The sequence below is a fragment of the Zingiber officinale genome, chromosome 3A (assembly GCF_018446385.1).
Source record: "Zingiber officinale cultivar Zhangliang chromosome 3A, Zo_v1.1, whole genome shotgun sequence".
Classification (NCBI taxonomy): domain Eukaryota; kingdom Viridiplantae; phylum Streptophyta; class Magnoliopsida; order Zingiberales; family Zingiberaceae; genus Zingiber; species Zingiber officinale.
Window position 1 is genome coordinate 26,154,591 of NC_055990.1, and position 72,089 is coordinate 26,226,679.

At 36.5% G+C, this 72,089-nt stretch overlaps 3 protein-coding genes across 5 annotated transcripts; 2 read left to right on the top strand and 1 right to left on the bottom strand.

Annotated features, from left to right (window-relative positions):
* The first annotated feature begins 7,126 nt into the window (after window positions 1–7,126).
* On the top strand, window positions 7,127–8,614 carry LOC122051519 (protein HEADING DATE REPRESSOR 1-like). The gene is made up of 4 exons (XM_042612698.1): window positions 7,127–7,194; window positions 7,324–7,420; window positions 7,682–8,022; window positions 8,219–8,614. Exons 2-4 carry the CDS (start codon window positions 7,360–7,362, stop codon window positions 8,444–8,446), a joined length of 630 nt encoding a protein of 209 aa, XP_042468632.1. The 5' UTR covers window positions 7,127–7,194; window positions 7,324–7,359; the 3' UTR covers window positions 8,447–8,614.
* A 365-nt stretch (window positions 8,615–8,979) lies between these two features.
* Window positions 8,980–30,046, top strand: LOC122051518 (protein TSS-like). Of its 2 annotated transcripts, XM_042612696.1 has the most exons (23): window positions 8,980–9,428; window positions 9,550–9,611; window positions 9,944–10,036; window positions 10,217–10,289; window positions 10,747–11,100; window positions 11,198–11,262; window positions 11,353–11,484; window positions 11,572–11,613; window positions 12,317–12,847; window positions 12,956–13,116; window positions 13,234–13,726; window positions 13,996–14,058; window positions 14,148–14,249; window positions 14,386–14,706; window positions 14,815–14,907; window positions 14,983–15,084; window positions 15,175–15,279; window positions 15,945–16,078; window positions 26,640–26,823; window positions 26,956–27,087; window positions 27,178–27,290; window positions 27,510–27,591; window positions 27,657–30,046. In XM_042612696.1, exons 1-23 carry the CDS (start codon window positions 9,359–9,361, stop codon window positions 29,511–29,513), a joined length of 5,364 nt encoding a protein of 1,787 aa, XP_042468630.1. In that variant the 5' UTR covers window positions 8,980–9,358; the 3' UTR covers window positions 29,514–30,046. The 2 variants fall into 2 exon arrangements, with proteins under 2 accessions (XP_042468630.1, XP_042468629.1); XM_042612695.1 differs by having other exon boundaries at window positions 14,815–15,084.
* A 1,162-nt stretch (window positions 30,047–31,208) lies between these two features.
* Window positions 31,209–50,701, bottom strand: LOC122051520 (DNA replication complex GINS protein PSF1-like). Of its 2 annotated transcripts, XM_042612699.1 has the most exons (9): window positions 50,269–50,701; window positions 49,148–49,209; window positions 33,593–33,639; window positions 33,244–33,346; window positions 32,220–32,287; window positions 32,023–32,136; window positions 31,767–31,929; window positions 31,538–31,684; window positions 31,209–31,467 (listed from the first exon to the last, which is right to left on the bottom strand). In XM_042612699.1, exons 4-9 carry the CDS (start codon window positions 33,316–33,318, stop codon window positions 31,441–31,443), a joined length of 594 nt encoding a protein of 197 aa, XP_042468633.1. In that variant the 5' UTR covers window positions 33,319–33,346; window positions 33,593–33,639; window positions 49,148–49,209; window positions 50,269–50,701; the 3' UTR covers window positions 31,209–31,440. The 2 variants fall into 2 exon arrangements, with proteins under 2 accessions (XP_042468633.1, XP_042468634.1); XM_042612700.1 differs by lacking the exons at window positions 49,148–49,209; window positions 50,269–50,701 and adding an exon at window positions 39,171–43,094.
* Window positions 50,702–72,089: the final 21,388 nt, after the last annotated feature.

Here is a 72,089-nt window from a genome sequence, read left to right on the forward strand (position 1 = left end):
GTATTTAGGGAAGTTATCCCTAGTTAGTACCTAGAGCATCCAAGGAGCACCAATAGGTTTTGGGTTCCGATGAGCATATTCTCTACACCCTAGATGGGTTTAGAGAGTGTCAACTCCAAATGGGAAGGGTGGTTAATCCAACCTTGATAAAGTTGACACTTGAAGGTATTTTTAAGGTTTTTGTTAACCTTGAAAATGAAAAGAAATTATACTTATTACTCTTTGGAAGAGTAAAATATACCAAACCTTGAGAAATTATACATAATTTAAATTGGCACAACTAAGGAAAGACAAAGGAAATGTCATGTTGGGGTTTGGCATTTTCTTGAGAAAATATGGGCAATCTAGGATTAGATTTTAATTTAGTTAAGGAATTAAGGATACTTAGATAGGTTATCTAGGTATATTTTATTTATGCTAAAACTTGCCATGATTGATTGTTCATCATATGTCATGACATCATATTTTACATTCATGTTTATTATGAAAAATATAAAAATACCATATCATGTCATACATACATCATGTAGCTATGGTATGTTTTCTTTTAAAAATCACTTATTTTGATGTATGCCATAAATCATTATGCATTATTTTTAAATTCCTTGCAATTAAGGACAATGGTATTTATTAATGAGTGACATCATAGGTGGATGTTCAAAATTTCTAAAATGCCTAGATAGATATACATGATCCCTAGTTTAGGACAAAACCAAAATCTACATCTCACAAAGACTATAAGGTGACTTGTATGTGTTTTAGTACACATTAGATACAAGTGAGATGCTAGGATGATGAACAAGACTCAAACTGTTGATTTAGTGCATCTAGTTGAGTTTTGACTTCATCAAAACACATAGATATGTGTACTCCAATCATTGAGAAAGCTAATGTACAAGTCATGTGCATTGAGCCCAAAGAACATGGTTGGAAATTGATTTTGAAAAGTATTTTAAATATATTTTAGAAAACCTTGCTAAAGGCTATCTTTTAATAGTAATCATCATTGAAAAGTTAGACACAAACTTAGAAGAAACATTGAAGTTTTTACAAGTTTCTAATTTTGTGTCAATCTTTGAAAATAAGATGTATTTTCTTATAAAACTATTTTTCCTTGATAGTATATACCCTAAATAATGTCTACAATAATTTTCATAATTTTAGAATTTTATAGAATTTTTAGGACATTTTTGAATTTCACTGAAATTGAATTTCAGGAAATCAGACATCCAATCGATCGGGTGATCGATTGGAGTGTCTTAATCGATCGAGCGATCAATTGAGACGGGTATTGTCACGAGCAGAAGCTCGTTGAATCGATTATCCGATCGATTCAACCTTGCCTGGATTGATCAGTGGATCGATTCAGAGGTAATTTTCACGAATAGAAGCTTGCGGAATCGATCAAGCGATCGATTGAAAGTGTGTCAATCGATTGAGTCTCAACCCAATCGATTAAAAAGGCTAATTTTGACTGGAAAAGTCTGATTTCAGTACTTTGAGTCATGTTTAGCCTCTTTAACCACTCCTAAACCCTTGGAATATATTTATATACATTTAAGGGTAGTTTTCATGATGAAAACAATAAGAAATGGTTAAGGAACACTAGGTTGAAGTTTAAGATGAGGTTAGTTTCAATATTGAATCTTTTAAACCTCAAAACTTCAAATTTTTGGGTTTCCTAAAGATTTAGGGATTCTAAGTCATTGTTTGTGTAATGACAGAAGTATGAAGTAGGTTTTTAGGGGAGCTACTCTTTAAAAACATGGAAATATTTTTCTGAAACCATAAAAGGTGGTAAAACCTTCGTTTTGTAAAATGCGCAAGGTTAAGCATGGGGAAATAATGGTAGATTAGATATCTTTATTATTGGAAAGAAGAATGTAGGATCGAAAAGAATTTAGATATCTCCACAATAGCATGATATTGTCCACTTTGGGCCTAAGCCCTCATGGCTTTGCTCTTGGGCTCTCCCCAAAAGGCCTCATGCCAATGGAGATATATTTTATCTTATAAACCCATGATCTTTTCCATGTGTTTCCAATATGGGACTATGTTTGCAACCTTACAACCCCAATAATCCCCCCTCAAACAAAGGACCATAGGCTTCCCACATCCGATCCTCGACCCACCAGGTCTTCCTGCCCCTCGGTCCACCCGACCTACTAGGACTTCCTTTGCCTAGTCGCAACTAGGACTTCCTGCCTGGTGTCTGGTCCTCTTGATCCGAACATAAGAGCCCCCACTTTGTTTGTTCGAGGTCAATATTGTACCCACATGGCTCAATCAGACCATAGCTCTTGTGCACAGTCGATGGTTAAACCTTCTGGCAGTCCAGGCTCTGATACCAATTGTAGGATCAAAAAGAATTTAGATATCTCCACAATAGCATGATATTGTCCACTTTGGGCCTAAGCCCTCATGGCTTTGCTCTTGGGCTCTCCCCAAAAGGCCTCATGCCAATGGAGATATATTTTATCTTATAAACCCATGATCTTTTCCATGTGTTTCCAATATGGGACTATGTTTGCAACCTTACAACCCCAACAAAGAATGCTCTAGGAGGAGCATTAGCTACAATGAAGGGTATGGGACATTCATTGTTAGAAAGCAAAATGCTCAAGGGTGAGCATTGGATACAATGAAGGGTATGAGACCTTCATTATTGAAATTGTTAATACTCAAGGGTGAGCATTGAAGATAATGAAGGGTATGGGACCTTCATTGTAGTGTTGTGAACAGCATGTGAGGTTGTGAACAACGTTGAGTAACTCTTCAGGGGAGAATTTTTTATGTGTACCAATAGGGGGAGAATATAAGGTTTAAGTTAGGCCTTCATTATTCAAAGGGGGAGTTTGCCCTCTAGGAAAGGGAGAGAATGAAATAAACTCTCATTCAAGCATTGGCATGAAGAATAAGTTGAGGCTATGGGGTTAGCCTAACTTAAAGGTATTGTCAAACATCAAAAAGGGGGAGATTGTTGATGCAATATCCCTAGGTCAAGGTTGACCTGGTTGACTAAGCTTAAGTTGGCTCAAGCTTGAGTCTTGATGTTTGGGTTTTGATGTTTGATAATACATAGAGATTGTAGATATAATCGTCCAATTGAGGAGATTATTGATACAATTCCCCTCTGGTCAAGGACTGACCAGTTAGATGTGAAGAAGAGTCAAGTAGGTCAAAGGGTTAACCGGATACTTGACTGGGAAGTCCTAACTGGCGGTTAGGCAGGTGAAAGTCCTGGTGAGTGAAGTCATGCAGTTAGGAAATCCTGGTGAGTGAAGTCAGGTGAAAGACCTAGTGAGTGAAGCTAGGAAGTTGGGAAATCCTGGTGAGTGAAACCAAGTAAAAGACCTAGTGAGTAAAGCTAGGCAGTTGGGAAATCCTGGTGAGTGAAGCCAGGTGAAAGACTTAGTGAGTGAAGTTAGGTGGGTGAAAGTCCCAGTGAGTGAAGCTAGACAGTGGTAAAATCCTAGTAAGTGAAGTCAAGTGAAAACCCTAGTGAGTGAAGCTAGATGAAAGTCCTGGTGAGTGAAGTCAGGCAAATAAAAGTCCTAGTGAGTGAAGCTAGATAGATAAAAAAAAAATTGGTGAGTGAAGCCAGTCACATGGAGATCCAAGTAGGTCAAGGTTGACCGGACACCTGGTGTTGGGAATCCCAAGTAGGTCAAAGGATTGACCAAATACTTGTCATAAGGAAATCTAGATAGGTCAAAGATGACTGGACATCTGGTGGAAGTTCAAGTGGGTCATGGAGGACCGGACACTTGGCACGAAGGGAAAAGTCCAAGTGGGTCAAAGGATTGACCAGACACTTGGTGAAGAACTCCTAGCAGGTCAAGGTTGATCGGATGCTAGGCATGAGGAGTTCCAACAGATCATGATTGACTGGATGTTAGAATTGGGGATCCTAGACTTGATTTAAGCAAGTCAAAGGGAGGTCAATCGATCAACCAATCGATTGGACCGTAATCCAATTGATCAGTCGATCGATTGGTTGTGTGTGTGAATGAAGGCTGGCTCAATCGATCAGCCGATAGATTGGGAGTTTATATCACGCAAACAGAATGCTTCCATCGATCAGTCGGTCGATTGGGCACCGCCAATTGATCAACCGATCAATTGGGGGCTGTTTCTCGCACATGGATGTGAAGGAGGCTGAATTGATCGGCTGGTCGATTTAAGCCTCCCTAATGATTAGCCGATCAATTAAGATGTGACTGTTGTGCAGGTAGCGAGCGATGGACGACTGGGATTGCGCGGATTTGACGTGGTAATCAATTAGGAGCATGCTCAATCGATTGAGAGCCCTAGAAGCGCGAAGTATATAGTCATTGGCGAGCTTCTTTCCCCGACACACGCAATTCTCTCCGAAGATCTTTCCGCCAGTTCTTGAAGCTTCTTGGGGATAAGTGCGGGTGCACTTCCAAGAGTCAAGAGGTGATCTACATCAACAAGAGTAAGCAAGAAAAGGGTTTTATTTATACACTTGTGTATTTTCTTCTTGTTTGAGTGTATCTTGTTGTGAGGAGATTGTACAAGGTTTCTCCACCTCCGGTAGTTACCAAAAAGGGGAGTTTTCTTAGTGGATGTGTGTGTGAATGTCGGATCCTTGGATTAGTCACCTCTTCTTGAAATGGATACCAAGTAAATTCTAGCATTAGTGTTGTGAGTGTGCTTTGTGTATATTTCCGCTGCATTTCATCATCACGAAGCAAGCAATTGAAGTGTGACGAGCTATTCAACCCTCCCCCCTCCTAGCTACAAATCGACCCTAACAGGATCATCGATGGATTCTCAAATGGTGGATCTAGGATTTCCTCTAAAAGGGAAAAACTCTTCCCAAGGAAAGGGGTGGACCACCAAACCAAAGATTTCTCAATGGAGGGTTTTCTTAACCCTTTTATACCTTCCACAAACTTTCTAAATCTACCCCCATTACAAGGCTTTGCTAAAATGGGTTTTTCGCCCCTTAGACGTAGTTTTTTAAGGTTGAACTCTAAACCAAATTTGTAGGTCTTGAGATTATCTACATTTTAATAGGTTAAACATCTCACAAATCCAACTGAGTTGAAAGTTATAGTCATTTTACTTTTGGTCTATAGTGTGAAGAAAATATGCGACACTATCATGCCTCGGAGGCACATCTACGCATTTTAGAATGGCTAGATCTGGTTTTCTCAAGTTGAACCCTGAAGTAAAGTTGTAGATCTTGAAGTTAGCTATATTTTATTGGTGACACGGCTTGTGGCTCCAACTGTGTGGAAAGTTACGATAATTTTAAAAATGGTCCATAGTGTAGTCTAGGATTCAACACAACCATGTCTGGGGGCACAGCGGGGCCATGAAACACACGAAAAAGGCTCCATATTTGATATGGATATGTGGGAGGCTTGAGGCTCAGTTTTATCATTATTGGGGTTCAATTTCACCCGTAGATGAGGCATGATCGTGCTCAGAAGGCACGACCATGGCATGAAAGCCATTGGATAGAAGGCACGGTCTGTGGCTCCCTAGCAACGGTACCAAAAACTTATTGTCTCACCGTAAGTATACAGTAAAGTCATCAAGTAATAAAAATTTCGATCCACAAGGACTGTTGATTAAGCACTAGTCAAATCTACAAAGCAAGTTATCTAAATGATTAAAGTATTGAAAGCTTGAGAACTAGAAAGCAAGTGAGAGAGAGAGAGAGATTCAAGGAAAACTAATAATCAACTATAGAAGAATTCGTTTGGGGGAAACGATTTTAGGAGTTCAGTTTCACTATGATGTTAGTTAATATTTCTATTTATTATTCATCTTCTTACTTTCATGCTTATACTCTTGTAAGGATTCTTACCAAATACCAGTACGAACCTGCGAAGTTCGTTACGGAGTGTTTACCCTCATTGAATTTCAATGCTATTAAGTAAAGAGGTAATATAGAAAGTCCGGTTGAGAGAGATATCCTCTATCACTAAGAGCCCCTCAGTCATACAGTGTAGATTACACAAGTCACTTTCTAGCATTAAATTAGGAAAAGTCCATTAAACTCTAATTAATTAATCCCTTATAGAGAATTGACCTCCTTTCAAGAGGATCGCACTAGAAAGTCCGCTTAGAGGGATGCTCTCTGTCACTAAGAGCCCGCGGTCATACAATCTAGAGTTTCTCCTCTATAAGGCGTTCAATCCTTTATATCCATTCAATCAAACATCACATACATACATTTAATTACCACATACATATTTAATCAAATAAGAATAAGACATAAATGTATCATTGAATAAGGAAATAACTGAATCCATAGTTTATACATAAATATCATATCACAATTACTCCCTACATCTGAAAGTTCAGAGGATCTACTCTCTAGCAATGAAATTACAACCCAAAAATAAAGAAACAAGCATTCTTTCAATCCAAATAAAGAGTAGAGATAAAGAGATGTTAGCGAGATGAATCTAGTGTCTCGGGATGAAATCCTTGTTTGGATGGTGAACGAATCATCGACCACTTCTCGAATGATGGCTCTAGGCTTTCCCCTAGAAGGGGAAAATCTTTCCTCAAGAAAAGTGACGAAGCCCCCAAAACCAAAGATTCATCAATGAAAGGTTTTCTCGACCCTTTTATACATTGCATAAACTTTCTAAATCTGCTCCTTTTATAGGGCTCTATCAAAATAGATTTTTCATCCCTTTAAACATGATTTTCTCAAGTTTAACTCTGAATCAAATTTATAGGTCTTGAGATTATCTGTATATTGATGGGTTAAACACCTAGAAACTCCAACTAAATTGAAAGTTATAATCATTTTATTTTTAGTTGCAGTTTAAAGAAAAGACAACACAATTGTGTCTAGGAAGTATGACAGTACGTGTTAGCACGGTTAAATTTAGTTTCTAGGTTGTACTCTAAAGTAAAATTATAGATCTTAGAGTTAACTATATTTTAGTTGATGTCATGGTTGTGGTTTCAATCATACCAACAGTTATGATTATCTTAAAAATAATCCATAGTAGACCTAAGCTCGAATCTTACTCATACGGATGGCACGTGCAAAACAGTAGGACAAACCTACAGCGACAACTGGGCACCTAACCCAAATTAAAAAAGACCTTTTTATTTAATTGCCTTTGCTTTCTTCAACCAACTATTGATATTATCGTAAGCCAAAAGCTAAAAGCTCAAAAGGGGCGAAGAAGAACAAGAGTAAGCTTTATGTTTTTTTTTTTTTTTGCTCTTCTCTTCTATCCAAATTATTTCATCATACTCCTCTGTTCCTTCTCCTTGTTCTTGTTCTTGAGCCGCTCTAATTTTTTTTGTGCTTTATTTTTCTAGAATTTGTTTGTGGATCGAGTTGTGGACCTGGCGGTGATGGAGGGCTTCTCTGCCTCGTCTCCTCCTCGAATCTTTTGGAACTCTCGCAAGAGATCAGGTTTATTTTATTTTTCTTTAAAAAAAAAGGAAATAGTCAAGGTAATTTTCTTTAGATTTAAAAAACTCTCTGTGATTATTTAAGGGGACAACTTGATCCTTTGCATATGTATGTATATATTCATCTTTTGATTTATCACGAAGAAATAAATAATTAAAGATAAATATGATTTGATGATGATGATCTTGTGTTGCCAATTTTTTTTAGATGTGAGAATTCATAGCTATGCATTGAGATCTTAACTCAATTAACTGCCAACAGCCACTCCCCGGAGTTTGGAGAACAAACTCATGGAGGAGAGTCTGAAACCCGCCGGAGATGGGGCGAAGACAGCGACGACGGCAGGCGGCCAGCGTGACGACGAAGACGTGGCCACCGCCAAGGCAGCTGCTCTGACGGAGCGCCGGCGATCCCTGTTCGAGCCACTGGAGTCTACTGGCTCAAACGGTCGCCGCACGCCGGCAGAACTCCTCCTCCCTCCGCCGGACTTCGAGGCGGCGTCCTACCCGAAAGGGTGGCTCGTCGGCAAGAAACGCAAGCTCGTGAACGTAGACGTCGTCGAGAGCATGCGCCGGGTCGCCGTCCAAGAGATGAACAGAAAGGTCTGTCCCTGCGAATCCTTTATCCTTATCCTTAAGCTACGCAGCAAGAATATCATCAAACTCAGAAAGAAAGAAAGAAAAAACACAAATTTAGATATCTTTATTGAAACTACTTATCGAATATATTCTTGGCACGACATCAGTTCAGACATTCTTGACGTTGGTTGTCTAAGCCGAACAAAATTCAATGGCACAGGACAAGGAGATCGACGGACTCAACGAGCAGTTGGAGGAGGACGCCCGGTGCCTGGAGCACCTCCAGGTCCAACTCCTCGACGAGAGGAGCAAAAGGAGCGACGCCGAGAGGCAGAACGCCATGCTCCGAGACCAGATATCCATGCTGATGACCATGCTGGAAGAAAACCAAGCAGAAGAAATAGAAGAAGAAGAACAACAACAACGACACACTTTAGGAGATCATTAATTCAATTTATGTGATATATAAGACATTTTCATGTATCTAGTTGCAGTTTGTCTCATTCTTTAAGTGAACCTTTATGGCATCTGTAAAGTGAATGCCAAGTTGGTGGTTCATATATTTTGGTTAATGTTGTTCAATACTCTCATGAAATGAGTTTGCCATCAACCTCCATTCGAGTGAACTCGTCTCAACATCAACAGGTGAACTAACTTGCAATTAAAAAAAATGAGTAATTACACAATAAACAAACAAATTTAACATGTCAAAATCGGCCTTACTCTCTTATTAGCAAAGCAAGAAGAAAAAGAAATCATGGAATATACATAGCTCCAACCAAAAGCCATCCACATTTATCTTTTCCAGAAATCGCCACCGTAATTCTCTGGCCCTCGTATTTCCGGTACTAAGCACAAGGCTCCAAGCAACAACTTATCTGAAAACACAAATAAAGATAAAACGACCACCAAAGAAAATACACACAGTGGAAAGTGGAGGCACACGAGAAGGTTGTAACTTGGAGGATATGGATTTTGATAGGGAAGTGAAGGATTAGGCGATGAGCAAGTCTTGGCCATAGATTTTAGGGGGCTCCCTCAAGCTCTCCTCGCTCTCTGCTTCCCTGCAAACGCCCCTGCTCGCTTAAACCTCTCTACTGCCACAGCCTTATCCACCTCTCTCTCTCTCTCTCTATCTATCTATAGATATCTATCATCATTGCTTCTCTGCCTTATACTTCTCCTTCTTCTTCCAATCCTTTTCTTTTCCTTTTGCTTCTTCTCCTTACCTTTCGTTCTTTCCCAGGCATTATTCCTGCTCTAATTTATGTAAAGTTCGCACCTTTCGGTTCCTTTTGCTCTCTGGGGGAACCCAATTTAAGCGAGAAATCCATTTGAAAGATTTTGAGGAGGAGGAGAGATGGCTCCCAAGGCTGGGAAAGCCAAGGTTCATAGAATCAAAGGCGAGAAGAAGAAGAAAGAAGAGAAAGGTTTAATGGTTTTTTACTGTCAATTCTTCCGATTTCTTTTTCGTTTTTGGAACTGCTGATTTTGAGGCTCTCTGCTCCTCGACGGATCTGTGCATTGACATGGCCGAACCTTTGACTGCAGTTCTGCCGGCGGTGGTGGATGTCACCGTCGAGACGCCGGACTACTCGCTGCTCACCCTCAAGGTTCTACTCGCTCGACTGTTTAGGAGGAGGAATTCTGCCATTTTTACGGAATAATTTCATTTGGATACCTTTGAAGTTTTAAAATCACTAAAATGCTCCTCGAATAACATATCTCAGAAACTTAGATTTGCGTCATGAAATTTCATTTCGACCCCTAAAATGCTAATATCTTCAAAACTGCTCTTTAAATCTGACATTACTTCATCCCTTCCTAATCATCAATAATAAATATTACAGTAACAATTAGTACATGTAATTATTAAAATAAATGGATATGCAGTAAATTAATTGGAAGCTTTTAGAGGTTAATTATTTTTAAATTCCTTTTGTAGGGTATATCGACCGATAAGATACTAGACGTGCGTAAATTGTTGGCCGTACACGTGGAGGCTTGCCACCTAACTAATTTCTCTTTTTCCCATGAGGTAATTTTCCCTTTAAATTATTTTCACCGTTCGATGATTGAACGTGAAACATTTTATATAAAAATATATATAATATCAGTCTTTGTCCATAGTATAATTTTTATTTATTTATTATTTATTTTTAGATAATATCTTCGCTGCATCTACTAAGTTCGTATGTCGTGACTCAACTCGTGACAGGGGCGAGGTGAAAGACTAAAAGATACGGTGGAAATTGTCTCGCTAAAGCCTTGCCACGTCAGCATTGTGGAAGGTAAAAATCATTAAATCATATAAAACAAGCTAATTGCTAATTACTAATTAATAAATGAAGCCAGTGAAATAGCTCAATCGCACGGTTCAACAAAAAAAAAAAAAATTATTAAATTATTGGATAAAATAATGACATAATAATTTTCAACTCTCAGATGATATTGCTCTTTGTTTGTCGTATTATTATTCTGATTAAGTAGAATTAGTGTGAAATTATAATAGCTTATAAACTTTTCTCCTATAAATTAATCGTCAATCAATTCTGATTTTTAATAGTTTATTATTATTATTATTATTATTATTACTTTATAAAAAAAGTCTTTATAAAAAAATTCATTTAAATTTGCCTTTTTGGAAAAACTGGTGTATTGTTTGTGTTGGAGAAAAAATGGATCCTGTTCCGGGAAAGACAGGGGATCGTTAAGTCTTTTTCCCCGTTTATAAATCTTCCATCTCAGAGGAGTACACGGAGGAGCTCGCCGTGGCCCACATCCGTCGCCTGCTCGACGTCATCGCCTGCACCACCGCCTTCGGAGCTTCTCCGGAGAGGAATGCTGGACCAGAAAGTCCGTCTTCCGCAGGTGGCGGGGGAGGGAAGGGCGATTCGCGGCCCGGCGACGCTGCGAAGCCGGGCGAAGCAAACGGGGAGGAATCTAAAGATGAAGGCGCTGAAATTTCCGGAAGCAAGAAGGTGGCTTCTCCCACCTCCGCTACGGTTTCTGTGCACAAGGACGATCTGTTGTACCCTCCGCCCAAGCTCGGTCAATTCTACGAGTTCTTCTCGTTCTCCCACCTTACTCCGCCACTCCAATGTTTGTGCAATTCTCCTTTTTTTCTCTCTCTCTCTTTTTTTTTTTTTGATAAAACTTTACCTGGAGTTTGAAAGTATGTTCTCATAACTCGTTCCAGATATAAAGATGTCTTCGCGATCATTTATGGACGATAAAAAGGAGGATGACTTCTTTCAGATTGATGTGCGTTCTCCTGACACCTTTTTTTGGTATTCGTAGTCACGGTTTAGTTATTTGAGCCAATTTTATCTACGTCTTCAAATCGACGAGCAGGTGAAGATTTGCAATGGGAAACTTGTGACCGTAATCGCTACAAAAGATGGGTTCTATCCCAATGGGAAAAGATCTCTTCTAAGTCATTCTTTAGTTGGCTTGTTGCAGCAAATAAGCAGAGCCTTTGATAGTGTAAGGTTTCATGTAAACTTTTTGGTCTTAATGGTGTCTTCAATGCCTTGTGTTTCCCTTCTAACCAAGAGTTATTGTATTGTATAGGCATACAAGTCGCTGATGAAAGCTTTCATTGAGCACAATAAGGTTGGCCTACTTTTAGCCTTTTGCCAGTTTATTTACTTATTTTCGAGACTTGATTTATTATCAGGACCAAATGAAGCTCCAGTTGACAAAATTGAATATGTTTTAAGAGATGGGAATTCAATATATGATGTGCCTTTGCATGGAGTTTGATAAAGGATAAACTCTATGTAAACAAACCTAAATAGTTGTGGCTAACATAGCTCGTGGTGATGATGATGACCTGATTTATTTTCGTGCCTTTATAATGTCCAACTAAGACAGGATATTTCTGTCACAACATTCTTGTTTGTTGCATTGAAAAGGATAGGCATCAATAGCCTTTGTACTGTATATAATATTGTGTAAACTGAGTTGTTAAATCTCCACAACTGGGGAAACACAGGACCAAGTCGTTTGTGCAATCATTGATTACTGCTAAATTTAAGGCTACTAAGCTTGGAACTGAGGTTCATGTTCTTGCTCATTCTCGAACAATACTACATTTTATGTTATAACTCAATTATTGTGACGCCTTGCTCCTTATATCAATATGGTAAACTTATTATATCAAAGTTCCAAATATCTTGCAGGAACTTGCATTTTTTACTTCTAACGGTTTACTTGCTAGATACACTTAATCACTAAATTCAAAACTGAGCATTAAACAAACATTAGCAACTTTTGGCTCTTTAGCGCTTATGTTGTTCATTCTGCATTATTTCAGTTTGGAAATCTTCCATATGGATTTAGAGCAAACACTTGGGTGGTCCCTCCAATAGCTGCAGATCTGCCATCAATATTTCCTCCTCTTCCTGCCGAAGATGAAACTTGGGGTGGTAATGGTGGAGGCCAGGGACGAGATGGCAAGAAAGATCGGAGGCCATGGGCCAAAGAATTTGCAATCCTTGCAGCAATGCCTTGTAAAACACCGGAGGAGAGACAAGTCCGAGATAGGAAAGCCTTCCTTCTTCACAGCTTATTCATTGATGTTGCAGTCATGAAAGCTGTCAAGGTTATTCAACAACTGATCATCAAGAACGAGAGCTCAAATGAATCAAATTATCCCTCTGCTGCAGTTTTACGTGAAGAACAAGTCAGAGATCTAAGAATCACAGTTACAAAGGACAATACGAATGCCAGCACTAAATTGGATGTGAAATTGGATGGAATTCAAGCCCCAGGAAAGTCTTCTAAGGATCTTTGTCAACGAAATTTACTAAAAGGAATCACCGCAGATGAGAGTGCAACTGTTCATGTAATCAATAATCCAATACTTCTAGTTACAAATTCACACTTGGTTAATTTTATTGCATCTACTTTTCCTTTGTCATTAAAATGTGAAGTAGCATGTTCGTTTTTGCAGGATACTGCCACCCTTGGTGTAGTAGTTGTTAGACACTGTGGCTATACTGCTGTTGTCAGAGTTCCAACTGATGCTGGTTTAAGTGAGAGTCCTTTGACAGAAGAGGAAATTCATATTGAAGAGCAGCCTGAGGGAGGTAGTAACTCTTTAAATGTCAACAGGTACCACTTAAGAGGATAAACTCTTTATTAAACTGCTTCAGGATAAGTTAGGCATCTATAATGAGATTAATTTCTTTTTGGAGGAAAATAGTGAAATTTGTTATTTGTACCTTTCAGTTTGAGAATGCTTTTGCACAAATCCTCATCATGTGGAATCCAGAAGTCCCACTGTGCAGACATTGAAGATTTACATTCCTTCAGGTCTTTGGTGCGAAAAGTACTAGAAGATAGTCTACTGAGGTTAGATGAAGAAACCAAAGAACGGAAAATGTCAATAAGATGGGAGCTAGGGGCTTGCTGGGTGCAGCATTTACAGAATCAATCAGGAAATACTGATTCCAAGAAAAGTGAAGACAGTAAAGTTGAAACAACCGTAAAAGGGCTTGGTAAACAATTTGGTCAATTGAAACAGATAAAGAAGAAGGTACAAGATAATGGTGGAAAAACCAATTCTGCAAATGAAAACGCTACTTCTTTTGGCGTGGGCTTCATTAAGGAACATGTGGACGTTTCTAGGCTTAAGGAAGATAAGGAAATGATGCTACAAAAATTGCTTCCTGAAGCAGAATACATGCGCCTCAAAGAATCCGATACTGGTCTTCATATTAAGGTTTTATGCGTTCCCTCTGTTCCCTGACTGATTTATCTATTATATTTTGTTAAAACTGATTGACATGAAATTATTGTTAGCTGCATGATTCTTTCAAAATGCATACAACAAAATTCTTTACTGCTTAATCTCTTATGTCGTCCTCAACTTTGGATGCATACTATCTTTCCATGTTTGAACAAAACCTTGCCTTCAAGAATAAATTGCTTTATAATTATGCATTTGATCTTCTGCACTATCTTTGACTTCTGTGAATTATTTTTTGTCAGTCACCAGATGAGTTGATTGAGATGGCACACAAATACTATGAGGATATTGCTCTGCCAAAGTTGGTATAATTTCTAAACTGTCATATTTTTCTTTATATTTATTGGTTCTTCGCAAACTAGTCAGTTATTATTATCCTGCAAATATCTTTCAGGTAGCAGATTTTGCTTCACTCGAACTTTCTCCTGTTGACGGAAGGACGTTGACAGATTTTATGCATACCAGGGGTTTGCAGATGTGTTCACTTGGACGCGTGGTAAAACTATTGATTAGTAATGTTCACAGTTTTAGTCTAATGCAAATCTTTGTTAAATCATTGCTCGAGTTTAACTTGCAATATGAAAAGATAATAAGCCTTTTGTTTTCTGCACTTCCATTCACCTTCTGGACAGGTTGAACTTGCAGACAAGCTTCCTCACGTGCAGTCCCTTTGTTTGCATGAAATGATAGCTCGAGCATATAAGCATATACTTCAAGCTGTCATTGCAACTGTTGGCGATATGTCTGATATGGCTGGGACCGTTGCATCTTGTTTAAATGTATTGCTTGGATCAGTTCCAGCTGATAATACAGATATTTACTTGAACAATGACATCAGTCTCAAACATAAGTGGCTGGAATATTTTCTATCAAAGAGATTTGGGTGGAAATTGAAAGATAAAGACTGCAATGACTTGAGGAAGTATGCAATTCTACGCGGTCTTTGTCACAAGGTCCTGAAACATATCTGTCATGAGACTGTTATCTGATAAGTTATCTCCTGTCAAGTTGTTCTTGGTGATTTAATTTTAAAACACATTTTACCTTTTTTGATGCTGCAGGTAGGACTAGAGCTTGTGTCAAGAGACTATGACTTTGAGACTCCACATCCTTTTAGGAAATCAGACATTGTGAGCATGGTTCCTGTATACAAAGTAAGAATTTATAGTTTTACATGTTATTTTGTTTTCCTTTTTTCCGTAACTGATTGTTCTGACTTGGTATTGCAGCATGTTGCCTGCTCATCGGCTGATGGACGCACTTTGCTGGAGTCATCTAAGACTTCTTTAGACAAGGGAAAACTGGAGGATGCTGTTAACTATGGGACCAAGGTACAAGTTTTTGTTTATTATTGTTTTTGTCATGATTGTTGGTTTCAAAAATCTCTAATCATTTTCCCCTCTATTGTTTTTTAACTCTAGGCGTTAGCAAAACTAGTTGCAGTATGTGGTCCATACCACAGAATGACAGCAGGAGCATACAGTCTGTTGGCTGTAGTTCTCTACCATACGGGTGACTTCAACCAGGTACATGCCTTGGAGAAAGTTCATGAAGAAGTTTGATTATGACATTCAATATTATAGAATTGGTTTCTTAGCATGAAAACCATTTTGTTGCTATTTTTAAGAGTTGAAAGGGATAGAGCAGTATTAATGAATGCAAAAGTGAAAAAGTTTATTCATATGTTTTATACCTAAAAATAATACCTACTGACTAATATATTGGACTGAACAATTAAATCTAACAGTCCCTAGGTTTGTTGGGTAAACTGTCTGCCAAAAGTTATCGAACGTAAGAGGATTTGTCAGATGCAGTCAGTCAGTTAGCAGAACTCATCTTCTTTAATCCATCCAGGTATAAGAGTTTAATAGTGAGTTTACAGTATATAAACTTGCAGGCTTGTTTACCAAAAGTTAAAGCCATAAACTAGTTTAACAGTGAGTTGAAGACAATTTGTTTGACCAATTTGCAATACTTGTTGAGCAAAAAGCTAAAGCCATTGTAATTGGAAGATAAAAAGGCATTCCTTTTCTGCTTTGAAAGTAATAAATGCAGGGTAGGAGTTCTTTTGCATGGAAGAAAACAATTTTTTTGAATGATACTAGTTTGTTTTACAATTCTTTTGCATGCATGAGAACTTTTATCCTGCCAGGTTGTTGTTGCCAATAAGTTGAGTTCCATTTATTCCTAGGCAACCATCTACCAACAAAAGGCTTTGGATATCAATGAAAGGGAACTAGGTCTTGATCATCCAGATACAATGAAAAGCTATGGTGATCTTGCTGTTTTCTACTATCGTCTTCAACATACAGAACTGGCACTGAAGTAAGTTGAGCCTTTTCTTTACCATTATTTTTTTTTCCTACAATAGATAGATCCTACAGGGCAAAAGTTCAAAATTTGTTCTTTAACAATTTACTGACTCTGGTGCATGGTATAAGTCTGCTTTGATCACAATCCATATAAACATGCAACTTGAGATCTTACTATCAATATTAGATGAACTGCTTAGTATGTCTCATCTAAGATTTAAAATCTCTAGCAGTGTCATTGAGTGTAATGATATGTGTTTGATAGAATATCATGTTGATACGGTTTTAGTATAGAATTACTTTTAAATATAAGTTTATACTAATTAAAAATATATATAAATATTTGGAAGCAATACGTTGCAAATTGTTATAAGCATTTTGACGTCTTGCTAATACCAAAACGAAAACTGTACATCGGATGATAGAGGTGTTGGTTGCTACTCGGAAAGCCTAGAGGTTCCACTGTACAAAAATTTTGTACAAAGGTTTGAACCTTTTCCTAGCTACCATGTGTTCTTTTAAATTAAATTTTGGATCGCCTGCGGAACTTAACACGTTTGATCCAAAACTTAATCTATTTGTTCTTTTAGGTTTTGACTTGGATCTCCTGCGGAACTTAACACGTTCGATCCAAATCACCTAAGTTATTAATTCCATTAAATATTAATTTCCATAATTGGTTCCCAGTACTGACGTGGCGAGGCACATGGCCTTCTTGGATATGGGAGCAACCACCACCGACTAGACAAAACCTTTTATAGAAAGATAATATTTAATTTCCTAAAATAACTTTAGGTTAACCAAAAGGAACAATCAAATCACAAGAAAAAGAAGAAAACATAAGAACACTACATCGAAAATAAATTCGAAATACTAGAATCGTAAGCCTCTTGTATTTGGTATTATTTCCAAAAATAACTAGTATGATGCGGAAAGGAAAAATACTAGTTATACCTTTTAGAAAGACCTCTTGATCTTCTACCGTATTCCTCTTCTAACCTCGGACGTTGTGTGGGCAACGATCTTCCGAGATGAGAACCACCAAGCACCTTCTTCTTCCTTCTAGGTTTCGGCCACCAAAATTCTCCAAGAGAAGTAGAGGTTCGGCCACCACCACCAAGCTCCAAGGGATGCAAGAAATAAAACCTCCTTTCTCTCTTTCTTCTCCTAGCTAGAACCGGCCACCATCAAGAGCTCCAAGAGGGATTGCCGCCGGCCACAAGAAGAAGAGAAGAGGAAGAAGCTAGGGCCGGCCACCAAGGAGGAAAAGAGAGGAAGAATAGAATATAGTTATTCACAATGAAGCCTTCTCTACCCCCTCTTTTATAATCCTTGGTCTTGGCAAATAAGGAAAATTTAATAAAAACTTCCTTAATTCTTTTGCCATTAAAAAGGAAAATTTATTTAATTAAAACAATTTTCTCCTTTTAATTTTCAATGGCCGGTAAAATAAATCTCCAAGCAAATAAAATTTTAAACACCAATTAAAACTTCCTTATTTGCTTCCGGAAATTTATAAAAATTTCTCCAACAATTTTTATCCCTTCATGATTGGTTTATAAAAAGGAAATTTAATAAATTAAAATCTTTCTTTTAAACATGTGGATAAAAAGAAAGTTATCTCTAAAATTAAAAACTCTTTTAATCTACAAATAAGGAAAGATATCAAATCTTTTCTTAATCTCTTGTAGAAACTTATAAAAGAGAAAATTTAATTTTTAAACTTTCTTTTAAATCATGAACATGGTTAAAAAGGAAAGTTTTCTTAAAATTTAAAATCCACCTTTTAATCAACAAATAAGGAAAGATTTCAAATTTTAAACTTTCTTTTAAACATGTAGATGATTTACAAATAAGGAAAGTTTTTACCAAAAATTAAAACCATCCTTTTAAACTACAAATAAGGAAAGAGATTAATCTCTTCTCTTAATCTTTTGTAGAAAGCTATAAAAGGAAATTTTTAATTTTTAAACTCTCTTTTAAGATCATGATATCCACATAAGAAATAATAAAAATCCTTTTTAATTCTAGTGGTCGGCCACCAAGCTTGGGACCCAAGCTTTGGCCAACCACCAACTTGACTGGCCGACCACCTTAGCTTGGGTTCCAAGCTTGCCCCATTCGATGGGTAAGAAGGTGGGTATGCGGTGGGTATAAATCTCTATACTAGAGGCTATGATAGGGACCGAGAGGAGGAATTGGTTTTGGTCTCCGATGAAATTAAGCATCCCGTGTTCGCCTTAACACACAACTTAATTTCATCAATAATAATTCATTCCACTAAAGAACTATTATTGAACTACGCACCAATCCCAAATTATATTTGGCTCCTTCTTATTACGAGTGTGTTAGTCTCCTGTGTTTAAGATAACAATGTCCACTAATTAAGTAAGTTCGACAACTCACTTAATTAATATCTAGCTCCAAGAGTAGTACCACTCAACTTCATCGCCATGTCGACTGCAGGGTTTAATGACAATCCTTATGAGCTCCTCTCGGGGACATTCTCAACCTAGATTACTAAGATACGCTTCCTTCTATAATCAACAACACACACTATAAGTGATATCATTTCCCAACTTATCGGGCTTATTGATTCATCGAACTAAATCTCACCCATTGATAAATTAAAGAAATAAATATCAAATATATGTGCTTGTTATTATATTAGGATTAAGAGCACACACTTAATAATAACTGAGGTCTTTGCTTTATAAAGTCAATATAAAAGAAACGACCTCTAACGGTCCTACTCAATACACTCTAAGTGTACTAGTGTAATTATATAGTTAAGATAAACTAATACCCAATTACACTATGACCTTCCAATGGTTTGTTCCTTTCCATCATGGTCGTGAACTTATAACATAATTTCTGTGTGTGACACCACACACCATGTTATCTACAATATAAATTAATTGAACAACTACATTTATCATAAATGTAGACATTTGACCAATGTGATTCTTATTTCTAGATAAATGTTTATACCAAAAGCTAGGCTTTTAGTATACACTCTAACAATCTCCCACTTATACTAAAAGACTAAGCTGCCATATCTGCTGCCATACATCTGATTCCCAACCCTTCAACATGCCCATCAAAAGCTCTTGCCTTAAGGACCTTGGTGAAAGGATCTATAGGTCATCACCTGATGCAATCTAGGCGGCAACAACTTCTCCTCGTTTATACGATTTCTCGTATTGGGTGGTACTTGCGCTCTATTGTGTTTACTTGTCTTATAGACTTATGGTTTCTTCGAGTTTGCTACTGCACCAACATTATTACAATAAATTGTAATAATCTTTGGACAAACCAGAAATCATATCTAAGTCTATCTTGAGGTTTTTGAGTCATTCAGCTTTTATGGCTACCTCAGAGGCTTGCCATATACTAAGCTTCTATGGCGGAGTCCAGAAAAACACCTATGCTTATCACTCTTCCATAATTATGACTTTACCTCCTAAAGTAAACACAAAACCCCGAGGTTGACTTATTATTGTCCCTATCCGATTGGAAGTCAAAATCCATGCAACCCACAAGGACTAAATTAACTGCCTTGTAAGCTAGCATATAATCTCTAGTGCTTCTAAGGTACTATATGCTTTACTGCAGTCTACTATCCTTGTCCAGGGTTACTTTGATATCTGCTAACTATGCCCTTGGCAAAACAAATTTCTGATCTCGTGCATAGCATATATTAGGCTTCCGACAGCCGAAGCATAAAGAACTGCCTTTATTTCCTTTATCTCCTTTGATGTCTACAGAGACATATCTTTAGATAAAGTTATTCCATCCTAAAAAGGTAAGAAACCTTTCTTGGAGTTTTGCATGCTTAAAACGAGCAAGGATTTTTTCCGATGTATGAAGCTTGGGATAAGTAAAATATTTTTTTCTTGCGATCCCTTATTACTTTGATCTCAAGAATATATACATTCTCCCAAGTCCTTTATATCGAATTGTTTGGACAACCATACCCTTTTTGACAACATTTTGATATTGTTTCCAACTACCAAAATGTTATCTACATAGTAAAGAAATACCACCACGTTTCCATCACATCTTTCGTATACACAAGACTTATTACTAAATCCATAGATCTGATTACTTTGATAAATCGGATGTTCCAAGACCTTGAGCTTTGCCTCACCATGATCGATTGAGCTTACACAAGATGCTCTTAGCCTCCGATGAACCATTCGGTTGCTTTATATGGATGTTTTCTTCAAGACTTCCATTAAGGAATCTTGTCTTGACATCCACTTGCCAAATAGATAAAAGAATCCGGATAGATTTTAGCATGGCTACCGGTGAAAAGTTTTTTCATCAAGCCTTCTTCAAGATTTCTATCTTCCTATCAATCCTTCTTTCCTATTATGACCTTTTACACCCAAAGGCTTTTACACCACTGGTGGTTTTCAAGCTTCCAGTTTTATTAGAATACATATATTCTAATTCTATTATTCATTACTCTTTGCCAAGATGCATATTTATCTTGGAGTGCTTCGTCATATGTCTGGAGATCAGTCATGTCCTTCAGGATCGAGTCCAAAACTCTCCCAAAACATGAATCTTTTAAGGTTAACAACCTCCCACTACGACAAGGCATTTTCTGCAATTGTATCATTTGTGATACGTGTTGCGATTTCTTGTGATTGTACAGTTGGTACTAGATTAGACATGTCTTTTATTATTTCCTTAAGAACAAATTTACTTATGAGCACGTGGTTCATTATATAGTCCTTTTCTAAAAAATCAATCATTGATTGACCTTCCGATTTTTAAGACTATAAACCTACTTTTGTTTATCTAGGATAACTTACAAACAAGTGAATTCCTATCCAACTTATCATTATCTCTCCATATGTACTGGATTACCCGAATCCGAATATGCTTCAAATACGCTTATTCAGAACTCTATATGAGTAGAGAATTATGACTTTGGAAGGTACTACGTTCACTCGCTTCCGAGCATATCCTTAAAACAAATTTGGTAATTTTCTGAATAACTCATCACCTATCTAATTATTCTATAAGAGTTCTATACCTTCTTTCTACTACATCATTCTTGGTGTACCAGATGCAGTTAGTTGGGATTGAAATCCAACTTCCGATAAGTGACTCCTAAATTCTCCCAAGAGGTACTTGCCACTACGATCTTACCATAGTGTCTTTTACTTTAACATTTCTCCGCATCAGCCTTGTACTCTTTGAACTAATCAAAGTACTTAGTCTTGCACATTAAGTAAATTTATTTGTATCTTGAATAGTTGTCTATAAAATAGACAAAATATTCAATACTACCTCTTGATAGTCATAGGATCACACAAATCGAATGAACCAATTTCAACATATATTTGACTCCATACCCTTAAAAGCTTCTTGGTTATTTTCTTTCTAAGTAAGACTCGCAGGTTGGAAAGATTTCCACTACCAATGAACCCAAAAGTTCATTAGCTACCAATGAATCCTACTCAAGTATAACCTAGCTTTTAGATGCCAAAGATATAATTGGTTCATTTCCAAAGGTTGCTTTCTCTTAAAATTAGAAGATGTGTTACTAATTTCCATTTGTTGCATCGTGGGAGTTATTGGATTATAAATTGTCAACCATCATACCAGAATAGATAACTTCCCTATTTTTCTTGATAACAACTTTGTTATCAAAATAGACACAATATCTATAATAGTTTAGAAACTGAAATCAGGTTCTTTCTAAACTTGGTACGTAAAGACAATTACTTAAAATCCATATTTTATTCTTATCAAAGGATAAACATCTCCCATCGCAACCACTACCACTTTTACCCATGTGGACGGTGATTTAACTTTCATTTAGTTGTCGGGTTTCCTGGAACCCTTGAATTGCGAACATGATTAATGGCATCTTGTATCTACACTCCTGGTTTCGGTAGATAACACCACTAGACATGTTTCAACTAATGAATTAAATGCACCTAAATTGTTCTTAGTTCTAAGAAGACAGTCTACCTTAATGTCCAAGTCCTATTTCCAATCATTACAATTGGGACTACTAAGTCTTTTCTATAGTATGACTACTAGGATCGACAAACATCCTAAGAATCACAAAAATATTCGTCAAGATCAACTCCTTAAAGTCTCCATGAATTTTGTATATACAAAAAGAAGATTTTATTCATTAATTTTATTATCTCGACTTTACTTTACGACAAATAAAATTAATAGTTGATCCTTTCGATCAAATATTTGGTCAAAACTCTTTAATTTAAAATAACATTGATTCCTCAAACAATATTATTTAAATTCACCAACACCAAACACTGAATTTTTATGCCACGTTAGTGTGGACGATACAAAATTTAAACATTTGTAAGAGGAGGGTTTTACCATTAATTATTTTGTCAATAAATCTTTATGACAAATAAAATTACCTCAACACCGTGAATTTTGTATGCCACGTTAGTGTGGACGATACAAAATCAAACATTTGTAAGAGGGTTTTAATTTTATTATCTTGTCAACCTTTTATTCGACAAATTAATAGTTGGTTTTCTTCAATTACAGTGACTCCACGGGAGGATACTATTAGACATGCTAAGTGTATACCATTACTTGACACTAAGTCCATTAATAAGATTATGCCCCTTCCGTTGGAAGATCACACGCCCTTAATTAACTTCCTATAGTCATCCAAAATCGAAGTCTTTCTAGTGATCCACAAACAAGCTCATCCGTTATGGAGGAAGGCACTCGAGCCAACGCTTGTTTGCATCACTTACAAACCAAGAATGGAGACCATGGGATTTATTTAAAATCCCTCTCCCACTTAGTTATTTATAAACGAGGAATTTTAACTATACTAGTCTACTATACTCACACAGCACAATATAAAAGCAATAAATAGAAAATCTAATTTTCAACTATTATGGCTTTTATCTATCGTTGTCCTCCGTGTTGCCATCTTTGGCCACCGCCACCGGTCTAGTTGTCGCATCCATCTTGCTCCTTGTTCAGCCTCGGGTCCTCAAAAGTTCCACGCCTTGCAATCGATTCGTGACATATATAGAATTTTACATTTTTCGATCCTATATTCCTCGAAGGAATATACGTATCTAGATCAAAAATAAAATCCTAATAAAACTAAATACACTCCTGCTGTAATACAATCATGCACACAATAAAATGCCCTCGAGGTCCAATCACACATAATAACTATAAGCCATAATAGTTGGATCCTGCGTCCACAAAGTTAGACATCCTACTATTATCCCGCCTTAAATTATATATTACATGTGCATCATTAAACTAATACCAAATACACGAGGCAAATCCTAGCTCGATACCAATTGTTGGTTGCTACTCGGAAGCCTAGAGGTTCCACAGTACAAAAATTTTGTCAAGTTTGAACCTTTCCTAGCTACCATGTGTTCTTTTAAATTAAATTTTGGACTTAACACGTTTGATCCAAAACTTAATCTATTTGTTCTTTTAGGTTTTGACTGGATCTCCTGCGGAACTTAACACGCTCGATCCAAATCACCTAAGTTATTAATTCCTTTCCAGTACTGACGTGGCGAGGCACATGGCCTTCTTGGATATGGGAGCAACCACCACCGACTAGACAAAACCTTTTATAGAAAGATAATATTTAATTTCCTAAAATAACTTTAGGTTAACCAAAAGGAACAATCAAATCACAAGGAAAAGAAGAAAACATAAGAACACTACATCGAAAATAAATTCGAAATACTAGAATCGTAAGCCTCTTGTATTTGGTATTATTTCCAAAATAACTAGTATGATGCGGAAAGGAAAAATACTAGTTATACCTTTTAGAAAGACCTCTTGATCTTCTACTGTATTCCTCTTCTAACCTCGGACGTTGTGTGGGCAACGATCTTCCGAGATGAGAACCACCAAGCACCTTCTTCTTCCTTCTAGGTTTCGGCCACCAAAATTCTCCAAGAGAAGTAGAGGTCCGGCCACCACCACCAAGCTCCAAGGGATGCAAGAAATAAAACCTCCTTTCTCTCTTTCTTCTCCTAGCTAGAACTGGCCACCATCAAGAGCTCCAAGAGGGATTGCCGCCGGCCACAAGAAGAAGAGAAGAGGAAGAAAGGAGGAAAAGAGAGGAAGAATAGAATAGAGTTATTCACAATGAAGCCTTCTCTACCCCTCTTTTATAATCCTTGGTCTTGGCAAATAAGGAAAATTTAATAAAACTTCCTTAATTCTTTTGCCATTAAAAAGGAAAATTTATTTAATTAAAACAATTTTCTCCTTTTAATTTTCAATGGCCGGCCAAAATAAATCTCAAGCAAATAAAATTTTAAACACCAATTAAAACTTCCTTATTTGCTTCCGGAAATTTATAAAAATTTCTCCAACAATTTTTATCCTTCATGATTGGTTTATAAAAGGAAATTTAATAAATTAAAATCTTTCTTTTAAACATGTGGATAAAAAGAAGTTATCTCTATAAATTAAAAACTCTTTTAATCTACAAATAAGGAAAGATATCAAATCTTTTCTTAATCTCTTGTAGAAACTTATAAAAGAGAAAATTTAATTTTAAACTTTCTTTTAAATCATGAACATGGTTAAAAAGGAAAGTTTTCTTAAAATTTAAAATCCACCTTTAATCAACAAATAAGGAAAGATTTCAAATTTTAAACTTTCTTTTAAACATGTAGATGATTTACAAATTAGGAAAGTTTTTACCAAAGATTAAAACCATCCTTTTAAACTACAAATAAGGAAAGAGATTAATCTCTTCTCTTAATCTTTTGTAGAAAGCTATAAAAGGAAATTTTAATTTTTAAACTCTCTTTAAAATCATGATATCCACATAAGAAATAATAAAATCCTTTTAATATTCTAGTGGTCCACCTAAGCTTGGGACCCAAGTTTTGGCCACCTACATGACTCATCCACTTGGTCTTGGCCCTAGCTTGGGTTCCAAGCTTGGGTATGTGGTAGGTATAAATCTCTATACTAGAGGCTACGATAGGACCGAGGAGGAATTGGTTTTGGTCTCCCGATGAAATTACACTTCGCTTCGAACACACAACTTAATTTTATCAATAATAATTCATTCCACTAAAGAACTATTATTCAACTATCGCACCAATCCCAAATTATATTTTGGGCTCCTTCTTATTATGAGTGTGTTAGTCTCCCTGTTTAAGATAACAATGTCCACTAATTAAGTAAGTTCTTGACAACTCACTTAATTAATATCTAGCTCCAAGAGTAGTACCACTCAACTTCATCGGACTAAGTCCACCGCAGGGTTTAACATGACAATCCTTATGAGCTCCTCTTGGGGACATTCTCAACCTAGATTACTAAGACACAGTTTCCTTCTATAATCAACAACACACACTATAAGTGATATCATTTCCCAACTTATCGGGCTTATTGATTCATCGAACTAAATCTCACCCATTGATAAATTAAAGAAATAAATATCAAATATATGTGCTTGTTATTATATTAGGATTAAGAGCACACACTTCAATAATAACTGAGGTCTTTGTTTCTTTATAAAGTCAGTATAAAAGAAACGACCTCTAATGGTCCTACTCAATACACTCTAAGTGTACTAGTGTAATTATATAGTTAAGATAAACTAATACCTAATTACACTATGACCTTCCAATGGTTTGTTCCTTTCCATCATGGTCGTGAGCTACTGTTTATAATTTATAAGGTACTGATAACATGATCCTCTGTGTGTGACACCACACACCATGTTATTTACAATATAAATTAATTGAACAACTACATTTATCATAAATGTAGACATTTGACCAATGTGATTCTTATTTCTAGATAAATGTTTATACCAAAAGCTAGGCTTTTAGTATACACTCTAACAAGAGGATTATTTCTTGTAGTATCCTCGTGAGATCGACGTCATAGTGTTGTTCCAAAGTCAAATTAAATAATTCTCCCAAGGCAAATGGTACTAAAATTGGTTTCTTCACATGTCCTTCAATATATCTCAATTCACCATTAGGAATTGGACTTGCACCACTAGATATAACATATGAATACATGTCTCCAAGCTTTGATATGATCGATCACTGTATGTTGCATTAGAATTATAATAATCATGAACTTCATTTGGTTTGTCATCCATATATCTAGTTTATTGATACTAACTCTTTAATAGCTTAATGCCATGATAGTCATCCCTTGCATCCAAGATATTTGGTAGTACTTAGTATCTAAGATATAACTTTATTAGCATTTGTATATAACTCTGATTTATATAACATCTTTTTGTGGATGCCTCAAGTGACATGGCAGCAAACACGTTATATAGAGTCGTTAGTAACATTATCTGAAGTTTAAGCCTACATTTCTATGTCCCTTGTTGATTGTCATGTTTCAACCTACTAAGCAAACTAATTATTGTATGCTATATACCTGAGTGTACTTTTCCTTCACTCAATGTAGAGTTTTCCACATGTATCAGTGATCTGTGTAGTGAGCTGCACTCTCCTATTTGAATTTTCATTTATGTTTTATTCTCCTTGTTGTCTTGCAACTAGGATAGGGTAACTTTTGTTCTTTGTTTATGACAGGTATGTTAATCGTGCGTTATACCTACTGCACCTGACTTGTGGCCCTTCGCATCCTAACACTGCTGCAACATACATAAATGTGGCCATGATGGAAGAAGGGTTAGGAAATGTGCATGTTGCTCTTAGATACCTACATGAGGCGTTAAAATGCAATCAGAGACTACTCGGAACTGATCATATACAGGTTAGTACTTGTCCTCCTTTCCCTCTTCCTCTTTTCTTCTTTATTGTAATTTTTATTTCCTGAAATAAAAATTGTATCCTGAAAATTAAAACATGAAATTGTATATTTACTGACCTTATATTCATTTCACAGACTGCAGCTAGTTATCATGCTATTGCCATTGCTCTGTCTTTGATGGAAGCTTATTCTTTAAGCGTCCAGCATGAGCAGACAACTCTACGCATACTACAAGCAAAGCTTGGATCAGAAGATCTACGAACACAGGTAACCATTCACATAGGGACCGATATACTGTCTGTTTTCACTGTCTGGTGATCTTATCCTAATCACAGTGGTGTTCATCCTATAATGCAGGATGCTGCTGCATGGCTTGAATATTTTGAGTCTAAGGCTCTCGAGCAACAGGAAGCTGCACGAAATGGTACTCCAAAGCCTGATGCTTCCATTGCGAGCAAAGGTCATTTGAGGTAAATTAAACCATTACTAAGTACGAACAACATGTCGAGACAATTTAATTGGAACAAAAGGTTCAGACATTTTGAATGACACGACTTCTGATAGAGGCTAGTGGAGTTAATTTCATTGTTGATTCTTAAAAAATTTCTAGCATAGTTTTTCCAAACTTCCCCGTCTTGGTTCTCTACAGTTTAATTGATTCTCCAATTCGTGTTGCACTTTTTATGCAGTGTATCAGACCTTTTGGATTATATCAATCCTGAGGCAGAACAAAGATCCAGAGAAATTCAAAAGAAGCAAGCCCGAGCAAAGGTTCTGTTTTGCATTTTTTACAAGGAATAAGTCAAACATCTTACTATGTTCTATTTTCCTCGCAGATAAAAGATAGAAATGGACAAAACCAATCTGAAACTGTGGAGATTGATGATGACAAGGTCGATATGCCAAAGCAGGAACGGATGGCGACCAATGATAAGGAAAACAACTCCTATGTTCAGCCACCCATGGAGCTTAAGGATGAGAATCCCAATATCGTTGTCATTCATGTCTCAAGATCGAATCCGGAGGACAGTGTTATGGAGGAAGACCCAACTGAAGATGGATGGCAAGAAGCTGTCCCCAAGGGACGATCTCTCACAAACCAAAAAACAGTAGCAAGGAGACCTAGTTTGGCCAAAATCAATACAAATTCACTAACTAATGTAGAAAATCCACGATATCGAGCAAAATCTTCCCCCAATACATCTTCTCCTGGAACACCAGCAAATGATGATAGCATGCCTGCTTCTGCTAGCCCTGCTTCAAAGAAGTTCATCAAGAATCTCAGCTTCAACCAGAAAGCAAGCAGCATTGCTGCCTCAATGGATGCAGATCCTGCCTCCGCAGCTACAGCTCCCAGGCTGGTTTCATCACCAATAGGGAACACTAGTCCCTCGACCAGGAAAAACTTATCATACAAAGAAGTGGCATTGGCTGCTCCAGGATCTATCATCAAGGTTGCAGAAGATAAAGTGATAGCTGAAACCCATTCAGATAACCAGGATAGGGAAATGTCACACGGAATAAGGGAACAGAGAACTGATGATTCTAAAAAGGAGATGAGCGAACATAAAAATCTTGAAGGAACCAAACATGCATCTACTCATGAGGAGTTTAAGGGCTCTGTTGTGGAAGGAGATAACCAAGAGAAAATGAATTCTATCATGGCAGAAGCATCACTGAAAGTGGCAAGTTCTGTAGTGGAAGAAAAAGATGCTATGGTTTCTAATCCAAAAGATTCCATCACTCTTGAAGAATATAATGCAACCTCAGCAGAATCTCAGAGAATTTCAGAAATAAGTGAAAAAACTACGCAAGGCAAGGAAGCTACTGCAATACAAGAATGCTGTGAAATATCAGTCATAGGCTCTCACGAGAAGGAATTAGAGTTAAGAGTATCTGCTTCGGATGGTACTGATATGGACCAAACTAATGCTGCTGCTTATATGGAAGAAGTGAGCAATGCTGGTGAAGAAATGCAGGAACAAGTATCAAGTGGATGTGAAAGTGAGCCTATAAAAGAGAAGAACAATGAAATAGCCAAAGAGCCCAGCAGCAAACTATCTGCAGCTGCTGCTCCATTCAATCCATCGACAATAGCAGTTTTTAGCTCAGTCGCATTGCCAAGCTTCAATGATCACGGAGGAATTTTACCACCACCTTTAAATATCCCTCCTATGGTAGCAATCCCTGTGCGTAAGCATCTCCACCAGTCTGCTACTTCGAGGGTACCCTATGGTCCACGGATAACTGGTGGTTACAATCGGTCAGGTTATCGTAGTCATCGCAACAAATTGCCATTTCAGAATGGTGAGTTGGCTTCTCAGGATGGTAATTCTTTGAGTCCAAGAATGAATCCTAATGCTGCTGAATTTGTTCCTGCCCAACCATTGATTCAGAACAGCTACCCAGTGTCCCCAAGTGATTCTCAAACATCACCAAACAGTATTTCACTCTCCCCTCAATGTTTACCTTCATCGCCAGATAGTCTGATGGCATCACCAACACCAGATGAAGCTCTTGTGAAAGAAAATGACAATATCACTAAAGTTGAACAATCTACTGAAGGTGAAGATGCTACTATAAATGCTGAACAGGATACTCCTGAAGGAACTATTTCTGAAGACCTTCAGCTAGTAGATATCACACCAGAACCAGCAAAGTCTATCGACGAGCAAGAATGTTTGGTTGACTAGCGCTACATTGAAGATCATGTTGTCAAGGTGGTTGAGCAAGGGTGCGTAATCTGAAGTGAGAGTAATAAGTTGATGCTTGCCGTGATCAACCTACAAGTCTGACATTTTCAGAGGGAAATTTTGAGTTGTTTTCTTTACTTCTCTAGATTGTGCAAATTTCAAATGTCACCACCAACTCTAGAGCATCGATGAGGGATAAATACCATGGAAGCTAAATGTTAAATGAGACCAAATAAAAAGGCAATTGGTCAGGATCCATGCACTTGTTTCCGCATTCCCTCCATATCGTCATTCAATTTCAGTTTCTTGATGGTTAGTATTTTTATCAATACCTTTATTTGTCATATGAAGTACAGCAGCACTAGTCCTGATTAAAAATAAGTGATGCATTGGGAGATGTCTTCGTGATTCTCTTCTGTAGTTTGGTAGAATTGAATTGTGTATCCTTCGAGTTTGAGGAACCGAATGTGCTCGTGTTAATCTTGGTTTAAACTACTATCTTATTCGATAATGCAAGATAAGATTCAATTTTAGTTGCATTTTTCTCCTGTATTTTTTCACAGCTTTTTCTACAGTTATAACTTCAGGGAAACTATGTATAAGTTTTAGTTTAGAATTGCATTATGCTTCCCTTTGCTTTGTCCCACTCTACTGAAGATTTTCTTGTTTAACTGATCCATCTTTCGTCCATAAGCTCTCTGTTTAATTCACCTTTGTTTGCTAATCTATCATTGAGGGTCAATTTCCAACAAAATAAGAAAAAAAATATAGAATAGTATTATTATTTCAAATTAAATATATTTTATTAAAAAAATAAGTTTCATAATTTTTTCATATGTTACTATTTAATTAAGAATATAGACAGTTTAATAAGGTCGGAGCGAGTTGAGAGACGGGTTAAATCATATCTCAAAAATAGAACAGGGGACACTCATTTTCGGAACAGAGGACCTCGGTACCATTTCATAAATATGGTTATTGATCCTCAGTTATACACCTGTAAAATTTGCAACCGACACAAAAATAGAAAAAATAGTAAAATAATTTCGAATTTCTGTCGTAAACCAGTATGGACCCCACGACATCGACCACTTAAACCTATCTGGACTGCTGAGCCACAAGAGGTACAATCAAGATGAGGAGTGTATGATTCCGTGACTGAAAGATAAGGTCCAGAGGTCGATCCCCGGGGTGTTATTGCCTGGGATTAACGTCTCCGCCATGCACTTTCCACCTGTGTACCTGCATTTACCTCCCTCCATATCCGTGGGACTGGCTCTATGGGGGCCGCTGATGTGGCGATTTCACTTTTTTTTTTTTTTTTTTTTTTTTTAAGAAATAATAATCTGAGATTCTATTGAGGATTCCCTGTTTAATTTCACTTACTTTTTTATTTAAGGCGACACGTTATGGAGAGTCAGTGTTTCTCTGTGAAGGTTAAAAATCAAGTTTGAAAGGCCTTCCCACGTCAAGAATGTGATTATATTAGAATAGAAATATTTCTAAATTATAATATAGATATTATCCAAATTACATCTAAAGTATTAGTAGATTATATTATCAGTGTTATAAAAATATATATCAAATGCTATTAAAATTATATCTTAAATAATATCACCATTTGTATCCCTTCTGACAATCACTTACAATCATCCACCAAGAGTATATTTGACTAATGAAAGGAATATATCCCTCTGATCTGAGACGCTAAAAGCTCTTTGATTATAAATGCATTCTCAAATGATATTACAGAAAAGGTAGACAATGAAATTGTGACTACAGCTCACCCTTCCAATGCATAGTTACCAATCCAGAAATGCTTAATATCAGTGTAATCATCTTATCATTCTGGTTGGAAAACTGGCACAAATGTAAAGCAAGAGTCGAGAAATACCTTTCTGTGATAATTTTAATTTGCAACGAGGCATTAGTCAATAAATTCTTCCAACGTACCCTGACAACAATACAAGAGTGTTGGCTAAATGGAACATTACGAGAAATGTGAAGAGTTAGATCTACAGAACCTGTGAGATGAATGGTTCAGCATCAGCACGCCTAAGAAAATGGAGAGAGTTCTTGGTGAGAGCCACTGTGTGATCACCAAGGCATACATCGCCAATATCGTCCAGCACCCTCACTCGAATATATGGATCCTTTGGAGGAACCATATCCTAAAAACATCACTCGAACCTCTTAGGAAAAGGATTGTAAGACAATTAGGCACAAATATAATGGACGATGAAAGTCACATACCACAGTCAAATCTAGATCCATTTCAGCCATGTAGGACTCTAAGGCCTCGGAGTGGTTTTTGAAATACTCAATTTCCAAATTATGCAGCTTTACTAGTATTTCTTGGGGAAGAACACTGCCTAGTTTCCATCTCAAACTCTGAATGATCGCTTCCCGGTTATATCTGTTATCAGAAGAACGAAACCAATGATGCATGTATAACTTCAGAATTCAACAATAACGTTGTGCACGAGCAAACTATATTTGTTCAAATTACATGTAAGCCATGAGACAGCGTTTGTTCCGGATCAAAGAAAGATGATGAATTACTGCACCAAAGTGGTCTTCATTCCTAGCTCTTTGTATATCTAGGTTTTGCTCCTCTATTTTCCTGATTTAGAATATAAACAAATTATCAGAGAAAAGGCACTTAATTACATGCAAGTATACTAAGGAAAGAGCACTAAAGCTTGCCTGATTAATGATTGAAGCTGCAGGTTGTGCTCATCACATTCCTTGATGACTTGTTCAAATGCATCGCTCTACAATTTTCCAGACAAGTTCTAGGTTTAAATCAGAACAAGTGAACTAGAAATAAAGTAAAAAATTTACTGGCATTACATATAAGGACAAAACAATTATTTAGAACAGTACTATCATATACGAATACATAAAGCCAAAATCATGTGCCTTGATGATGGAAAGTTCTTAATAAACACTAACTAGCAAACATTGGAATTCCAGCAAAGAATTAGAGAAATAATTGAATGTACTGCATATTACATATGTAATTGCAGTAGGGACCCGCTCGTGTGGCTGCTAAACCTGCGTGTCTGTAAGTTTGCTTCCATGTGGAAAACATGGTTTTACGCAGGTTGACATAGCAAATTGCCAAATTGGTTTTACGCGGGTTTTACTGGCCCAATTGGATAAATAAAAATGCCCGACTCAACCTATCTACTCAACTAGTTTGCTTGTATCACTTGATCTGATTAGTTAAATCCATTTGTTTGGGCTAACTCATCAACCCATTAAGTACATGTGTCTAGCTGATTCTTTTATTGATCTCAATTTTAGTTTTTAAACAATATCGTATAAAGTATTATATTTGTTAGATGTGGAATGAAACATATTATTCCTCTTATTAAGCAATATTATATTTGATAGATATCAACCCATCTAATCTGTCCGGTTCCCCATCTCTTTGGTTGAATCAAAACAAAGTGCAATTCATAAAAAAATAAAAAATCCTCCACTAATTGAATACGGCAATTTGTCTTCTGATTAGTGCTTTTTAGAAACTCTCTGAAAAAATGCTACCGCACTGATCTGTCTGGTTCCCCATCTTATTAGTGCTTTTCAGATTAATTAAGAGTTCTTTAAAAACCCTATGTTAATACAAAGAACTCTTAGTTAATCTGAGAAAAAAAATAAAGTAATTTTGTTTGTAAATAAAAATGCTACAGCCCTTGGAACAGAACAGTAAGAAATAGCTTACATTAAAGGGTGCTAATTGTCCAGCTTCACAGCATGCTTGCTCTTTCAAAAGCTGGGATGCACGCCTTCCATACATGGCCTTTAGATTGGCTCAGTTCTATGATCTAACAAATGGTTCCAAACATTGCTTTAGATTGATTTACTTCAACCGAAAATATACAAACGCAAACAGCAAAACTCAAGGATTCATTACTCTTAACACTAGAAAGAAAGCAAAACCATAATTGTTACGTCTCATTCAGGATAATTCTACCTAACAAGACAAGCATTTGATGCACACAAACCTAATGACAACAACAAATTTATGCTAACATCATGCCAAATTTTAATAAAGCAAATCATATCCCTACCAGGTAATCACAACAGTCCTAAAGGTTCAGCAACTCAACAGCCACTCCTGAAACAAGATGCAAAAGAAAAGTAGTTAACACATAAAGAATGTGTACCAAATGAATGAACTCAGGGCGTGTACATTAATTATCATCAAAAGTAATATCAAAACACAAAGCTATGCATCTAGTTGATGCAATTTTATGCTGCCAAGTCACCAACCCAGTGCATCAAAGCACCTCTACCACTGCAACACTTACTCTGTTGCACCAGAGCAGCTGGATAATGCATTAATACCACATTGATACCGCATCACTTAACATGTCTACAACCAACAAACCATCAAGTAGGTCAAGCATAGGATCTACAGGTTCTTGTAACAGTTCATTAGGCATAGTGCTACATGGTCGCACAGGTATGGCTACTGGCACTGAATTTACTTGAAAGTGCTGCAGAAGTTTGATTTCAGCCATGATCAACTAAACTCCCATGTATGAATTGGAGCCTAGTCTAAATCATCAAAAGTAAAATTAGATTTAATCCCAAATCAAACGATAAACAAAACCTTCACTGCACTTACAATTTGACTTGAGTCATCCCAAGCCACACACATATAAGACAATGGAAATTCCACCATTATCAGGAACCTCTTCCCATTGGATCACATACCAAACTCAAGACTAGGTTTGCTCCAATTTCATATATCATAAACTATATTAGAACCCAAAAGTCTTCCAGACTAATTTATTCTTTCCACGAATCAAGGTACAGGCTTTTCGAAATATAAAATAATAACAACAAAAAGGCAATCTGAAACTGAACGAATAAAAATTCTCACATTAAAAATCAAGAAAGCTTTCGCATAAATTATATGCACACAGCACAGAGAGCCAGATAGATCACTGAGAAAATCAACAGACAAGAAGTTTAAGTAGCATTGCATTTCCTTTTATTGGTTTAGATATCTAGCATCCTACTCCAATAAATAGAAATCCAGCCCAACCGATGCCTGCCATTTCACTAGTCAGCAGCAACGTCCCTTCTCCAAGCAGTTCAATATTCAACGAGGCAAAGAGAAGGAACATAAACACCTATGGATCCGGAGAAACCTCCATGGGATATGTTGTAAGCGACTGAAGTGGAGATACAAGCTCAATGAAGAAGTGGCGGTGTTTCGGCCTGGATAGTCCGGTAGAGAAGCCAAAAAAGAAAGTCTATAAATAGACAGGCGCCGAGGGTGATACATCCTTCACCTTGTGGACCAGGATCATGTAGTTGATCAACATTCACTTGTAGACATTTATGGCTGATATGAACCCCATACCAGGCCAAGTTTAGACACCATTCAACTGTGAATGCGGCCATGTAAACCGCCTACCACAACATTCGAAATGCTCCTCAAGAATTCAAATCCTGCACGATTTGGCAGTCTCCTCCTCCTTTGTTATGCCTCTGTAGATCTTCACGGTTACTATCACCTACTCAGATTGCGAAAGATGCCTATCACCTCAGCACTTACGGAGATCGGCCTCAGTGGAAACTCTCTGTAGGTAAATTACCTTCGGAGAAGAGCTCACAGCTGCATAGGTCTGTCGCAATAGCGTGTAGATCTACTCGGATGGTTAAATTGCAAGTAACAGTACCACCGTGGCTGGTCCGGAGCGCACATGAGGAGGAGATCGTGCGATGGGTCGGGCTGCTTAGTTTGATTTCTTTCCCTTACTTGAAGATCCCAAAAGAGGTTGAAGATCCCAAAAGAGGATCTTAAAGCTTACCAATTTTTGCCATTCGATCAGGAAAAAAAATGAGATAGATGATGATACCTTAACTGATCGTCGAAGAGTTTGCAAACACGATATCCGTGAAACAAGAGGGAGAGCAAAATAAGGTGACGCAGAGGAGAAAGCGCCGGTGGTGGTACGATCAAAGAAGAGGTCGGAGTTTGTCGGCGACGTGGCAAGGTTGCAGACAAGGTGGTAGGGTTTGGTTGCAGGATGTTCACACGAAGAGAGACTTTTGTCTTAACCATAAAAATCTTTTAGATTCCCTTCTCAAAATTATAATGGGCTGCAATTTACCAAAGGACGCAAATAGAGATCTAAATTTATCAAAAAGCGTACGTTACTTTGGTATTTATCAAAGAACGCACCTTTTTAAGTGCATTTCCTATTTTGTACAAATCTGACTTTTTTTTTCACTGTCATTTCTCACTCTCTTCTATTTATTTTCTATTATGCATGCAACCAATCTAATTTTTCCTCTCCGCTCTTCTCTTTCGACTTTTTTTTTTCAATGTGTGCATGCATAACATAGGCCTGATATATAAATCATATCAGGCCCACAACGTTTAGAGTTTAGTTGATTTTTTGATAACATTTTAATATATATTTTAATATATTTGGAGAAATCGAAATAATCAATAGATGACATATTTGAATTCTTTGCAACCCCATAAATCAACAGAAACTGATCCATTATTTATTTTGGCTTCTACGCAGGTGTAAAATTGTAATAATGATGAATTGACAAAAACCCTCATGCGTGGGCCTGATATGAATCATATCAAACCCAACGTATAAGAATTATTTCACTAATTTTTTCTTATTATATTTTATCATCTTTTAGAAGTTGAAATAAATAATAGATAACATATTTTAACTCCTTGCAATATTACAAATCCACATAAACTGAAATGGGTGCAATCGGAGCTCTCTAGGTCCATCAGCGGGTTTTGATCGAAACCCACTGATCGACCTAGAGACCTCAGATTGCAGTCATTTCAAGTCCTATGGATTTCTAAAATTGAAAGAAGTCCAAATATGATCTCCATTATTATTTTTGGCATTCCTAGTGGTGGACCAGAGGTTTTGAAAAACCTAAATTTCTCTCTTTCTTATTTTTCTTTTTTTTTGTTATTAGGCCTAATATCTCCCATATCTAGCCCAACGTGAGCCTGATATCTCTTCATATCAGGCCTAATAAAAAATAAAAAAAAAAGATTTAGATTTTTCAAAACCTCTGGTCCACCACTAGAAATGCCGAAAATAATAATAAAAAACATATTTGGACTCCATGCAATTTTAGAAATTCACAGGAACTGAAATGAGTGCAATCGGAGCTCTCTAGGTCCATCAGTGGATTTCGGTCAAAACCCACTGATTGACTTAGAGAGCTCCGATTGCACCCATTTCAATTCCTGTGGATTACTAATGTTGCAAGAAGTTCAAATATGCTCTCCATTATTATTTTTGACATTCCTAGTGATGGACCAGAGGTTTTGAAAAACCTAAAACGTATGGGGATTGTTTTGTTGATTCTTTCTTATTATATTTTAACATCTTTTAGAAGTTGAAATAAATAATAGATAGCATATTTTAACTCCTTGTAACAATAGAAATCTATAGAAATTGAAATGGCTGCAATCTGAGGTCTCTAGGTTAATTATTGGGTTTCGGTCAAAACCAACTGATAGACCTAGAGAACTCCGATTGCATCCATTTCAGTTTCTGTGGATTTCTATTGTTGCAAGAGATAAAATACGCTATCTATTATTTATTTCAACTTTTAAAAGATGTTAAAATATAATAAGAAAGAATCAGCAAAACAATCTCCAAACGTTTTTGGTTTTTCAAAACCTCTGGTCCACCACTAGGAATGCCAAAAATAACAATGGAGAGCATATCTGAACACCTTGCAACATTAGATTTATAAAATTGCATGGAGTCCAAATATGCTTTTTATTATTATTTTCGGCATTCCTAGTGGTGGACCAGAGGTTTTAAAAAATCTAAATCTCTCTTTCTTTCTTTTTTTTTCTTTTTTTTTGTTATTAGGCCTGATATGAAGAGATATCAGGCTCACGTTGAGCCAGATATGGGAGATATTAGGCCTAATAATAAAAAAAAAGAAAAAAAAAAGAAAGAGAGAAACTTAGGTTTTTCAAAACCTCTGATCCACCACTAAGAATGCCAAAAATAATAATGCAGAACATATTTGAACTCCTTTCAATTTTAGAAATTCATACGACCTGAAATGGCTGCAATCTAAGGTCTCTAGGTCGATCAGTGGGTTTCGATCAAAACCCGCAGATAGACCTAGAGAGCTCCGATTGCACCCATTTCAGTTTATGTGGATTTGTAATATTGCAAGGAGTTAAAATATGTTATCTATTATTTATTTCAACTTCTAAAAGATGATAAAATATAATTAAAAAAAATTAGTGAAGTAATTCCTATACGTTGGGTCTGATATGATTCATATCAGGCCCACGCATGAGGATTTTTGTTAATTCATCATTATTACAATTTTACACCTGCGTAGAAGCCAAAATAAATAATGGATCAGTTTCTGTTGATTTATGGGGTTGCAAAGAATTCAAATATGTCATCTATTGATTATTTCGATTTCTCCAAATATATTAAAATATATATTAAAATGTTATCAAAAAATCAACTAAACTCTAAACGTTGTGGGCCTGATATGATTTATATATCAGGCCTATGTTATGCATGCACGCATTGAAAAAAAAATCTAAATACCAAAGTAACGTACGCTTTTTGATAAATTTAGATCTCTACCTGCGTCCTTTGGTAAATTGCAGCCCATTATAATTTTGAGAAGGGAATCTAAAAGATTTTTATGGTTAAGACAAAAGTCTCTCTTCGTGTGAACATCCTGCAACCAAACCCTACCACCTTGTCTGCAACCTTGCCACGTCGCCGACGACCTCCGACCTCTTCTTTGATCGTACCACCACCGGCGCCTTCTCCTCCGCGTCACCTTATTTTGCTCTCCCTCTTGTTTCACGGATATCGTGTTTGCAAACTCTTCGACGATCAGTTAAGGTATCATCATCTATCTCATTTTTTTTCCTGATCGAATGGCAAAAATTGGTAAGCTTTAAGATCCTCTTTTGGGATCTTCAAGTAAGGGAAAGAAATCAAACTAAGCAGCCCGACCCATCGCACGATCTCCTCCTCATGTGCGCTCCGGACCAGCCACGGTGGTACTGTTACTTGCAATTTAACCATCCGTAAGTGCTGAGGTGATAGGCATCTTTCGCAATCTGAGTAGGTGATAGTAACCGTGAAGATCTACAGAGGCATAACAAAGGAGGAGACTGCCAAATCGTGCAGGATTTGAATTCTTGAGGAGCATTTCGAAAGTTGTGGTAGGCGGTTTACATGGTTGCATTCACAGTTGAATGGTGTCTAAACTTGGCCTGGTATGGGGTTCATATCAGCCATAAATGTCTACAAGTGAATGTTGATCAACTACATGATCCTGGTCCACAAGGTGAAAGATGTAGTCGATTCATTGACATTAAAAGAACGAGCCAGTCCCTCAGTCCTCCCCTCCCATCCCCAGAACCCAACTCGTTCGCCAGGCGCGCGCCCGGGCACGTCTGGGCGCGCCTTCGCACCTCAACGGAGGCGCGATGAGGCGACGAGGCGCGATTGCACGCGCGATCATGAACAATATCTATATTCTTAACAAAAAAAAATGAATTAGGGTACGGGGAGAAGAAAGAAACGCAAGAAGGAAAGAAGAGAACGCAAGCAGAAGAAAAGAGGGCAAGAACAAGGAAGAAGAAGAAACCTGAACCGTTCTCCGCCGCCGTTGCTGAGTCGCGCCGTCGCCCAAGTATGTGTTTTTTCCTTCTTTTTTTTGTTTTTCTGTTCTTCGATTCTTCCTCTCTTCTTCGTTTTTCTTCTGTTATCTTCTTGATATCTTCTTGATATCTTCTTCTTCTTCTTCTTCTGCTATTTCTTTTCTTCTATTTTTCTCTTCTTCTCTTCTTCGTTTCTTCTTCTTTTTTCTTTTCTGTGTTCTGGTATCTTCTTTTCTTCTTCTTTTTCTGTTTTTGCTTCTCGTTGAGTTACTTTCGTGTTCTTGCTGCTGCTTGATTTTGTTTTCTTCTTCCCGTTTTTGCTATTTTTGCAGATTGTAATCTTGCTTGCTGTCTGTTTTGCTGTTTTTTTAATCCTGTTTTATCACTTTTGCTGGTTCGTGCTACTGTCCAGTATTTCATTTGTTTTTTTCAATGTTTTTTCATTTTTTAATCCTGTTTTTCTTTTTGTTTTTTCATTTTTGTATTGCTGGTACACTGTTCTTGTTGTTGTGTTGTCCGTTTTGCTGTATTTTTGATCCTGTTCATCCGTACTGCAGATGCTATCTAGTTTGTAATTTGTTTTTTTTTCTGTTTTTTCATTTTTTTTTATTCTGTTTGCTTTTTTTCTAGTTTTTCTATTACAGGTACAGTGTTCTTGTTGTGTTGTCCGTTTTTGCTGTATTTTTGGTCTTGTTCGGGCTGCTGTCCTATTTTTCATTTGTCTTTTTGTTCTCTTTTTACCAGTACAGTGCTTTTCTATTCTTGACAGCGTTGATTTTATTTTATTTTTGATTTTTCAAGCTATTTTCTTGTTCAATTACAATTATCATGGAAGGTAGTAGTGATACTCCAACATATATATCAAAAGATCCTGGATGGAATTATTTTCAAAAAGTTAATCCGAATAACAAAAATGATTTGATTTGTAACTTTTGTCAAAAAGTTACCAAAGGGAGTATCTATCGTGCAAAACATCATCTTGTTGGAGGGATTCGAAATACTACAACTTGCAAAAAATGTCCACCTCATGTACGTGAAGAAATTAAAAATTTCATGGAGAAAAAGACGGAGAAAAGTAATCTTTCTAAACTTGCGACATTGGACTTTGAGGATGTAGACCCTCTTGGTGATGATATTGATATGGATGATATTGGAGCTAAAGTTGTGCCGCCGCCTACAAGTATAAGTACAAGTTCTAGATCAGTGAATATGCAAAAAAGACCCAGACAAATAGGTCCAATGGATACGTATTTTGCTCCTAATGTGCAAAAAAGTATCGAAAGTAGAAAGGGTAAAGAGAGACAAACTACGATAAATTAGGCATACAAGAAAGAATTGAGGGAAAAAACTTGTATGGCCATAACTGAGTGGATGTATGATGCGGCGATTCCTTTTAATGTCGTTAACTATTCAAGCTTCAAAAAGATGTTGGACTTGGTCGGCCAATATGGTATAGGTCTAAAAGGACCTAGTTATCATGAGGTGCGGGTTCCTTTTCTAAAAAAAGCTGTTGATAATGTGACAAATGATTACATTAAGTCGTGTGAAATAAAATGGGCCAAGTATGGTTGTAGTTTGATGGCAGATGGGTGGACAGACAAAAGGCACAGGACATTGATTAATTTTTTAGTGAATTCTCCTAAAGGTTCAGTTTTCATCGAATCAGTTGATGCTTCTGATTATGCAAAGACTGGAGAGAAAATATTTCAGTTGCTTGATCGATTTGTGGAGCGTGTAGGAGAAGCAAATGTTCTTCAAGTTGTTACGGATAGTGCAAGTAACAATGTGCTTGCTGGTAAGAATCTATTTAATTATTTCTTATCAATATGTGTTTTCTTATACATGTTAAGCTTATCTAGTTTTCTAACTTCTTTTATAGGAAAATTATTAGAAGCAAAAAGGTTACACTTGTATTGGACTCCTTGTGCTGCTCACTGCGTCGACTTGATCTTAGAAGATATTGAGAAATTGCCTGATTTTAAAGCAACATTGAATAAGGCAATGAGTGTGAATGCTTACATTTATGTTTGCCCAGGCATGGTAAATATGTTAAGGCAATTCACAAGACAAAAAGAGCTTTGTCGGGCGGGTGTCACAAGATTTGCTACTGCTTTTCTCACTCTTGAAAGGATGCATCTACAGAAGCAAAATTTAAGAAAAAATGTTCATTTCAAAGGATTGGAGTAAATGGGCAAAAGAAACGACGGGGAAAAAGGTAGCTAAAATCATCATGACACTTAGATTTTGGAGCAGTGTTGTGCATATTTTAAAGATATATGGTCCTTTAGTCCGTTTTCTGAGACTGGTTGATGGGGAAAGAAAACCTGCAATAGGTTATATTTATGAAGCTATGGATAGGGCAAAAGAAACAATTATGAAGGCCTTTAAGGAGAAAGAAGAGAAATATAAAGAAGTGTTTGAGATCATTGATACGAGATGGGAATGTCAACTTCATCGGCCTTTGCATGCTGCAGGACATTATTTGAATCCAGAATATTTTTATTCATACACAGATTCAAATATCTGTGGAAAAGTGGTGAATGGTTTGTTTGAAACTATGGAGAGATTGGTTCCAAGCGCTGCTGAGCAAGATAAAATCACTACTCAACTCTCTATATATCGAAAGGCAGAAGGGCTATTTGGGAGGAATGTGGCAATTAGACACAGAAGAGCATTATCTCCAGCAGAATAGTGGGAATGTTATGGAGCAAATACCCCAGAATTGCAAAAGTTTGCTATTAAAGTGCTTAGCCTCACCTGTAGTGCTTCTGGTTGTGAGCGCAATTGGAGTGTATTTGAGCAGGTATTTAATAAATATAAATGTTTAATACTATTAGTATGTTACTTTTATAAGTAGAAAATATTCTTTGCTATTTTATTATACTTATTGTGATTTTTAACATTTTATAGATTCACAGCAAAAAAAGGAATAGGCTGGCTCAGCAGCGCTTAAATGATTTGGTATTTGTGAAATATAATCGTGCCTTAAAACTTCGGTATGATGCACGTGATAAAATTAACCCCATCTCTCTGATAGATATTGATGATAGTAATGAATGGTTGAGGGATAGAATGGATGGAGAAAGTGATAATGAAGAAGATGAGTTGGTTTTTGAAGGTGATGACTTAACATGGGATGTCGTTGCTAGGGCTAGTGGAGTTGAAGAGCCTGAATATTGTACTAGAGGAAAAAATATTGCATCCATGACCTCCAGTTCACATGCTAGGCCTAAACAAGTTGAGAAGGGAAATATATCTTCCTCTATGAGACACTCATCTCTAAGACTTAGAGATGAAGAAGAAGAAGAAGAAATTGAATTTGAAGAAGATGAAGATAAAGAAGAAGAATACAATGAGGATGATCTTGAGCTTGATGATTAATTTGGCTTATTACGCTTGTTTTGATGAACTTTGTTAATTTAAATTAGAAAGTTGAAACTTGAAAGTTTGAAACTTTTATTAATTTTATTATGGTGTTGTTTTGCTTCTCATATTTAATATTGATATGTGTGGAATATTAATAGTTATCATATTTGACATATTATATGAATGTGTTAATAGTTTAGTAGTTATCAACCTCATGTTCAAGAGGCGCGCGCCTCGGGCTCTAGTAGCCCCTTTGCGCCTCGGTGCGCCTCGCGCCTCTAAGAACACTGCTTACAACATATCCCATGGAGGTTTCTCCGGATCCTTAGGTGTTTATGTTCCATCTCTATGCCTCGTTGAATATCGATCTGCTTGGAGAAGGGACGTTGCGGCGACTAGTGCCAGGTTGCAATGCTGCTGACTAGTGAAATGACACTTTCCCTTTTTATCCGTTGGAGATTTAAATGGTTCCTCCAACGCAATCCATTGGTTCCAATTCATTTGGAACCACATCTCCATGAGCTTCCTCCAATAATCGAAGTCCTCGCGCTCGTATGGAAGTGGGAATCGGATGTCCCATCCGAGAGGTCCCTCCGACTCCATCTTCTCCCTCTAGTCGCTCTCTTGGCGATTAGTCCAACAAGAGCTCACCTAGCTCTGATACCACTTGTTGGAACCTTGACGTCGCTAGAGGGGGGTGAATAGCTTCTCACCTAAATCGTCGCTTCCTACAATGGTTAGTATGCAGAGCGGGATACAAAAACAAATACTAACAAAAGAAAGCAAACCTAGCACATTGATTTAACGTGGTTCGGATATAAAGCTCCAACTCCACGGCTGTCCGTAAGGTAGACGATGTCGATCCGTCGGTGGATGATTCCCCGGAGAACTTCTGGCTAGCTTGTGTAGCTCCTTGTGGGTGGAGAAACCTCACCACAAACTCACCAAGACCTTTTGGACACAAGGGAAACCTTGAGCACTTTTGTGACTACTAATTAGGCTTTAACCAAGTCTAATTTCGACACCTTGGCCGACCATCCCAAGCTCCTTATAGAGTTTGGAAGAAAACAGTTCTGCTGTTTTACCGTTACCAGTCGACTGGTCCTTGTACCAGTGGACTAGTGTCAGCCCAACGGCTCTCTCAACGACTCTTTATCAGTCGACTGCAACAGTACACCAGTCGACTGTTACATTGCACCAGTCGATTACTACAGTACTGCTACAGTGCACTACATTACACACTTGAATTTTACCCCGTGTACATTCACTCAGCACTCGTCTGACCAACCTAGACCTAGCCTTCTAGCCTCCTCCATCAGCCTTGCGTCCCTCGGATATCTACCTATCCTTCACGTCTTGCCTTCTGGAGCTTCCATCGGTCATGTCATTGTTGTCGGGTCTTCCTTTGCCAAGAGGTCACACCTCCGGGACTTCATCCATTGCCAAGTCATACTAGTGTCGGGCCACAAGTCAGGTGCAATAGGTATAACGCACGATTAACATACCTGTCATAAACAAAGAACAAAAGTTACCCTATCCTAGTTGCAAGACAACAAGAGAATAAAACATAAATGAAAGTTCGAATAGGAGAGTGCAGCTCACTACACAGATCACTGATACATGTGGAAAACTCTACATTTGAGTGAAGGAAATGTACACTCAGGTATATAGCATACAATAATTAGTTTGCTTAGTAGGTTGAAACATGACAATCAACAAGGGACATAGAAATATAGGGTTACACTTCAGATAATGTTACTAACGACTCTATATAACGTGTTTGCTGCCATGCCACTTGTGGTATCCACAAAAAGATGTTATATAAATCAGAGTTATATACAAATGCTAATAAAGTTATATCTTAGATGCTAAATACTACCAAATATCTTAGATGCAATGGATGACTACCATAACATTAAGCTATTAAAGAGTTAGTATCAATGAACTGGATATATGGATGACAAACCAAATGAAGTTCATGATTATTATAATCATATCAAAACTTGGAGACATGTATTCATATGTTATATCTAGTGGTGTATGTTCAGTTCCTAATGGTGAATTGAGATATATTGAAGGACATGTGGAGAAACCAATTTTTAGTACCATTTGCCTTGGGAGAATTATTTAATTTGACTTTTGGAACAACACTATGACGTCGATCTCACGAGGATACTACAAGAAATAATTCTTTCTCATCCGATGTACAGTTTTTCTTTTGGTATTAGCAAGATGGTCAAAATGCTTATAACAATTTGCATCGTATTGCTTCCAAATATTTATATATATTTTTAAATAGTATAAATTTATATTTAAAAGTAATTCTATACTAAAACCGTATCAACATGATATACTATCAAACACCTATCATGTAAAATATAAAAAAAGGACGAATAACCATAAGAGAATTTTTAAAAAATTTTAGAAATTTTTTGAGAATTTTTCAAAATTTGTATGATGAGTTTAAGGGATCAAATATTGACTCCAAAAAAGCCTGTTTAGACTACCCATTAAACGAGAAAATATTTTATTTTTCTTTTCATTTTTCTTTTCTTTTTCTTCTCCCCTCACCCGACGCCGTGCCCGACTCCTCTTTCTCTTCTCCTTCCTCCCCGAGTTGATCCCCTTCCTCTTCCTCTTCCTCTTCCTCTTCCTCTTCCCCTTTGCTCCCGCGACACCAAAGTCGTACCTCTCATCTTCTCGTCTCTGCCCTAGAGACTCTACCCCGATTTCCCCTCTCCGACGGCCTTTTCTTTCCTCTTTTTCGATCAGTCACTCTTCTCTGCCGACACGAGCAACTCGCGGAGCATCCCTCTGCCCTAGCTCCAGACGAGTTCTCGTCGTCCTGATCTGAGGTGCGACGCCTGTTGCCCTAGCCTGAATCTGCCGCCGCCGCTGCGAGGACTGCGCCAACCCTCGCTGGAGCGACTGAGTTCCCATTCCCTCTACCCTAGCGCCGGCAGCTCGGTCCACTCCCACCTCCGGCCACTACAAGAGCAAGCCAAGCAGTGTCGAGCCTTCTTCTCGCGTCTCTGCTCGACACTGCCGAAGCCGTCATCGCCGTGTCCTAGTTTCCAATCTCCGCCGCACCTCTGCACATCGCTGTCTCTGCTTGTGCTTGTACCGTCCCCAGTAGATCTCAAGGGTCTTGGGGCTTAAAGCGCAAAGCGCAAGGCGAAGCGCGGGCTTTACGGAAAAGAACATAATAAACAAAAGGGCTATTATATCTATTAAAAAAACTTTCAAAATGTCTTTGAAAATCCAAATAACCATAAACAAAATATTCTTTGATGAAGTTGCAGATTACAAAATATTTTTTATATATATTTTATATATTTAAATCTGATTTATATGTATTAATTGAAGTTATTAGATTTTTTATTTTAAATATATTTTTTATATGTTTAAATAATTAAATCTGATTTATAATTAATAAAGTTTATTAGATTTTTTTTTTAAATATTAAGGTTAAATTTTAAATAATTAAATCTAGTTTAAAATTAATAAGATTATTAGATTTTTAAAATATTTTTGATACATTTAATTAAAATTTAAATAATTAAATCTGATTTAGAAATTAGAATTAATAATATTTATTAGATTTTTGTTTATTTTAAATAATTTTTATATATTTAAATCTGATTTATATAAATTAATGCAATTTATTAAATTTTTTAAAATTTTAATTTATTTTTTATATCTTTAAATTAAATTTATATGAATTAATAAACTTTATCAATTTTTTTATATTTTTAATTTCGTTTATATATTTAAATTTGATTTAATAAAATCAAACTTTTTCTCCTCCACTGTTTCACGCGAGTTCGACCACGGCGATGCCATCGCGATGCCCGCGACGTCGCCAGAGCCGTCGCCGGAGGCCACCGACGTCGCCGGAGGCGTCGCGGGAAGCCTCCGGCGGCGTCGCAGGAAGCCTCCGGCGTCGGAGAACTCCCGCGACGCCGCTGGAGGCGTCGGGTCCCTCTCGCGACGCCGCTGGAGGAGTCGGGGACCTCCCGCGACGCAGCTGGAGGCGTCGGAGGCCTCCCGCGACGCCTCCGACGCCGCCGAATGCATCCCGCGACGCCGCCGGAGGCGATCGCAGAATGGCCAGGATGCTTCAAACTGAATTTAAGTAATAGAAATTGAAAACTTACCTGCAGGCGACGCGTGAAGAAGCAGCAGCACACGTGAAGAAGCAGCCACGCCAAATCCGTCTAGTTGCAGCAGCGGCGGACGCAACGAACAGCCGCGGGAGACGAAGAGACAGGTTTAAAGAGATTAATTAGGGCTTTAAATAAAATGTAAAACAAAAAAGGAAACTTTTAGGGTCGCACAGAAGAGCTGCGCTTCGCTCGCTTCTGCGCGAAGCGCAGCGACGCGCGCGCTTCTTAAACCTGCTGCGCTTCCACGTTCTCGGAAGCGCAAGGGCTGCGCCTCGCTTCGCTTTGCGCTTAAGCGAGCGAAGCGAGCGCTTTTGACAACTATGGACCCTGCACCACCACAAAGGCTTTCGAATATCAACGGAGGGGAAGTTACAAATCTGATTTAGGGTAAGATATGGATGATATCAGATTGATAGGAATTGGAGTTGCATTTTCTATATAGGTTTGTAGAGGTTGAGTTTTGATTTTAGTTGTACTAACTAAGAGTGATTGTTTCTGGCAGTGAGATTCGTTCCTGGCAGCAAGTTGTCTCTGCTGTGGATTAGTTGGGCTATCAGGAATCGTTGCTGTAGAGAGGAGAAGGAACAGTAAGGTATCGAGACTTGGTTTAGTGGAATGATATGGTTGATTTCTTCGGATTAACAAATGGTTAATTATATAATTACTTAATAGCCTTGGTTAATTACATGGTTATCTAATTAAAAGGAGAAATGAATTAGGATTTTGGGTAAATAAGGATTTGATTTAGTTATTTTGTTTATAATAAAACTTAACTATACTGTATGATATATTACAGGTCTCTGATTTGTGACGCGCTGCTTTGCGTGGGATTACCTTTGGCACACGCTATATTGGAGGTGGGTACCTTGACTTATCTTTTTTGATAATGTCATGTTGATATGCTTAGTAGGTTATAACCTCTAGTAATAAATATGTCCGTCCTTGCTTCGGTATATCACTACATGATACCTGTTGCATGCTTTCATCTGTTTTGCATTTATGATTCCTTATTGCCTTGATTATTTATGCTCATAGTGGTAGTGGCATATCATGCTTTACGATACAACGGACTGGTCATTTACCATATCTGGCATATGTATCTAGATCTGATTATTTCATGCTTAATGTCATGCACCATCTCGCATGATTGCATGCTGAGCGATCGGGAGCTCCATTATTGTTGAGCACATTGCCAGTATATGGATTTGCACACACAACCACTCATGGGTTTGTGGTATATCAGGCAGGGTGTGTGGCAATTTGTTCTGTCAGTGCTCCGTTGGTCCACTCATGGGTAGCGTGACGCAGCGTGGTAACACGTTAGGGATCCCTCTTCTGGATTGTCTAAGGGAGATGAGAGCATTGCACTCTCCCACTTATGATTTGGAGTAGGAGGATAGGTGTACTCCGACAACATCCTTGTTGAAGCAATCTAGTGACCCTAGGTTTTGATATTTGAGCAAAGGTTAAGTTAGTTTTATTGTTATATTTGATATGTATTGTGAGTGTATAGGATACAGGTACAACAAAAAAAGTCCAAGTGTGATCTTGGCAAAGGAGGAAAGTCCAATGATGAGTCTCGGCAGTGTAAGTCCAAGCATGTAGTCTTGGCAATATAAGTCCAAGTATGACTTGGCAATGGATGAAGTCCCGAAAGTGTGACCTCTTGGCAAAGGAAGACCCGACAACAATAGCATGACCGATAGAAGCTCCAGAAGGCAAGATGTGAAGGATGGATAGACATCCGAGGTACGCAAGGCTGATGGAGGAGGCTAGAAGGCTAGGTCTAGGTTGGTCAAACGAAGACGAGTGCTGAGTGAATGTACACAGGGTAAAATTCAAGTGTGTAATGTAGTGTACTGTAGCAGTACTATAACGTTACTGTAACAGTACTGTAGTAATCGACTGGTGCACTGTAACAGTCGACTGGTGTACTGTAGCAGTCGACTGATAAAGAACCGTTGAAAGAGCCGTTGGGCTGGCACTAGTCGGCTGGTGCAAGAACGACTGGTAACGGTAAAACAACAGAACTGTTTTCTTCCAATCTCTATATGAAGGAGTTTGGGATGGTCGGCCAAGGTGACGAAATTAGACTTGGTTAAAGCATAATTAGTAGTCAGCATGCTCCATACGGCAACAGTCATCATATAAACATAAGCAAAATCAAACAAAAGGTATGCTACATAAAGCCAGTATGCTCCATACGGTACATAAGTAAACAACAAACAAAACATACAAGGTTGGTATCTAGTATCTGCTAAATATCATTGATAACAAGAGACTGTATAGATATGGAAACGAATATCTCAAAGATCACGTGAAAGTATCAAACGCAGGAAAATAAGAGTGAAATCAAGGTAAAATAGTTCTTATTCAAAATAGCTTATGCACTAAGTTCAAAGAACTAAAGAATCAAAGTAAGAAGTACTCGCCTTTACTGTGAAGATCATGTCAAACCATCCCAACGTCAAATCACCCGTACCAAATCAGAATCCTGCAAACACATGATGCATATTACAGCTATGTCAAACATGCACCAGTTAACTAAACTCATCATGAATTAGGTGGCTAACCTATAACCAAATCTGATCAAGGAAAACCCTAATTTAATAAAACAAAAAAAAACAGAATCGCATATCAAACCAATTCCGCTATGCGAAAACATTACAACCTCGAAGTCAATCTGTCAACAATCGAATCAGCTACTAGAAGCCCGAAACCATCATGAAAATAAAACGACCATGGAGACACATCCCCAACCCATTCAAATCTATCTTAGAGTTCAAAAATCATCTCGGAGAACCATTCACAACATTGAAATCCTAAGCATTCCTAACCAATTTCGTTCAAAATCCAAAGACACCGCAAGGTAGCAAGATCAATATCACAAAGTAGAAACACAACTCCTAACCCAACAAGTTATGTCCAAAATCTGAAACTAGCCCTACAAGGAAAATCCAAACCCTTCACAAAGAGCATGAACTTCATTTAAATCAATTCATAACCTACTAAATCTATCCATAAGACCAAAGATTGCATTAAAGTCTCCCAATTTAGTTCTCACAATACATAGCTAATCCAAGAGCTAACACAACAAAACCATGGCCATTCGCAGAAACAAAATAGCATTAAATTACATCCACCCAAAAACCACAGCAATTCGCAGAAACAGAACAACCTTGAAATGAAATCCTCATCATCCCAAGTTATGCAATAAAGCAGTACACCTTTGAATTAAATCCACAGAGAAACCACAATTTATCGAAGAAACAGCACATCATCGAATCGAACCTACACATTCCCAAATTCGTTCTAAGTTACTGAAGCAATAGGTCACAAGAACATCATCGATCATGGTCCCAAATCTGTTCAACAATTTCGAAGCAATAGATCAACAAGGGCATCATCGATCAAGGCTTAAAACTTCTACAACAAGAATTGACCGAAACCCAACTAGTGAGAAGAACGCAGCACATCAAATTCAATCAAAAGCCCCAAATCCACATCTAACTAGAGAATAGCTACAACAAGATGAGATCGAACCATGGCTTACCCCTTATCCAGATTAGTGAAGAGGAAGGAGGATCGGGAGACTCATTCACCCCCTAACCTAGGTCTAGGTCTGCGACGGGTCGACGTGGTTGGCGGCGTCTGTGGTTCTTGCGTGAGGGAGCGAGGTTCGGCGAGGGCAGAGGAGGCGGCACTGCGGTGCTCGCGTGAGGGAGCGATCGCGGCTGTGGTGGCCGCGTGAGAATAGAACCCGGCTACTGTGGTGATCGCGCGCAAGGAAAGAAGTAGACCGGCGACTGGGGCTTGAGAGAAGAAGAAGGCCGACGACGTCTGGGGTGCCCGCGCGAGGGAGAGCCGGCGTCGCAAGGTGTCCGCGTGAGGAGGAGCGGCCGTCGGGGTGCGGGGTTCGCGAGAAGAGAGGAGCGGCGATGTGCAAAGTTAGGGCATGGGAAGGTGCTCTTATAACCTAGGGAAATTTTAATTAAACATTAGATCTGTTTCTCAATCAACTCCCACCTCCGGATACTCCTAACAGATTTTTATCGGGTCCATTAATGTATCCTCTCTAAATGCATCATACAAGCTCCAATTAAATCCCAGAAAAATTCTAAAAATTCTGTTAAGATTATTTGTCAATTAACCCTATTTTTAATTATTATTCTATTATCGTATTTTACAACCGCCACCTCCAGCTGCACGACATTTCACCCATCGATCGCTCCTACGTGACCCGATCCTATGGGACTGCCGAATTTGAGCAGGGTCCACCACACTTGACGGTGGGCCCACTTCCTCGGAGTCCAAGTAAAGAATCTTTGCTATTAGTAATACCCACTCAAAAATAAAGCAAGCGAAGCAGTTTGGGTAAGGGCATCCACAGTCGTAGAACCTTTCCATGAACTCTTTCGTTGTCACATCTACGCCACGTCAAAAGTAAAATACCACACATCTCTCCGCTATTAAAAAAAACTCTAACCAACTTTTTTATAGGTCCCATATTTTTTCATTATATTTTACTTTATATATAAATAAATTTTAAATTCATAAATTACCATTAAATAATATTAATAATTAAAAAATAAATTACATTATTTGAAATAAAAGACCTAAAATAAAAAAAATTATTAACTTTTTGAATTTAAATTAAAATAATTATATTAATTAAAAATTAAAAATAAAAGGAAAGAAGAAGCTGCTCCTAGTTTTGGGAGCCGCTTCTTCCCAAAAATGAGGGAGCTCCCTTCCACTATGGGAGGGAGCTCCTTCCCACCTGCCACATAAGGAGCTCCTATTGTGGATGTTCTAAAAAATAGCCTCGACAACTATTTATTCCCGCGTTATTTATAAATTTAAAAATTCAATAATTTAGATATATTTTCCGTACAATTATTTTCTTTCTTTGTTTTCCCCTTCATTCTCGGTCTGCTAATTGTGCTCTCGCTCGCCCGGCCACTGACCCTCCTTCAGCCGGCACGGCAAGATATTTCGTCGAACGCCTGACCTTCCATTTCTCCCTCCGTCCGATACGATCAAGAGATTGTGATGATGGTGTAGGACCGTGATCGTTCGATAGAGGGGGGGTGAATATCGATTCGAAAATTCGAGTGTAAAAGTACGCAGCGGAAAAGTAAATGAACACAATTGATTTTACTTCGTTCGGAGCCTGTGACGACTCCTACTCGAAGGTCCGTGGTCCTTGACCACTTTCGTTGAGCAATCACTAGCAATTCGAATGTGATTACAAAAAAGAGTACAAGAAATGCTAATGAAATAAAGCACAAAGCTGTACCGACAGAAAAGAAAACTTAAGGAGCAAGGGCGCGTTGTCGGAGCTTTGTTAGCGTCGCTGGAGCACAGAGCAGCAAAGCAATCTGGGAATTCTGAGAAATGTTGTTTTTTGGAAGCTCCACCCCTGGGGCTTCTTTTATATGCTGTTCCGGGCGCCTGGATCCCTTCCGAGCGCCCTGGTGCGACGTGGTAAGTCCAGTCAGGATGCTCCACGTGGCGAGGCGACGCAGAGGATAAAACTTGCCTCCGAGCGCCCGGATCCCCTCCGGGCGCCCGGATCCCCTCCGGGCGCTCGGACCACCTTTTTCCAGAGATTCCTTCACCTACAGAACAAGGTTAGTCCGAGGCAAAATATACCCTGCAACACGGATTGTTAGCAAAATGAATTAACAGAAAAAGTATGACTTAGATTCCGTCTTTCCGAGACCGGAATCTAGTCACGATCTCGACTTAGATATCCAAAATGGATCTAAGCCGGATCGACGCCTAATGTTCCCTTCCCGGGAACGCGTCCTCGCAATCACTCCCCTCCAGTGACTTACCTTACTTACCTGCCAGACGTCCGGTCAGCCCTTCGACCCGTCTGGACTTCTTGCCAGCTATCCGGTCAGCCCGTCGACCTAGCTGGACTTCTTGCCAAGCGTCTGGTCAGCCCGTCGACCCGCTTGGACTTCTCGCCAGCTATCCGGTCTGCCCGTCGACCTAGCTGGACTTCTTGCCAAGCGTCTGGTCAGCCCGTCGACCCGCTTGGACTTCTCGCCAGCTATCCGGTCAGCCCGTCGACCTAGCTGGACTTCTTGCCAGACATCCGGTCAGCCCGTCGACCTGTCTGAACTTATCCTGCACACTCGATCAGAGTGTTAGATCAACAATAAATCTAACTTAACCTATTTGTCATTTATCAAAACCTGGGTTAAATCGTTAGTGCTAACCGCACCAACAATCTCCCCCTTTTTGATGGAATGACAACCTGGTTAAGTTAGTGAAGACATTTGCAAAAAAAAATAGATAACATCATTATGTGGAGGTTTTTTTAAGTTAGTTTATATTTTCAATTGGTTTGGCTAACTTAACCCACCTAACCCTCCCCCTTTGGCATTCATCAAAAATAAGCATGTTTAAAAATATAGACTTCAGACAAAGTAAGGAATCATGTCAAGTTATTCTGGGGGAGTTTAAACTTAGTAATTTATCTTTTGTAAAAGAGCTAAGTTTTGAGACAAGTTTAAAAGATCTATTTTTCAAAACTAGGTAAAATTGATTTTCTAAAACTAAGTTGGTAAAGGATTCAACTTTCAAGACTTAAGTACATAAAAGACTTGAATTTTTAAAGCTAGTTTTAAAAAATAGGTGTATATATAAAAAAATCCAGATTGAAAGGCTAAGTTTTGTGAAAAATAGCTAATTTTTCAAGTATAGCTTCTAGGGGTTAAGGTTTAAGAATAAGTTGTAAATTTCAAGAAAAACAATTTTTTAAAACAGGTTTCAACTCTTTTCAAACATAAGTCAAATTTCAAAACTAAGTTTTAAAATATATTTCAAGATTGATTGAAGTTTAATTTTCAACACTAAGTTTGTAAAAGATTAAAAATTTAAAAAAAAACTTAGTTTATAAACTTACGCTTAGTTTACAAAAATTAATTTTTGTAGAATTAAGTAAAGTCAAATTCTTAGAACTAGATTTTTAAATTCAATTTTCAAAACTACGTTAAATCTAATTTTGAAATTAAATATCTTAGTTTTCAAAAATAGGTTTAAGAAATTTTTAATAAAAATATTTTGAAAAATCGAAAAAATTTTAATTGATTCCTCCCCCTGGACCTGACATTAAATCAAATTTCTAACTAGTTAGTTACTGACTGACTTATCAAAAGATAGCAGCTTTCACTTGGTTAGTCAAGTTAAGGGCAATCTTAACTTGATTAATATATTTTGTTTTTAACGCCCAGACTTATGTCGATGCACTGAAATAAGCATCTTAAGTCTTAGGCAAGTGGCCTATGCATCTCACCTCATTCTATTGTTCGGCAAACACAAGCAAGGTAAACCTAGGGTTTTGGTGAGATGCTCAAAACTATCCTATGGGTGCATGTTCTCTAAGGATTTTGAACTAGTCTAAGGCTAAAAGTTTATTTAAAAATCTAAAAATAGGAAGGTTTTGAAAACACAATATGTTTCAACCTATAATTTGAGAAAGCCATTTTTGAAAATGTTTTTGAAATTTGAAACTCCTAGTCTATTAAGCACATCCCTAATTTTCGACGTAAGTTACTAAATTCACTTTCAGGGAGTGGTTTTGTGAAAATAGCAGCTAAATTTGATTTGGACTCAATGTATTTGAGTTCAATATCACCTTTAGTAACATGATCCCTGATAAAGTGGTGTCTAATTTCAATATGTTTGGTTCTTGAATGATGCATAGGGTTCTTGGTTAGGTTAATTGAACTTATATTGTCAATTAAGACTTTTACATTTGTGATATTTAAGTTGAAATCTTTTAGAGTATGCATCATCCATAATAATTGTACAACACATTCGCCTATAGCTATGTATTCTGACTCAGTTGTAGATAGGGCAACACAATGTTGCTTTCTACTAAACCAGCTAACAAGTGATGAACCTAATAATTGGCATCCACCACTTGTGCTTTTGCGGTCTAATTTACATCCAGCATAATCTGAGTCAGAATACCCTATTAGTTCAAAATTATTGGTCCTAGGATACCAAATTCCTACATTTGTTGTTCCCTTAAGATATCTAAAAATTCTTTTAACTTGTGTCAAATGGGATTCCTTAGCACAAGTTTGGTATCTAGCACACATACTAACTGCAAACAAAATATCAGGTCGGCTTGCAGTTAAGTACAGTAGGCTACCTATTGCACTTCTATAATATTTTAAATCAACTGGTTTTCCATTTGGGTCATTATCTAAGATTGTGTTTACTGCCATAGGTGTTTTTATTTCTTTTGTATTTTCCATTCCGAATTTTTTAAGTAATTCTTTAGTGTATTTGTGTTGATAAATATAATTTCCTTCATTTGTTTGTTTGATTTGTAATCCTAAGAAATAAGTTAATTTTCCTACTAAGCTCATTTCAAATTCTTTTTCCATTAGATTAATAAATTCTTCTAAAAAATCTGAATTTGTTGAACCAAATATTATATCATCTACATATATTTGTGCAATAAATATGTCTGTATTTAATGATTTAACAAACAAGGTTGGGTCAATTTGACCTTGGTTGAATCATTTAGATGTTAAGTAAGATGTTAGCCTTTCATACCATGCCCTGGGTGCTTGTTTAAGTTCATATAATGCTTTCTTTAACTTAAAAATATAATCAGGGTGTTCTAGACTTTCAAACCCAGGAGGCTGGCCTACATAAACTTCTTCTTTAATTAGTCCATTAAGAAAGGCAGACTTAACATCCATTTGGTATAGTTTGAATCCCTTATGGGCTGCATAACTTAGTAACATTCTAATGGATTCTAATCTGGCTACTGGGGCATAGGTCTCATCATAGTCAAGTCCTTCAATCTGACTAAACCCTTTGGCAACTAGCCTAGCCTTATTTCTAGTAATTTCCCCAGTTTCACTTAATTTGTTTCTGAATACCCATTTTGTTTCTATTATTTTCTTATTCTTAGGTGGTGGTACTAGGTCCCAAACTTCATTACGCTCAAATTGGGCTAGTTCTTCTTGCATAGCTATAATCCAGTCTGGGTCTAGTAGGGATTCATCTACAGTTTTGGGTTCAATTTTTGAAATTAGAGAAATTTGACTTAGGTTTCTAAAGGATGATCTGGTTTGAACTCTCAAGTCTGGGTCACCAATTATTTGATCAGTTGGGTGATTTGGGTTAACTCTTATTGTTCTAGGGGGTTGACTCTCTTAATGTTGTTCCTCTTCTTCATGACTTAGAGTTTGGTTGGTTTCTGGAACAAATTCAAGTGGTTGTGTAAGTTCTAAGTTTTGTTTAGTTTCTTCAAATTTTACATTAGTAGTTTCTTCAATTTTTAAGGTAACCTTATTATAAATTCTATAGCCTCTACTATTTAGGGAATATCCTACAAAAATTCCATTTTCAATTTTAGAGGAGAATTTTCCTAAGTGTTCTCTTGTATTTAAGATGAAAACTGGACACCCAAATACTTTAAAATATTTTATATTGGGTTGTTTATTATAAAACATTTCGAAGAAGGTTTTGTTATGAGTTTTATTTATTGTTGTTCTGTTTTGTACATAGCAGGCTGTACTAACAGCTTCTGCCCAAAAATATTTAGGTAGGTTATATTCATTTAACATTGTTCTAGACGCTTCAAGTAAGATTCTATTTTTTCTTTCTACAATCCCATTTTGTTGGGGGGTTTTAGGGCATGAAAATTCATGATGGTAATCATTTTCAAGACAAAATCTGTTAAAGTTGTGATTTTTAAATTCTCCCCCGTTGTCACTCCTAATTCTTTTAATTTTAATATCTTTTTCGTTTTCAATTTGTTTGTAGAAATTTATAAAGATTTCAAGAGTTTCATTTTTATGTTTTAAGAATTTTATCCAAGTAAACCTAGAATAATCATCTATAATTACTAAACAATATAATTTCCATTTATAGATTTGACTCCATGGGAGTCAAAAAGGTCTAAATGTAGAAGTTCTAATATTGAGTTAGTTTGTGGCTGATTTGTTTGTTTGTGAGTGGATTTAGTTTGTTTACCTTGTTGACAAGCATTACATATGGTTGAATCTATGTTGGGTAATTTTGGTAAGCCTCTCACTAGTCCATTTAATTTGCTTATATTTCTAAAGTTGGTGTGAGACATTCTTCTATGTCATAACCATGTTTCTTCTTTTTGTGTTAAATAACACTTAATGGAAGAAGTGGTTAAGTTGATGGCATAGATGTTGTCTTTTCTAAAACCTTTTAGGCTTATGGTAGGATTATCTAGATGTTTGATTAAACACTCTGTGGATAGAAATTTAACCTTACACCTAGTATCACATAATTGACTTATACTCAGAAGATTATATTTAAAATTTTCAACAAGTAAAACATTTGTAATTATAAAGTCTATTTTTAATTCAATATTACCTATACCAATTACCTTAAGTTTGTCGTTGTTTCCAAAGGCAACTGTTCCTAAGCTTTTGTAAGTGAGTTGAGTGAACTTGGTGTGATCTCCAGTCATATGTTTGGAGCAACCACTGTCCAAAATCCACTTGGTTTCCTACAGTAAGTAGGATTTAAAGTTAGTCTTTTTATTTTTTGAGCAGACATTATTTAAGTTAAGTTTTAAAATTAAAGTTTTGACATTAATTTTTAAGTTTAAAATTTTAAAATTAAAATTTTGAAATTAATTTTTAAGTTTTAAAATTAAAATTTTGAAATTTTAAAAACAAAATTTTGAAATTAATTTTTAAGTTTAAAATTTTGAAATTAATTTTTAAGTTTAAAATTAAAATTTTGAAATTAATTTTTAAGTTTAAAATTTTGAAATTAATTTTTAAGTTTAAAATTAATATTGTGAAATTAATTTTTAAGTTTAAAATTAAAATTTTGAAATTAATTTTTAAGTTTTAAAATTAAAATTTTGAAATTAATTTTGAAGTTTAAAATTTTGAAATTAATTTTTAAGTTTAAAATTAAAATTTTGAAATTAATTTTTAAGTTTTAAAATTAAAATTTTGAAATTAATTTTTAAGTTTAAAATTTTAAAATTAATTTTTAAGTTTAAAATTAAAATTTTGAAATTAATTTTTAAGTTTAAAATTTTGAAATTAATTTTTAAGTTTAAAATTAAATTTTTGAAATTAATTTTTAAGTTTTAAAATTAAAATTTTGAAATTAATTTTTAACTTTAAAATTTTGAAATTAATTTTTAAGTTTAAAATTAAAATTTTGAAATTAATTTTAAACTAATTTTGAAATTAATTTTTAACTTTAAAATTTTGAAATTAATTTTTAAGTTTAAAATTAAAATTTTGAAATTAATTTTTAAGTTTAAAATTTTGAAATTAATTTTTAAGTTTAAAATTAAAATTTTGAAATTAATTTTTAACTTTTAAAATTAAAATTTTGAAATTAATTTTTAAGTTTAAAATTTTGAAATTAATTTTTAAGTTTAAAATTTTGAAATTAATTTTTAAGTTTAAAATTAAAATTTTGAAATTAATTTTTAACTTTTAAAATTAATTTTTAAGTTTAAAATTAAAATTTTGAAATTAATTTTTAAGTTTTAAAATTAAAATTTTGAAATTAATTTTTAAGTTTAAAATTAAAATTTTGAAATTAAATTTTAAGTTTAAAATTAAAATTTTGAAATTAATTTTTAAATTTTAAAATTAAAATTTTGACATTAATTTTTAATTAAACAAATTTAAGTCTTATTCATCTCACCCGATCTATATTATCAATCAGGGAATCCTATGATTTTGTAAGATGAAATTGGATTTTTAATTATGGAGTTTTGGTTTAACTTGTGTTAGATTCAGATTTAGCTTTAGTCTCCACAAATAGGCAATCTTCGGATAAACTTCTAAACTTGGTGAGTCACATGGACGTCATTAGTAGTAACCAACCTTTCGAGGTTTTCCGAATAGTCCTATCCACGGAGCTTAGTACTAAATCTTGGTCTAACTGGTTAGGATTCATTTAAGGGTAGCTTTGGTCAGTTCCACTTGGCCAAATGCACCAGATCGAAACCATATCTTTCTAGACATGCGATGCCCAAGCTTCCTTAACGTACTATCATCCAAAAACTTCACCAGCACCATGATTCAAGTTAAACTTGGTCTCTTTTTAACTAATCCTAATTACCCTGCCGGGTTAGTTAATTTTGGAGGTGTCAGCTATTCTGGAGCCTTCCCCTGAATTGTTGACCCTTAATTTAAATTTTCATTTTAGGTTTGTGTCTGTTTTTTTTATAGTTATAATTAACTTGGTGATAGTTTAAATTTTGAATTTTTCGATTTAGATTTGTATTTTGGTTTTTTATTTGGTTTAATCGAGTTTATATAATATACTTTTTCTTTAGGTATATAATATTGATTAAGTCCTACTTGCGTGGTCAGACACGCTTTTGGAACCCAAGCTTGATTAGTTGATTTGTATTGAGTTATTAATGACTTAAAAGTTTTATTTGAGTTCGACTTGTATCCGAGTCCGGTTTTATTATAACATGCTTTTTGATTGTTCAGGATTAAGTCAAGATTTTTTGATCTTGTTGTAAATTTTTCTAGCATTTCTTTTAAATTGTTAATACCATTTTTTAATGATAAATTCTCCTCCTCAAGTGTTTGATCTTGAGTTGGATTTGAATTTTTGATTTGTTCCTTGAGGTTTTGATTTTCCTCAAGAAGTGATTTGTTTTCATTTTCTATTTTAATTAATTTACTATTTAAACAAGAAATAATTCTAAAAAAAATTTTGTTTAAATTAAAATATACCTCATTCAGGCCTTCGGGAACGAGTACGGACTCGTGGCTTGTTTCAGGTTCAGACCCGTCTTCATCTTCAGACTCGTCTTCTGTTTCAGCTTCGCGGGCCATCAGTGCGAGGTGGCTCTGATGTTTCTGCTCTTCTTTCTCCGATTCGTCCGAGGAGTCGTCCCACGTTGCTTTGAGGGCCTTCCTTTTGGTTGGTTTCGGTTTGTCGAACTTCAGTTTTGGGCATTCATTCTTGTAGTGTCCCTTTTTATTGCAGCCGAAGCAAGTCACGTTCTTTTATTCTGAGAGAGAACTGATCTTTTGAAGGTCCTTTTTGCTGAAGCTCCTTTTTCTCCTGGTGAACATTTTTCTTACCAAGTTCACCAGGTGTTCTTCGTCTTCGAAGTCTTGGTCGGAATCTTCTTCATATTCAGGCTTGCTCTTCTTTTCTTCGGAGGAACCTGCAAATAAAGCTATACCTTTCTCGGCTCCAGCATTAGTTTGTTCATGTAATTCTAATTCACAGAAAAGCTCGTCTAATTTTAACTTAGAAAGATTTTTAGAAATTTTGTAGGCATCTACGATTGATGCCCACAAACTATTACGTGGAAAAGCATTTAATGCGTACCTTATTAAGTCTCTATTTTCCATCTGGTGGCATATCGCATGAAGCCCGTTGAGGATGTCCTTGATCCTCGCGTGGAGCTGATTCGCCGTTTCACCTTCCTGCATTTTTATGTTAAGAATTTTATTTAAAAGCAGGTCGCTCGTTCCCTCGTGCAACTCGATCAATTTGTCCCACAGCTCTTTAGCGTTTTTGTGTGGACCAACTCTGTTCAGTTCTTCTCTTGTTAATCCGCACTGTAGAGTGTTGATTGCTTTATTTTCTGTTGACGCCTTTTTCTTCAAATCTGCTGTCCAGTCTTCAGGATCCAATATATTCCCGGAGTTGTCCGCTGGAATTTTATAGGGTCTCGTAACGCTCATCCACTGGTCGAAGTCTGTTTTGAGGTAAACCTCCATGCGCTTCTTCCAGTACGGAAAATCGTCCCCGTTGAAGAGTGGAGGCCGTACTGTGCTGAATCCTTCTGTCTGAGACATTTTAGTCCTGCGCACAGAAGAAAGAAAAAGAAAAACAAAAATCCCAAGACTTGGTCTTGGATTAGTAGTGCGGAAGAAGAAAAATAATATAAGTATCTAAATTGGTGTTGCACCAATTTAGATTTAATTGCAACGAAAAAAAAAATTCAAAGCAGGTAATAATACCAGTTTGAAATTAAACGTAAAACTGAAAATCGAAAAAAAAATAATTTTTTCACCCCCTGTCTGATTGGTGGTTGCACCAAATCAGAGCGGTACCTGCTCTGATACCACTTGAAGGACCGTGATCGTTCGATAGAGGGGGGGTGAATATCGATTCGAAAATCCGAGTGTAAAAGTACGCAGCGGAAAAGTAAATGAACACAATTGATTTTACTTCGTTCGGAGCCTGTGACGACTCTTACTCGAAGGCCCGTGGTCCTTGACCACTTTCGTTGGGCAATCACTAGCAATTCGAATGTGATTACAAAAAAGAGTACAAGAAATGCTAATGAAATAAAGCACAAAGCTGTACCGACAGAAAAGAAAACTTAAGGAGCAAGGGCGCGTTGTCGGAGCTTTGTTAGCGTCGCTGGAGCACAGAGCAGCAAAGCAATCTGGGAATTCTGAGAGATGCTGTTTTTTGGAAGCTCCACCCCTAGGGGTTGGGGCTTCTTTTATATGCTGCTCCGGGCGCCTGGATCCCTTCCGGGCGCCCTGGTGCGACGTGGTAAGTCCAGTCAGGATGCTCCATGTGGCGAGGCGACGCAGAGAATAAAACTTGCCTCCGGGCGCCCGGACCACCTTTTTCCAGAGATTCCTTCTCCTGCAAAACAAGATTAGTCCGAGGTAAAATATACCCTGCAACACAGGTTGTTAGCACAATGAATTAACAGAAAAAGTATGACTTAGATTCCGTCTTTCCGAGACCGGAATCTAGTCACGATCTCGACTTAGATATCCGAAATGGATCTAAGCCGGATCGACGCCTAATGTTCCCTTCCCGGGAACGCGTCCTCGCAATCACTCCCCTCTAGTGACTTACCTTACTTACCTGCCAGACGTCCGGTCAGCCCTTCGACCCATCTGGACTTCTCGCCAGCTATCCGGTCAGCCCGTCGACCTAGCTGGACTTCTTGCCAAGCGTCTGGTCAGCCCGTCGACCCGCTTGGACTTCTCGCCAGCTATCCGGTCAGCCCGTCGACCTAGCTGGACTTCTTGCTAGACATCCGGTCAGCCCGTCGACCTGTCTGGACTTATCCTGCACACTCGATCAGAGTGTTAGATCAACAATAAATCTAACTTAACCTATTTGTCATTCATCAAAACCTGAGTTAAATCGTTAGTGTTAACCGCACCAACAGATGGCACTACAATAAATCATTAAAATAGTAACGAAAATTAGCGACGAATTAATATTTCGTAGCAAAAATGCGATGTTATCGACGAAATATTAAATCACCTCAAAAATAAACTATTTGCGACGAATTATTCATTTTGTCGCTAATGTATTTGCGATGAATTATTATGATTTGTCGGGAAAAAACCTGTCTGTGACGAATTATTACAATTCGTCACAAAATTCATTATACTTTAGTGTTGAATTTCTTAAATTCATCACAAATATATTAGTTATGAATTAAAACCGTTGCTAAGCTCTTAAGTTTCGTCGCAAACCCCCTTTATTCTCTATCATTTCTTTGCATGATCTGCTCTACGACGATTCTTGCTTAGATGATTCTCTCCTCCGTGCTAGTGTCGTCATCGGCTTTTGCTTCGAGATCCGTGCTATTGTCCTCATCGGCTTGCTCCAACAATTCCCCTGCATGATAGTGCCTTTTTCTCCGACGATTCTCAAGTCATCCGTACTCCTTTTCCCCTTTGGCTGATACAGTTAGATACGTTTAAACACAAGAAGGGCATTACAAATGACAAGAGTGATGTTTAACAAATTCAATTGACTCTTGTGTGAAGGTGAACTTCTTCATCTGTTGACATCAATTGTTTGATATGTTCCCATTGACACCGGGAAAGGTCAAGATCGAGCGGGCACACAACATCAATCGCCAGTTCCACCGGTGCTTCGCCTCCACTGGCACCATGTTCCTGTGGGCGCACTTCTTGATCGCTCTCACCGCCTCCTACCTCAACTTCGAGAGCTTCGTCGATTCCTCCTCGCGCTACTTCAACTCCTCTTGGGGCGAGATGCGTTGGGAGATGCACCCCCCGCTGCACAGAAGGCAAGTCTGTGCTCCTCACCAGAGCCGTCGGCTTCGTCAGTACCCACGTGTCGATGGCTCTCCGTAAGCGCGAGGACGGCGTCGTCGGCCTGGATAACTGCAATAGCTACTACGATCCGTCGTTGAAGAAGGTCGGCAAGGCGGTGTTGGTGTCGCACGGCGTGTTCGTGGTGGAGGGCGACATCAACGACGGTCACCTCCTCGCCAAGCTCTTCGACGTCGTGCCCTTCACCCATGTGATGCACCTTGCGGCGCAGGCAAGCGTCCGCTACGCCATCGAGAAACCAGGGTCGTACGTCCACAGCAACATCGTCGGCCTCGTCGCCCTGCTCGAGGCCTGCAAGTCCGCCGATCCACAGCCGTCGATTGTCTGGGCTGTTTGAAAAAGAATTATTGGAGAAGAAATAAAAGGAAAAATATGGGAGACAATAATTATGGAGGAGGAGGAGAATCTCTACATGGAAGAGAAGGAAAATAAAACAAAACACTCAACTTGCTTCATTCAGTGAAAAGAAGTACATATTTATAGGCTTATTGGATAAGCATTAATAATTTAGATTTTTTTTTCTTTTTAATTCTATCTCTATGAAACTCCTATCCTTATCATGACAACTCAACAATTTTATCCTATACAAAGTTAGTCAAACTTGTCACCTCATCCTTTTATCTTCACAAATTTTATCAACATCTAAAATAAAGTTTAATTTTCAACACCCCCTCTTAAACTTTATTTTGTGACTCCAAGCAAATATCGCATCTTGATGAAGTCTTCAAATTTGAGTGGCTTGGTAAAAATATCAGCAACTTGATCTTGAGACTTTATGTATTTCACTTGTACCTCTTTTCTTGTAATACATTCTCTGATATAGTGAAAGCGCGTATCAATGTGCATGCTTCTATCATGGAAGGCTGGATTTTTTGCTAGTGCTATTGTAGATTTGTTATCAACTCGAATCTTGGTTGTCTCTTCTTGTGGTAACCTTAACTCATTCAATAAATTTCTGAGCCAAACAGCATGACAAACACATGAAGTCGCAGCCACATACTCCGCTTCACAAGTAGAAAGTGTGACAATAGGCTATTTTTTCGACATCCAAGTGAAAGCTGTATCTCCCATAAAGAACACAAATCCTGTAGTGCTCTTTCTATCGTCTATATCTCCACCCCAATCACTGTCGCTATATCCTTCAAGTTTGAAGTGGTTAGATGTTGAATAAAGTAATCCAAAATCTATCGTACCTTTAATATAGCGTAAAATTCTCTTAGCGATCTTAAGGTGGGTGGTAGTTGGATCTTCCATGTAGCGACTAACAAGTCCAACAGCATAAAGAATATCAGGCCTTGTGCACGTCAAGTATCGTAAACTTCCAACCAAACTCTTAAAAAATGTTGGATCAACTTTTTCTTCTTCATCATGCTTTGATAGCTTGACTCCACATTTTACTGGGGTATTCATAGACTTACTGTTATCCATCTTAAACTTCTTTAATATCTCTCTTGCACAACCTGCTTGTGAGATGAAGTTTCCATCTCCCCTTTGGTTCACCTCAATGCTCAGATAGTATGCCATGAGCCCAATATCAGTCATCTCAAACTCTTTAGTCATTGCTTCTTTAAATTCTCCAAACATACTTGGATTGCTTCCTGTGAAGATCAAGTCGTCAACATATATGCATACAATCAAAACATCTTTATCCTTACTCTGAATGTATAATGCATGTTCATAAGGACATTTGATGAAGCCTTTCTCTTGCAGGTGCTTGTCTATTCGGCTATTTCATGCCCTTGGTGCTTGCTTTAGGCCGTAAAGAGTCTTCTTCAATTTTAGAACTCTGTCTACTTGTCCTTTAACTTCATAACATGATGGTTGCTAAATATAGACTTCTTCTTCGAGAACTCCATTTAAAAAAGCAGATTTTACATTCATTTGATGTATTTTCCATTTATTTTGAGCTGCTAAAGCAATGATTAATCTGATAGTTTCTAATCGAGCAACGGGAGCGAATACCTCATCATAATCAATGTCAGATCTTTGACTGTAGCCTTTTGCCACCAATCTTGCCTTATATCTTTCAACTTCTCCTTTGACATTCTTCTTTATTTTGTACACCCACTTCACACCAATCGTCTTATGTCCTTTAGGAAGTGCAGTTAACTCTCATGTGTCATTCTTCTCTATCGCCTTGATTTCTTCATCCATCGCATCTTTCCACCTTTTGCTCTTTATAGCTTCTTGGAAATCTATAGGCTCGCATTCCGCAAAAAGACAAAATAGAGTAAGATTATCTTGATTTTCAGTTACCTCATAAATTTCCCGTAAGCTTCTAAAGCGTGGTACTCTCTCACTTGAAGTTGATGCAGATGAATTTCCTTGAGTACTTGATGTTGGTGTTACTAGTGGAGTAGTAGGTTCCTCTCTTGTTTGCTCCACCCTTGGTTGCTCTACCCTTAGTTGCTCCACATCTTCTTCTTCAAAGCACGGGAAGAAGTTGTAATCTTCATTTCGAGATTCCCAATTCCATTCTTCTTCTTCATTAAATATGACATCTCGGCTGATGATTGTCTTCCCAGTATCTGGATTGTATAGCTTATACCCTTTTGAGTTAGTATCATAATCAATAAAAATAAACTTCTTATTTTTATCATCCAATTTGCTTCTTAATTGATCAGGCACATGAACATGGGCTATACTTCCAAAAACTTTTAGATGAGAAATCCCAGGCTTCCTTCCGCTCCACACTTCTTATGGTGTCATGCCCCATACACTCCTTGTTGGTGATCGGTTGGATAAGTATACTGTACATGCAACCGCTTCTGCCCAAAGTTCCTTTGGTAGTCTCTTGCTTTTGAGAATGCTCCTTGCCATGTCAAGGATGGTTCGATTCTTTCTTTCTACCACTCCATTTTGTTGAGGGGATCTTGGAACTGTCAAGAGTCGTCGTATTCTGTTGGCTTCACAAAATTCTTGAAACTCTTTTAAGGTAAATTCTCCTCCTCGATCAGAACGCATAGCTTTGACCTCGAGACCACTCTCCTTTTCTATGGTAGCTTTAAATTTCTTGAATATGCCGAAGACCTCCGATTTTTGCTTCAAGAAGTATATCCAAGTTTTTCGAGAAAAGTCATCTATGAAAAGAATGAAATAATTACTCTTACCAAGTGAACTTGGCTTTATCGGACCGCAAACATCTGTATGTATAAGTTCAAGAGGCTTTTGAGCTCTTGAACTTGACTCCTTTGGAAAACCTCTTCTAAATTGCTTTCCACGTAGACATGCTTCACAAACTTGATCAGGATGTTTGATGCAAGGTAGTCCTCTCACCATCTCTTTCTTTGAAAGCAGTTCTAGTCCTCCGAAATTGAGATGTCCAAATCGAATATGACATAGCCAAGTGATGTCTTTGTAACAAGCTTTGAGACAGTTGACAACATCATTTTAAATATTAAGTAAGAACATTCTATTTTTTGACATAGGCACCTTAGCAATTAAGCAACCAATATGATCTTTCAAGATGAGCATTCCATCTTTTAGATGAATATCATAACCTTTTGCCAAAAGTTGTCCTAAGCTTAGGATGTTGCTCTTCATATTTGGCACAAAGAAAATATTTGAGATAAATTCATGTTTTCCATTCTTCAAACGGATGAGAATGTTACCTTTGCCTTTACCTCAATCTTTGATTCATCTCCGAAGGATACATTACCACCAACTGATTCATCAAGCTCTACGAACATGTTTCTTTTCCCGCACATATCATTACTTGCACCAGTGTCGAGATACCAAATTGTATCTTCTTCTCTTTCATTATCTTTATACGCTAGCAGTAGGGTGTCATCTTCTTCTTTTCTTTCTTCCATTTAATTTGCTCTTTCATATACTTTATTCTTGGGCAATCTACATTCTTTTGCATAATGTCAAATTTGTCACAATTGTAGCACTTAACTTGAGATTTATTGTACCTTGAGTTTGTGTACCCTCTTCCACGTCCTCTTGTTGAATATTCTTCTCTTTCATTGTTGTTGTTGGAAATCCATCCTTGCTCATTAGAACGACCTCGTCCATATCCACGACCTCTTCCACGTTGACTTCTATTGTTACTGGAGCTTTCATCTTTCTTTGTCGGTTGAAGAGTAGTCTTTAGGAGTTGTTGAGTAATTTCTTCATTTATCTTCTTCTTTTCTTCATGGGCTTGTAATGAACCCAGGAGTTGCTCAATCGTCATGACTTGTAGATCCTTGGTCTCTTCGATGATGGTTGTAATGCTATCAAATTTTGAATCCAATGATCGAAGAATTTTCTCAATAATAGTTACTTCTTCTAGTTTCTCACCATTTCTCTTTAGTTGATTGGAAATGGTAGAGACTCTAGAAAAATAATCTGATACTAACTCACCTTCTTTCATACGAAGAGCATCAAATTAACTTCTTAATATGTGAAGTCGTACCTTTTTTACCTTTTCTTCTCCTTGATATGAGACTTGGAGCTTTTCCCATGCTTGCTTGGCTGAAGTAGCACTTGAGATCTTCTCAAAACCATCCTCATCTAAAGCTTGATAAATGAGGAAGAGAGTCTTCTTGTCTCTCTTTCTTAAATCTCTCAGACTGTCTTTTTCAGTTGGAGATAACGTCAAGTCATCACGAGGCTCAACGTAGCATTTTTCTATAACTTCCCAAACATCATGAGCTCCAAGAAGCACCTTCATCTTGATACTCAAATTGTCATAATTACTCATTTTGATAGATCAAATGAGTACGATAGAGGGAGGGTGAATATCGTACTCTTTTAAAAACTTTTCTTTTCGTATTTTAAAACAGTTCGAGTAAGCAGCGGAAAATATAAAGAGACAAGTTCGTTTACTTCGTTCGGAGCCTAGCTCGACTCCTACTCGAAGGCTCGCAGTCCTTGACTGCACCGATGAGCAATCCACTAAGATTCTTCTTCCCGATAACCTCGGAAAGAAGTAATGCGTACAAAATACAACAATATAAGATAGTAGCAAGTCTAATATCTTATATGAGTTTAAGTGCAATACAAAAGTAAAGTATACCGACAGTATGTGAAAGTTGAAGCTCGGTCGGCACTTGCTTGCGTGTAGAAGAGTTGTAGAGCAGTAGCACGAACAATAGCAGCTAGCACAGAGATTGACTTCGAACTCGAACAGTATGTATCAGCCTTGGACCTCGAGCTCTCTTTTATAAGAACCTTCGACGTTCAGTCGACCGATCCCTGGGTTCGGTTGACCGAACCCGCTCCATTCCTTCTGTGCTGAGATTCGCTGAGATCTGATCTTCGAGCATTAACTGATCTTTAATGATTCGGTCGACCGATAACCTTGTTCGGTCGACCCAACAATGAATTTCCCTTCTCGCCGAGATTCGCACTTAATGCTCCATTAATGCTTTTATTGGTTCGGTCGACCGAACCTCATTTTCGGTCGACCGATCATGCTGTGATGCTATATTTGTGATCCTGATCTGCTTTGCCATTTTTGCCTGTTTGGTCGATCGAACCTTTGTTCAGTCGACTGATAAAAATCCTTTTTCGGTCGACTGAACCTCCTGTTCAGTCGACTGAACCCTCTGTTCAGTCGACTGAACCCTCTGTTCAGTCGACTGAACCCTCTGTTCAGTCGACTGAACCCTCTGTTCAGTCGACTGAACCCTTGGTAAATTGAAGGTTTCTGAGTGTTGGTCGCGTGGCCGCTGACAGAGCCTGATTCTGAGTTCTGAGTCAAAAGTTATGACCATTTGAAGTCCAAGGGGTCATATGATTCTGCAACACAAAGTTAGTTCGATATAACAAGAATATTCCTGCAAAACAAAGTTAGCACAGTTATAATAATAATATGTATGAGTATAACAGTTATAACTGTCTTGATCTAAACTTGAAAATCTTCCCGGTTTCTTCAGTTGGATCAGCGACCTTAGGTTGTTCCCTTCAGGAACCCGACCTCACTGTCGCTCCTCCAGTTATTTACCTCAACTTACCTGCCAAACGTTAGGTCTTCAAGACCTGTTTGGACTTTACTGTCTGGCCATGACTAGGGCTTTCCTGATTGAATAAATAGCCTGCACACTTAGCCAAATATCAGATCATAACAAGACTTAACTTGAACCTTTGACAACATCAAAACTCAGGTTTGATTCTGGTGCACCTTGCACCAACAATCTCCCCCTTTTTGATGTTTGGCAACCAAGGTTCACAGTTAAGTTTAAAATATGCAGAGTTAAGTAAACAAACATTTAACTCTCCCCCTGAGTTCAATAACTCCCCCTAAATTTACTATCTCTCTCCCTTTGACACACATCAAAAATAAGGATAATACCAACATGTTTGAAATAGTTTAAGAGAAAAACTAAGTTTGAGTTAGAAAAATGATTTGAAAATTTTAGAAATCAAGGTTCTCTAAGTATAAGTTAGAAGTTATTCGATTGAAAATAATAGTAAAAAAGTTTTTTTATATATAAAAATCCATAAAATATCTAAGCTTTGAATTATTAAGTTAAAACTATTTGAAAATGTATTTTTGAAAAATTATCTAAGAAAAACTTTGGAAGTTAGAAATTTTTTAAGAGAAAATAGCGAACTAAAATTTTAAATTAGTCTTTAATTTTTTTTTTTAAATCTAAGTCAAATTTTGAAGAAGAAACTTTGAAGCAAAAAATATTTTTAATCAAGAATATGTATACTTTTTTAGGAAAATAAGTATATAATTTTTGAAATATTTTGGAAATAGAAATTTGAAATATATTTTAAAATCCATAAGTCTAAAAGAAATAAGTTTTGAAAATATGAATTTTGAAAAATTCTAGGAAAGTTTGGTTTTGAAATGATGTTGATGCTCCCCTTAATTAAATAATCTAAAGAGCAAGCGAGATCTAAAAAATATATATTAGACCAACGTTTTGGAGTAATTTAGTTAATTATTTAAGTTAAACTTAATAAAAGTTAGTTTTGAATTAATTAAGATTAATTAATTTAGGATTAAATTTAAATTAATAAAATACGGTGATTAGTTAAAGTCGTTAATCAATTTTAGATTAATTAAAGCAACGTAATAATTAATTGATTAAAATTATTTAATATTGATTTTTAATTAGATTAGATTAAGATTATTTACGTGAATTAATTTACGTATTAAATTAGAGAATTCATAAATTAATTGATTAAGTTGAGAATTAAATTTCGATTATTTTGAATTTTGTGTTAATTAGATTTGTAAAGTTAATTTAATTAACTTCAAATTAATTAATGATTTAATTTTTGTTTTAATTAAAATAAATTAGGTTTGAGATTAAAAATTTATTGATTTATTTATAATTTATTGTATAAATTAAAGTTATTTAAAATTAAGTTAAGTTTTAATTATTTTAAATTTAAAATTTAATTAAGTTTTAACAAAGTTTTATTTTTAAAAAAGTTAATTAAGTTTTAATAAAGTTTTAAAAGAAATTTAATTAAATTGTTTAAGAAATTTAATTAAGTTTTAAAATAATTTTAATTAAGTTTTAAAATAATTTAATTAAGTTTTTAATTAAGATTTAAAAATTTTAATTAAGTTTTTTAATTAAGTTTAAAATAATTTTAAATAATCTTAAAATAACTTTTAATTTAAAATAATTTTAATTTATAAGTTTTTAATTAAGATTTAAACATTTTAATTAAGTTTAAAATAATTTTAAATAATCTTAAAATAACTTTTAATTTAAAATAATTTTAATTAAGATTTAAAAATTTTAATTAAGTTTTTTAATTAAGTTTAAAATAATTTTAAATAACTTTTAATTAAGTTCAAAAAATAATTTTAATTAAGTTTTTAAATTTAGTTTAAAATAATTTTAAAATAACTTTTAATTAAAAATAATTTTAATTAAGTTGAAAAATAATTTTAATTAAGTTGAAAATAGTTTTAATTAAGTTGAAAATAATTTTAAATAAGTTTTAAAATAACTTTTAATTAAAAATAATTTTAATTAAGTTTTAATTAAGATTTAAAAATTTTAATTAAGTTTTTTAATTAAGTTTAAAATAATTTTAAAATAAATTTTAATTAAGTTCAAAAAATAATTTTAATTAAGTTTTTTAATTATGTTTAAAATAAAGTTTTAAATTATTTTTTAAATAAGTTTAAAATAATTTTTAAAATAAGTTTAAAATAATTTATAATTAAGTTTAAATAAAGTTTTAAATTAATTTTTTAATTAAGTTTAAATAAAGTTTAAAATAATTTTTTAAATAAGTTTAAAATAATTTTTAATTAAGTTTAAATAAAGTTTTAAATTAATTTTTTAATTAAGTTTAAATAAAGTTTTAAATTATTTTTTAAATAAGTTTAAATAAGTTTAAAATAATTTTTAAAATAAGTTTAAATAAAGTTTTAAATTAATTTTTAAATAAGTTTAAATAAGTTTTAAATTAATTTTTAAATATGTTAAATTAAGTTTTAAATTAATTTTTAAATAAGTTTTAAATTAATTTTTAAATAAGTTTAATTTTAACTAGATTTGAATTTGGTTTGATAATTAATTGAATTTGAAAAAGATTATTGAACCCATGTTAGATTCAAACTTAGCTTTGGGTTAATCAAGCAGGCTTTATAAGGATAAGCTTTCAGCTCAGTGGCGAGGCATACGTCCTACTTGGATATCATTAGACCCCTTGCTGAAGGCTTTTCAAACTGTTCCCGCCCAAAAAACTTAATACTAAATTTTGGTCTAACTAGCCTATGTTTGACTGGGGTAGCTTCGGTCAGATCCACTGAGTCTAGTGCACCAGGTAGAATTCCATATTCAGCCTAGACATGCCTTCGACAAAGTTTCCTTGACGTACTATCATCCCAATCCATTCCGGTGCTATGTTGTTAGGGTTTGGTAAACCTTTTTCTTCTAACCGTTCTAAGTAGAAATAAACCTAGTCCTAAGTATTGAGTTTGGTTAATCAAGTTGGTTGTATTATTTTTCTATTTGCTCCCCCTAGTCATAGCTTAGATAAGGTCTATCTAAGTAATGGATTTGACTCTTGGGAACCAAGTAGAAATTTGGTTTAATTGGTTTGGTTAGTTGTTTTATTTGAACCCATGCTTGGACTTGACTTCTAACATTTTGACTGATTAGAGACATGTATGATTTGTTTGTTTTGTTCGGTTTATAGCCAAGCCCCGATTTGTTGTACACAACTCGTTGCAATCCAAGTACCATATTTAGACACTTGGATCCTATTTCGAACATTTCCAACGTTTTCTTGAGTCGCTCGACTTGACCTTTCAAATCGGAATTTTCTTCCTCAAGTTTTTTAACTTGAGTCAAAGTTCCGACTTGAACTCGGTTAGTCT

Excerpts from the sequence above, each read along its gene's own strand:
- LOC122051519 (XM_042612698.1), top strand. The coding sequence starts at position 7,360 with ATGGAGGGCTTCTCTGCCTCGTCTCCTCCTCGAATCTTTTGGAACTCT. Across the intron at positions 7,421-7,681 it reads GAACTCTCGCAAGAGATCAG|CCACTCCCCGGAGTTTGGAG; the intron begins GTTTATTTTATT and ends AACTGCCAACAG. Across the intron at positions 8,023-8,218 it reads TCCAAGAGATGAACAGAAAG|GACAAGGAGATCGACGGACT; the intron begins GTCTGTCCCTGC and ends TCAATGGCACAG.
- LOC122051518 (XM_042612695.1), top strand. The coding sequence starts at position 9,359 with ATGGCTCCCAAGGCTGGGAAAGCCAAGGTTCATAGAATCAAAGGCGAG. Across the intron at positions 14,059-14,147 it reads ATATTGCTCTGCCAAAGTTG|GTAGCAGATTTTGCTTCACT; the intron begins GTATAATTTCTA and ends AATATCTTTCAG. Across the intron at positions 15,280-15,944 it reads ATACGGGTGACTTCAACCAG|GCAACCATCTACCAACAAAA; the intron begins GTACATGCCTTG and ends ATTTATTCCTAG.
- LOC122051520 (XM_042612699.1), bottom strand. The coding sequence starts at position 33,318 with ATGTATGGAAGGCGTGCATCCCAGCTTTTGAAAGAGCAAGCATGCTGT. Across the intron at positions 32,288-33,243 it reads GACAATTAGCACCCTTTAAT|AGCGATGCATTTGAACAAGT; the intron begins GTAAGCTATTTC and ends GGAAAATTGTAG. Across the intron at positions 32,137-32,219 it reads CAGCTTCAATCATTAATCAG|GAAAATAGAGGAGCAAAACC; the intron begins GCAAGCTTTAGT and ends ATTCTAAATCAG.